Here is a 72,089-nt window from a genome sequence, read left to right on the forward strand (position 1 = left end):
ATTTTATTAGTGTATCACATGAACCGCGTTGCTTCTACTTGCATGTCGGTCGGCAGCTCGATGTATTTTTCTGACCGGAGCGTCGGTTCAAGTGGCGGTGGGCGCATGCACGTGAACCCTTGTCGAACTTACAAGAAACAAGCTCATCTAGAGGTTGAAAACACGTCCGCTTGATCCGGAAGAGAGAAGAAAAAACAGAGCTTCAACCGAGCTGATCTCCACACATCTCGTGACTCCTGACCGCCGGCGACGGCGCCTCATGATTTAACTCCAAGCTTATGTATGTGGAATGCTACAATCCTATAACGTGACGTTTCAATCCCTGAAATCGGTACCCTCAACTTACTGATCCCGGTCAATCCTAACCTTCAAAAACTAAAATCTTGTTTGTTGTATCCGAAAAAAGGACAATCCCAGTCAGGATCAACCTTTATTCTCACTGATTATGCGGACGCACATGTTTTATTCATCTTCTTCCCCAATCTTTCTCTCGGACTCTCACACAAATTCACTCCCAAGCCCGATGCACTTTCCTCTCTCTTTTGTCACCGTGCTGGAAGGATCAATGTCCTCCTCCGTGCGCCTGCTTCTAGCACGACGACGCCATGTGCTCGTCTTCCCTGGCCTCCCTCTCCTCAGTTCTGCCCCTGCTCGCCATGCCGACGCCGTCAGCGCCACGAGCCCACGATGGGTTTGGCGCTTACGTGCCATGCACTCGTCGATGATGCATCTACGTCCAGCGACCCGGCCATCCGTAACACTCCATACCTTTTACGTGCTGGCCATGGAGGCCGAGGCGAACGCCGCACGTTTCGATCGGTTGTATCAACAGCGTCGTTGGTCTCCAAGGCGGTATTGCTCTTAGAATCCTAGACTAGATCGATTCACTAATATAGGTTTGGTGTACGTCCGAAGCAGCTTGATTGATTTCTCTAGGAGCAGTACGTGCCCATCTAGCTGACTAGTGGCCATCGGGTTCACCTGTCCTCTCCTGCCATGCCCACACAAGCTTGCTTCTATGCTCTTGGCCTCGCTGTCGCGCTTATACTCCTCTCCTGTATCTCCTGAAATCAATCCCGACTCACTAGGCTCCCCTTTTTCTCCTATTTCTACTCTCCTGAGCTGCCAGCATTCTGTCGAGTACCCTGTGGGCATGCACTGCTACTGCATAAGACAACACTCCCCCGTACTCCTTGACTCCTTTTCCATGTTGCTTGCGAGAATGGGTTGTTGATGCGCGTGTTGTGCTTCTAAGCTTCTTGTTGGACGTGGCCTTTGATATCCTCGACGACGGCATTGTTGTGGCGGGAAAACTGGAAGAGCTCACGCGCAGCTCGAGCGGGAACGCGACCGTGTTGGTGGTGTTGAGGCGCCGGTGGTGATTTGAAGAGAGAGAGAGAGGATTGGGGATAGAGATGGATATGACATGTGGGGTAGAAATGTAAGTGAGAGTAAACTTTGGTCCCGGGCGGGATGGATCTTTCCCGGTGTGCCAAACACGTCGAAGGTTTAAAATGACCGGGATGAGCAAGGTCAAGGTATCAACTTCAGGGATTTAAAAGTTGGTGTTCATTTCAATCCAGCTCTACAATCTCAAGGTTTAAATCAGACTTTACTCTTTGTTTAAACATTGTGTACGCACGCTCTATTCCTACGAGCATATGAGAAACTAAACCGACAGATTAACGAAATCATCATAGATGTTTTGTACTTGCTTTGTATTTAAATATTTGTTGTTGAAAATAATACAGATACCCCAACTATAAATATTATGGTATAGAGGAAGTAGTTAATAAACATGTCATGCTCTTGAAAGAATAGCATCAAAGAACATGAAATAAATCCAGAAAATACGAAAGCACCTGTGTCATGTCTATGACTTAATCCAGATGAAATGATTCCATCACAAGGAACCTAACCATCCCAACTGAGCTTAGTTCGTTCTGGCAACTGCAGATGCAAGCCAAGAATAGCTTAAAGTCCCACTCCCCCCTTTTACGGCAAGTGGGTATTAGATTAGGCCTCATTTGGTTCATAGAATAGAAAAATAATACGAATAGATAAGTCATAAAAGTTAAGATGCATGTATCTTAAATCCTTTTGTTCGGAACTTGTGGGTGCTTGTAACTTTTTTTTTTAATAAAAATGGCTGCATGCATCGTATTGATGCAGAGGATGAAGGGACTTCTCCTTTAAAAAAAAATCTTAAATCCTTTTAATATGATTAAAAGAAGATGCTTTTTAGTTTTCATTATATTTTTTTTCATTAAATCTAGACTAATGTTTATTTTATTTTCTTATAAAATGTGAAGGATAGGAAGAGTTCCTTCATAGTAATAGGATTCTACTCCTACCAACCAAAGGGCTTTAAATGTTTTTTTTTTCCAAAGAAATCTTATCCTATGAAATTCATACAAGATTCCTCCAAACCAAAGGAGTACAGCCAACCGGGCTTTGCTTGGAGATGCATGATCGCGGGTCAATTTGCAAGCGCAGGAACCTCGTGGGCACGCGTCCACCCGGCTGGCTAAAAATAAGCCATCAGCGTCCGGTTTCATGAATCTCACGTGCCCGGCCCAGACTTTGTGGCCACATCTCCCCGCAAGTCAAATCACACGCCGTGTAAACTGGACCTCCCGGCCGTGTTGCCCAGGGCTCCTGTTCGGGAACCTGCTTCAGTTTCGACAGCTAAAAAATTGAAAATGAATCTCGAAAAGAGAAGAAGCACACAACACATTCATCAACTTGATGCCCGACCTCAGTATTCAGGAACGGGAGAGCAAATGGCGCCAGCAAGACAAGAGAGGGTCGTACATAAAAGATGAGATTATTCTCGCGCCATCCGTCCGAAAGAACAAACACATCATTCAACCAGCGTGAAGCCATTCCTGACGTACTGCAGACAAGGGAACGGCAGCAGGTCCAGCACCCGCTCGATCATGCCCGACCTCGACAGAAGCTTGCTGAGAACAAAGTCCCGACGGCTATGCCCCACCGGGGCGCCACGCAGCATCGCCTCGTCGCGGCAGGCGACCATCGTGATGTTGCAGAGCCAGGGGGAGGCCGTCGTGAAGGCCAGCCCGAAGTGCCGCTTGTAGGCCCGGCAGACGTGGGAGACGTACCTGCCCATGGGGAGCACGTTCTCGAAGGGGGCCTCGTCGTCGACGTCGGGGGACGACGCCTCCGAGTCGGAGTGCAGGTTCACCACCACGGTGCCGTGCACAGGGTGGACCTTCTCCTCCAGGTTCCTCAGGAACGGCCCGTCGGCGTCCCAGAGCTTGCGGGGGAATATGTCGTTCCCGTCGTACGCGTCGATGAAGACCAGGTCGTAGATGTTGCTGTCGCCGGCGATGAAGTCTTCCGCGTCTTCTATGTGGAGGGAAATGCGGTCGTGGACGCCGTTCCATAGCAGCTCGTCGCCGTCGGCGGGCTGCATGGTGTGGTCTGATAGCCCTTTCGCGCATGAGGCGGGAAAGCCCATGGATTCGACCGAGGCTGAAACGACGACTGGGTCGATCTCCACAATGTGGACATCAGCACCTGAAACAGATGAAATATGTTCGAGTGTTTAGGTGAGGTGGACAGCTGCAGAGTTAAGGATCTACATGTAGAACTACATTGGCAATTCTATGTATGTTAGACCCAATGTACCATCAAATGAGCTGAATCCAATTATTCAAAACTGGGTGTGCATTTGCCCATCTAAAATTTGTTGCGCATTCACGTGCAAGTCATTACTTATTAGTATTGCACTTTTGCAGTTAAGCAAGCCAAGACAGGTATAGTTTCCAACTGACCAACAAAGACCAGAAGGTAATACCTTAATGCCAAGTTCACTCTACAGGAAACAAAGCATGAGCAAAACAAATAAAAATCCAGTAACAATCTATCCAGTAATAAACATTAGTAAAGCCTGTGGTAGTACATACCTCTGAATTTACTAGCCAAAAACAATGGTATGCTGCCGCCACCATGACCGATACAGAGAATTTTCATAGTGTTCGGCTCAGAAACTGCTCGAGGGAGATCATAAGAACAACTAGGGAGTGCTGTCAACCCTGCTGATACCATGCTCTTGACATCTGCAAATAATGACGGTCAGATGATATTATCAAACACTCAAGTGCCAATGAAATTGCTTTAGCTTTGCAAATAACAGTTCAGTGCACATCTAGCAGAAAATCATCTTGTGATCTCGATGGCATATAAAACTTGCAGCTAAGAAATAATCGAGGAATCATGTTTACTGATGTCTTTTGACCTGTAAGTGTGTGTATACTTGATTTGTATGTAAGAAGCCATCTTTCTAAGTTATGCTTATGCATTAACAGATGCAAAATGAATAAAAATAAATAAACACCAGCATGGATATATTATCATCAATCAGCATTGGTGTGAACACAGTACAAGTGAACTCACAAGGAACAGCTAAACAATTGGGTTGCTGCATTGAGTATAATGCTCTATCGCCCCCAGACCGGTAACACGCCATTACTTTTGCAGTACTTTGCCGTGTATGATCGTTAAAGCGCATTACTCGCCACTGGTAGCCTAGTATCTTAAACTGGTCAGCACCACTTGATTCTGGGTACATTGCCAAGTTTCTTTCTTGAAGCCATCTCTCCATCACCGGCCACTGATCGCTGGCCTGTCACAACATTAACAATTTGTATTTTTGTATGAGTCCAAAATAGATTGAGCTAAAATCTTCAAAACATCATTTATATTTACAGCGTGATAAATCACAAGACACACAAATGATCATAGTGACACATAATCGGAGTGATTATCATGATAAGTAGCATATGAAAATTTAAGTTGGACAAAATGTAGAGTAGTACCCCCTCCGATCCAAATTAATTGTCGCAGCTCTAGTCTCCGACCCAAATTAATCTTCGCAGCTCTAGTTTACAAAGTTGTAGTACTGGAGTTGCCACAATTAATTTGGATCGGAGGGAGTAGCATTTTGCTCAATGTGGCCATGTCCTAAATCGCAAGAGGTGGAATTGCATCAAAAGAACCCTTTTTGCCTGGAACCAGCATGGATCTAAACGAAAAATTTGATGTCTAAGTTTTAGTATGGATAATACAACTTCTAGTGGCTCCAATCAGCAAACATGTTCCCCTCGTTAGCATCTGTAAACACTGGCAGGAGACGACGAGCTGTTCATCTCCATTCCGTCAAGCAAGAAATAGACCAAGAGGGGAGTAGGGAGAGGGTAAGGGGAAGCTACCGGTATGGAGGCTGGGTATGCGGCGACGGAGACGACGCCATTGCCGTGCTCGGAGTGGCGGCGGAAGACGGTGTGAGCTCCGTCGCCGGGCCCGTCGTCCTCGCCCCACCACTCCTTGTAGTAGGACCAGTCCCCCTCGTCGAGGGGAGGCTTCCTCCACGCGCCAGCCGCTGCTGAGTACGACGCCACCGACAGCCGCCGGATGGCGCCGCCGGCGCACCTTGACGCCGCCGCCCGCAACATGGTTTGCCCTGTTCCCGCTGAGCCCGCGGGTGTGCTTTGTGGGCTGTGGCTTGCGGCCTACGAGCAAAAGGGCAGAAGCCCGCTTAAGCCCAGAACACAGCCACGAACTAGGGAGTCGGCTCAGATGACAACAATGAAAATCCTAAAAAAAAAAAGACCGCTGCTACGGATCAGGCGGATGATTCCGCCTAGCCAGCCGTTAGATCTGGCGCTAGGGGACGTCGGATCTGGCGCTGCATCCATAGCTGCAGGTGTTGTCCATGGCAACATTAAACATGAGCAAAAAGCTTCATAGCAACACCAACAGCGAGATGAAGCTGCAACGGAGCACCGACGCCGCAGGTGAAGCTCCAGTGCAGCACCGAGGAAGCTCTATTGCAACTTCGATGGAGCTTCAACGCAACACCGACGCTCCAACCAAGCTCCATTGCAGCCCCGACGAAGCTCCAATGCAGCGCTGACGGGTCCGATGAAGCTCCATCGCAACTCCGGCCGAGCTCCATTGAAGCCCTGACGGAGCTCCAACGCAACGTCGACGGCTTCGACGAAGCATGGCAACTCCGACCGTGCTCCATTGCAGCCCCCGCGGAGCTGCAACCGCGCTCCATTGCAGCCACGACGGGCTCCATTGCAGCCCGCGTTGCCGTCCCAGCGAAGCTCAGTTGAGCCACGACGGTGTTGTGCAGCTCTCTGCTTGCAGCAATGGCGGAGATCCTCAATGGATTTCCGGTCATGGGGGATGGGGAGGGGGAGCAGCGTGCGGGCCAGGCGGAGGGGTTCATGGCTAGCGACGGTGTCACGCACGGGCTCCATTGCAGCCCGCGGCTCCGTCCCCGCGAAGCTCAGCTGCAGCCACGACGGTGTTGTGCAGCTCTCTTCTTGCAGCAATGGCGGAGATCCCCAATGAATTTACAGTCATGGGGGGTGAGGGGGAGCAGCGCGCGGGCCAGGCGGAGGGGTTCATGACTAGTGACGGTGGCACGCGAGCCCCTGGATGGTTTGTGTAGAGGAGGGATGGTGAAGAGAAAGGGGGTCAGTTTGGGTGAGGAAGACGATGCGAAGAGCGGAAGGAGGAGTATTTGACAAGGAAGGATGAGAGGATAAGGGAGTGCGTGAGGCTGAACATGTGTCGAACGCTCGAGACGGTTTAAAGAGCGCAGAAATCAGCCGCCTGGTTTAAAATGTTTTCTTAAAAAAAGATGAAATACTGCCCGCTTAAGCCCAGAACACAACCACGAACTAGGAAGTCGGCTTGGATGACAAAAATGAAAATCCTAAAAAAAAGTGAAATACTCAAATACAAAGTTTGTATAAAATTTAATCATTTATTTTGAGATGGAGGAGGTATGAACAAAGAGCCGTGGTTGTAAGAAAGTATCTAGTTGCCTCAACATTAAAGTTTAAGAGCATCTCTATCAGTAACCGTCGTTTTATGGGACAAATTCTCACCGGTCCAAATAGATTTCATATATTTGTCCATCCGGATCTCTTTTTGAGAAATCCTTTAAACGACGGTCCGTTTCTTTTATATCCCCTATCCACGAGGAAAATTTCAGCCCCAACGACTTTTCTTGCAGCTGCTGTCACGGCCTCCCGAGCTTGATTCCGGCCAAATCTCGTCACGGCATCCACTGCTCCCTGTTGTACACGTCAGCCGCGGACAAGCTCGTTGCTGGCCAACCGACAAATCAGCAATGCGCTAGCTAGCCGCGTACATGATTTCTACTACTCCCTCCGTTCCTAAATATAAGTCTTTGTAGAGATTTCACTAATGGACTACATACGGATGTATATAGACATACTTTAGAGTGTACATTCAATCATTTTGCTCCGTATGTAGACATCTAGTAAAATCGCTTAAAAGACTTATATTTAGGAACAGAGGGAGTAGCTAGCTAGCGCGAGCGAGGCAGCAGCAGGAGCTCAGCCGCGTCTAACGTGCTGCGCGCCAACAAGGGTGATGGGAGGAGCCTCTAGTCAATGTGGACACGATCTGGGAATCGAAAGACCCAATCGTTATTTAGATGACGCTTTTAGGGGGGGTATGTAATTTTGTCGGAAGCATTATTTTTTACAGGATCTTTTCTAGCGAAACAAAATTCATACTCTAAAAACGTGAAAAACATTTTATGGTATCATGTGAACAATTTTGACGGGATGGGTATACAGATGTGCTAGAGATGCTCTAAGGGAGGATGACACAACAATTAGAAGGATATTGATACGTCTTCGACGTATTTATAATTTATAAAGTATTCATTTTATATTTCAGAAATTCTCAAATATTTTTGAAAAATTCTACGTAAAGTTTCACGTCATTTGGATCAAGTTGATTTTTCTCCCTTTTCCTTGGTTTTTCGGTCCAGAATTCCAGTTTCGAGATATTTCTCTCTCAGTGATGTACCGTGCATATTCACAGAAAAAAGGCATACGAATTGTATGATGATAATGGATAATGGACAAGATCAACGCAAATATCAACAGTAATTCATGATGCAAAATGAGCGTATCAGGCACGGAAGTGCAAAACTCGGAAATTCTGAATTTTAGCAATTGGGTAACAACAAGGTGGTCACTGCTTTTTGGCTATACCGAAGCGAGCCTTGGTTGTACCGAGTTGCTAGGGTTTGGCTTGGGCTCTGTGTAAGGAAAACTCGGTGGGGTAGAAATAGAAAATACCCGTGGGACCAAATTTCATCATTTGGGTTTTGGATAGAATGTTTTGTGGGCGAGTGAGTGAGGTTTTTGGTTGCTAATCTCTAAGCACTTTGAGCGACCAGATCATCATAAACACCTCATCCCCTTTTCATAGTACTGGCTTTTTGTACGGACTCAAATGTGATTTCTCACATAAAGTAAAATGTAGAGTCTTGAAGCTCTTGCCAATAGATGTTCCTTGCATCTAGGGAATCCTCCTCAGGATCCTAGCCAATCCATTCATTGAAATTTTCCTGAAATATGCATGATAGGCTCATTAGTTCAATGAACTATAGGTTGTTACTAATTACCAAAACCACCTAGGAAGAAGTTGTGCTTTCAATACCCTTGGTGACAATGGGGTAACCTTTCAAAATCACTTGATATATGTTTTGATAATTGCTGCGGCAACAAAAGTCCTTCCCTGGCGCTTAGGAATTCTTCTTGTTACTTATCTGGTTTGCGTCGGTTTTTCCCTTGAAGAGGAAAGGGTGATGCAACACAGGAACAGTATGTATTTCCCTCAGTTTGAGAACCAAGGTATCGATCCAGAAGGAGGGCCTCGTCAAGTCTAGAGTACCTGCGCAAACACAAACAAGCTTGCACCCAACGCTTCAAAGGGTTGTCAATCCCTTCAAGATTGTTTGCAAAGTGAGATCTAAAGGCGGAAAGAGCAACAAAGTAAAAAGTGTAAGGCTGAAAATATGGTGTGGAGTAGACCCTGGGGGCCATAGTGTTCACGAGAGGCTTCTCTCATAATAGCAAATATCACGGTGGGTGAACAAATTACCGTCGAGCAATTGATAGAACCGCGCAAAGTCATGATGATATATAAAAGGCATACAAAACATTCAAAGTTTGACAAGATAATAGCATGAAACCATAAAAAATTATAGATACGTTGGAGACGTATCAATAGTTAACTTGCGGATTTCCGTGATGACATTGGGGTAGTCTAGGCATAAAGGTTGATACATGTTTTCATCCTATTTCAACGATATGAACTTTGGTGTGATTCTTTGTCGCATGTTGTGGGATTATTATATGATTTAATTATGTTATGTTGTTGAGAGATTGCACTAGTGAAATTATGAACCCTGGCTGTTGTTTTCAAGGATTGCAATACTATTTGTGCTCACTTTTATCACTTCATACCTTGCTGTTTTTATTATTTTAGATTACACAAACCTTATATCTACTACCTCAGCCTGGGCGTTCGGGTATTTCGGTTATTTCGGTTCGGGTAGTTCGGTTTATGGGTAATTCGGGTATTCGAAAATGGAAACCAAAATTGTTTCTGTCAAAAAAAATACCCGAACCCAAATTACCCAAAATTTCGGTTCGTGTAATTTGGGTACCCAAAATATTCGGAGCATTCATCAACTTTTGATATGAATAATTCGGATAGTATGGGTATTTTTAGTAATATGGGTATTTTAGTTAGTATGGATAACAAGTTAGTATAATAATAGCATGGAAATTTTGGACAGTATGAATAATTTGGGTAGTATGGGTATTTCGGATTTTCCACACTAGAACCCGAACCCTAACCCGAAAAGCGAATATTCAGGAAATGAGAACCGAACCCTTACCCGATACCCGAATTACCCGACAATTCGGGTAATTCGGTTCGGTTCGGGTTCGGGTACCCAAACGCCCAGGGTGACTACTACCCATACTACACGTGTATCATCATCTTTTCGTCGAACTAGTGCACCTATATAATTTACCATTGTATTGAGTGTGTTAGGGACACAAGGGATTGTTGAAAATATGCCCTAGAGGCAATAATAAAATGGTTATTATCATATTTCCTTGTTCATGATAATCGTCTATTGTTCATGCTATAATTGTATTAACAGGAAACAGTAATACATGTGTGAATAAATAGATCACAATGTGTCCCTAGTAAGCCTCTAGTTGGCTAGCTCGTTAATCAATAGATGATCATGGTTTCGTGATCATGGGCATTAGATGTCACTGATAATGGGATCACATCATTGGGAGAATGATGTGATGGACAAGACCCAATCCTAAGCATAGCACAAGATCGTATTGTTTGTATGCTAAAGCTTTTCTAATATCAAGTGTCTTTTCCTTCGACCGTGAGATTGTGCAACTCCCGGATACTGTAGGAGTGCTTTGGGTGTATCAAACGTCACAACGTAACTGGGTGACTATAAAGGTGCACTACGGGTACCTCTGAAGGTGTGTGTTGGGTTGGCACGAATCGAGATCGGAATTTGTCACTCCGTGTGACGGAGAGGTATCTCTGGGCCCACTCGATAGAACATCATCATGAGCTCAATGTGATTAAGAAGTTAGTCACAGGATGACGTGCTACGGAACGAGTAAAGAGACTTACCGGTAACGAGATTGAACAAGGTATAGGTATACCGATGATCGAATCTCGGGCAAGTTCTATACCGATAGACAAAGGGAATTGTATACGGGATTGATTGAATCCTTGACATCATGGTTCATCCGATGAGATCATCATGGAGCAAGTGGGAGCCACCATGGGTATCCAGATCCCGTTGATGGTTATTGTCCGGAGAGGTGTCTCGGTCATGTCTGCCTATTTCCCGAACCCGCAGGGTCTACACACTTAAGGTTCGATGACGCTAGGGTTACAGGGAATTGTTATACGAGGTTACCGAAAGTTGTTCCGAGTCTCGGATGAGATCCCGGACGTTACAAGGAGCTCCGGAATGGTCCATAGGTAAAGATTGATATATATGATGGATGGTTTTGGACACCGGAAATGTTTCGGACGTCACCGGTAGCGTACCGGGACCACCGGAAATGGTCCCGGGGGTCCACCGGAAGGGGCCACCTGCCCCAAGAGGTAGCATGGGCCAAAAGGTGGAGGGCAACCAGCCAAAAGTGGGCTGGTGCGCCTCCCACAAAGGGGACCAAGGCGCAGGAGGTGGAGAGGGGGGGACCCTAGGCACTGGTGGCCTAAGGCCCACCTAGGGGTGCGCCACCCCCTTCCCCTGCCCTGGCCACCGCACCTCCCATCTGGGGGGGCTGCCGCACCACCTAGGGTGGGAACACTAGGGGTGGCACCCCCTCCCCTCCTCCTATATATACCTAGGGGTTTGGGGATGTTTTGCACACCGTTTCTTCTCTCCCTCGGTGCAGCCCTGCTCCCCTCCTTCCTCCTCCTCCCACGGTGCTTGGCGAAGCCCTGCCGGGAGACCTCGTCTCTCCATCGACACCACGTCGTCGTGCTGCCGGAGATCTACCCCAACCTCTCCCTCCTTCTTGCTGGATCAAGGTGCGGGAGACGTCATCGGGTTGCACGTGTGTTGAACGCCGAGGTGTCATGGTTCGGCACTAGATGAGAATCACACCGCAATCTGAATCGCCGCGAGTACAACTCCATCAACCGCGTTCTAGCAACGCTTCTGCTTAGCGATCTTCAAAGGTATGAAGATGCACTCACCCCTCTCTCGTTGCTGGTCTCTCCATAGGAAGATCTGAATATGGCGTAGGAAAATTTTAAATTTATGCTACGTTACCCATCAAGGATTGCTTGTATTTGACTGTAGGGTTGTTCGAGAGAGACCATCTTCATTCTACACCTCCCACAAATTGATAAACCTTAGTTCATCCACTTGATGAAAATTTGTTGGTGTCCTACTCTACGATTGGATGCCCAGTGAAGTCTACAAGAATAAAGTTGTGTAGTAGACATCAGATATGTTTTGCTTTGTCAGGATGTGTATGTGCTATTATGTTGGCATAAATTAAACCATGTATTTACCACCCCATTATATAAAAGGCCTAAGATAAGATTATTCTATAAGGGCACAACTCTATACCACACATAGTTTGAATCCAAGTGTAATTTAAACCTACCTTGTATAAATATTATCAACACTTTCCACAAACTCAACCATGACTAATATTCTTCACCACTCTACATTATCGTTTCTACTCACAGACTCCACATGACTTCACCTGGAACTATAGTCCCTTCTTGTCTTCTTCATAGTCAATACTCGAGCAAAATTAAATTACTCTTTACTCTAGCGTGCGCTCCCATCTTTGTAAGTATATCTTGAATGCCATCACACACCGATCATTTTCTGCATGAAAATAAAAAACTCATATATTGGACGCCACATATTAGACTTACCCGGACTCAAGATCTTAACTTTTTCTTGACTACTTGCGTGTAGAATATTTCTGGAATTTTCTGTTATGTTTAATCCAAAAAACAGTGGATATAACATGGATAGCATAATAGCGATAATAATAGAAACAACCAACAAATTGTGTAAGCTGCTTATGCAATCGAAATCATAAGCAACAAACATCATATCCATGTCGATTGCTACCATCAAGAAACCAAACGCTAATCCAAACATAGAGGATATGATGGCACATGAAGCAGCAGAAGCAGATGCACCGTTCGTCATGGTGGTGAGGAGGTGGCTGACATCAGGGAAGAAGTCGTCATTGGGGAATTCATCATCCGGAATGAGCCACGATGTGCAAGGATCCAACAGTCACGCAATCGAACTCCCCAAAAACTTTATCACCCTCTCCCGTACCAAATCACAAGAGGCAGGATTCCGAAGGCCTACTGTCTCACTCTCCTGTGCACGTCGGGAAGCGAGATGGGAAAGTGGTAGACGGTATGCTCCGGAAGGAAGTAACAGAAGTGTGTTCGTTTGGGAAGAGAAGCGACCTCTTATAGATGGGATGAGTTGAAACCACCACCTTATCAATGGAAGATAAACACATGCACTAAATCCGATTAAGGAGAAAAACATGCAAGTCTATTCAGTTTGGTCTCCCATTAGTAGGCCACTTGTTTCAACCTCTTTCTTGTGTGACAAAAATTAAAGCGTCATGTACACATGACATAGGTCATAGTGCGGTTCTGCTCGACCACAAATAACGACGCACGTACGAGGCATGGCGAGGCGCGTGGAGGAGGAGCGCGCGTGTATGTGCTCTTTTCAATGACACATAGAACAACTCCTCTTATAAATTGGTCTCGCACATTCTTCACTAGTGAGGTCAAGTTAAACTCTAGAATGACTTTGTATGATAATTCTCGGTAGTAGATTCACAAAATAGAAGAAGTTCCATGAAAACAACTCTATCTACTTTAGCTTTTCAAGTGGTTTTTTTCATTGACAACCTTCTCGAAGCTTCTATTGTCCTTTCTTCAAAAGGGTAATTGCTTACTCTCATATGAGAGTCGGATATCTTTTCATTATGATTTTGCGTCTTTGAATTTACAATAAAGAATATTTCTCTTCCATTCCGATCTGATGATATCCCGAGATCATGTGAAATATATCCAATATATTTGTTTTGAAGTATCTCACATTGCAATTTTCTGTAGTTTGTATTGTATCTTCAAAGACAAATAAACTTTATGAAGGTGCTATCATAGCCTTGGATTTTAAAAATCATAATGTAAAACTGCATGCCATTTTTTTGGAACAGAACATTTACAAGATTAAAGTATAAAATGATTCAAAATAAATGGGAATGATTTATGATTTGAAGTTTGTGCACTAAAAATAAAAGAGGGTTGGCAATTCACTTACAAGAGAAGGTTTGAATCAAACTATTAATAATTCGAAAAGCAAAGAAAAGGTTCTTGTGTTCTGAATATTCAAAGTTATTCATGGAAACGCCACCAGATAAATAATTTTATTTAAAAAATAAAATAAAAGGCAAATTATTCTACTCACGTATATTTGTTTTTTTTATAAATCATTTTTAGTTTTGAAAAGCATATTTTTTTAATATACGTATATGGCCAAGTGTTCTACTCACGTATTAAGCTTCATGAAGAAATGATTTTCATATTCTTCTAGGCAAAATATAATAAAATTGCAATTTTAAAAAGTTTGAGTAAAACTTCTATATTTTTTTCAGTGTAGTCAACTGTAGACACATACATTATTTCTTCGCAAATCTAATGTTGCTAAGATGAAGTGTAAGGTTTATTTTATTTCATTTGATATTTCTAAATATTTTTTTAGTTGGATGCATTGAGTACTATTTCCTCCGTTAGTGCTAAATTTTACTTCTGGACGGAGGAATTACTTTTTGAATTAACACGACAAGGAAAGTACTTTTTAAGTAACACCCAGGTTCCATTCGTATTTTAGGTTATTCATACGCTACATAATATGAAATATGAATTGCTTGCATAGGATAGCTTCGTACTTTAAGATTCATACACTACATAATATGAATTGGTTGGTTGCATCTGACAAATTTGTACTAGCATAAACATTTGTCACATGTCTAGAATTGTGTGCTGCAACACATTAGTTTGTTTTCTAGCTAAATTGAAGAAGGGCAACAAAAAACCCAAGAAGGGCAAGTAAATAGCGTTGGAATTACTTTAGTTTTCCTAGAATAATTCTGTAGTGAAGTAAAAATAGAAAAGATGGCCCATACAGGTCTAGAACATGTGACCTTCGCGTTACTCGCAGATGATAACTTTGTAGACATGTGACAAATGTTAGTACTATTTCCTCCGTTAGTGCTAAATTTTACTTCTGGACGGAGGAATTACTTTTTGAATTAACACGACGAGGAAAGTACTTTTTAAGTAACACCCAGGTTCCATTCGTATTTTAGGTTATTCATACGCTACATAATATGAAATATGAATTGCTTGCATAGGATAACTTTGTATTTTAAGATTCATACACTACATAATACTAGTTGAATGCCCGTACGTTGTTACGGGACAAAAAAAAAGATGAGTCAAATAATTGTTCTTATTTGAAAGTGTATATCCAACATGATGTATATTCATTAATACTTCCTCCGTTCCTTTATATAAGGTGTATTTGTTTTTTTATAAAAATCCATAATATAAGGTGCATTTTTTTAATTTCTCATCGTTCTAAGGCTTCATAGGACAAGCGCACCAGAACAACAACCACCACCGATGAAGCGATGCGTAGATTGAAATGATCCAACCTGAAGACACATAAACATAGACGAACAAAAAACATATCCGAGTAGATCCACCAAAGGCAAACACCGAGACACCCCTCCAAATGCTCTCTAAAGAGACACGCCATCAGAACAAGGGTTAGGCGGGAAGCATCTTATTCTATCTTCAGCGAACCGCCGTCATCTCGTCTTCCTAAGCAGGACACATTCACAAACAAAATAAAAAGAAACATCTAAAGCGGAGCCCTCCCGCAAGAAAGTGCCAGGATCTACCGTCGTCCCATGGCCCTAGGGCCATCGGAGAATAGGCAAACCTCCGACGGTGTCGGCAGGAGACAAAGGAACCCTAGCTTTTCTAGAGGGCGTGGCGACTCTACGTGTGTGTAGCATTGCATCTACTTTCCCTATAGGGGCAACCACCTCACGTCACTCGAATATATTTTCTCGCATCATATGTTATATTAGGTTTGTCCTAATTCCAACTTGTTAATTAAGTTCACACAAATCAACATCAATGATATCAGATCAATATCATCACGTGCATTAAGAAATAAGTTCTTACAATATAGTTTTATTTAGCATGGACGAGGAGGGTCGTTCTGGCTTTAGGAAGCATATGCTCCCGAATTTGGATGTCTATGTTAGTCTAACAAGCGTGCTTGACAATTCTCATGCAAAAAAGGATAGCGGAGCTTTGTCGGTAAAAAACAAAATTAAGCATACCATTTGGAGGTAACATTATACGTTTGATTTTATTTTCCTCAAACGTCAACATGCTTAATCTTTTCTCCTAAAAATTTGCAGATAACATTTGGGTGTGACAATGAGGACATCCAGATTTTTAAAAAATGGTTGACATTTGAATGAAACATATTTGATGGGCAGGAGCATCTGCTCTCAAGAGACGAGTTGAATTTCTGGATGATATTATTTTTCTAATAACTTACTCAAACTTAAACAAGTTTGGGTTGAGACAAAACCAATATGACTTATATTCTGCAAAGGATAGTACCGAACATATAACTTTACAAGCTTGATACTCCTTGCTTTTTTATATACTTTGGAATTTCTTCCTGAAGGTAATCTCAACTATTGTTATTTGGCGACACCAAATATAACTTCAGTTTTCTCTCCGCTCTTTCTTTACTTGGTTTCCTAAAAGTATGCGATCCCTCTCGTGCGTTGCCACGGGATAACAAAATGTGCGTATCAAGAAAAATGTAATGTGACATGAGGAATAGACTATGCACATATGATATCTCATGGTCTTAAAGTGGTAGATAAATACATCTCATCGTCATCCTCTCTCATCCATCTTCTCGAGAGGAAACCTCCAATCCATGTGTCTTGCGAGAGATTAAAATTTACGATGATATCTAATTTGATTGTATAGTATCAAATTTCAAGAATTTTTTTTGTAGCTTCTATAAAGATTGTCACATGGGCAAAAAGGCCCGTGCGTTGCAATAGGAGAAAAAAAATGTGCCTACACCCTCCCGTGAGGCTTGAGAATGAGACTCTGCCTTTCCCAATGGAAGACTCATTCGTCGTGAACGGAAAAGTATTTTCCAAGGTGGATGCACGATTATAAACACAAAAATTAACTTATTCTAGATTAATTTTGTGTTTTTGAATTAAAATTATACAAATACATCAATGCACCTGTAAATATGTGAATACATATCACTATATCACATTCGAGAAAACAAAATATAGTTGCTCCTTTTGGGTAGGGACTGCACGAAGATGATGCTTAATGGCCTAAAATTGCTCATATCACATCCATGCGCTAGATGGGCACGTATGCATAGGGCCTTGCATTGGATTTTGCCCTCTGGTCCTCTTAAGTATAAATCGACAATGTAGTACTGATTGAGAGTTACAAAAGAATGTATTCAAAAAGATTTATATGTTCAACCATTGGCCTTGTTCATTAGGGACTTGGGCAATCTCCAAGAGCTGCATGTAATAGAGATAAATCATTGAGTGATTCATGTCACGAAGGTTCAAAATTAACATTGCAACTTGCAAATTACACTATAGTCATTACTTTCTATGTTTGCTTATCAGCAAAGGTAATTAAAAGCTAATAGCCAAACCAGGAGGAAATTATTAGTGTACTTCCACCCTTCCTTTGCACGAGATGAGGGTACCACCTTTAACATCAGCCAATATTTTTGGAGTAATCTCCATGCAGTACTCATTCTGGTTATGGATCAGGTGGTTTAATATCTTTGTGATGGTTGTTAAGGATCCTATTTATGACACAAAGTAACACTAAAAAGGTAAAAGAACCAGATTGGAAATCAATAAATCTGATCATATTTGGATACTGATGTCAACTATAGCACCCAAGTTGTCTGAGTTCACCACGAAGACATACTCCTTTCCCTGAGAGAAGATTGGCAAAATAGTAAGCACAATAATACGAAAGCGTTTGGATTCTGTAATCGAAGTTTTTTAAGAATTAAGTGAACTCTTCATTTATCTTTTTTTTGTTAAACAAGTCCCTACAGATGATGTACAGCAATACAAGTTGTAACTGGTTTGCGACCTTATAATTTAAGTCATAAGAAGCATACACTACATAGATTTTTTGTGAACTTAAAAAATAAAACATGTTATGAAGATGCGATCACAAGGGCAAACTAATTTGTGTCCAAAAACAAAATTTGGATACTAAGGTTGTATGCGACCAATCAATCTGTCAAATTAATCTGTTCACCTACTTAGAAGGTTAAGTCATTTGTGCTCACCCGTGACAGTAAGGTATCAAGTTTTCCACTATTGTTCAAAGAGGGGAACACATCACCGTGGCTTGGGGGTACCTTCACATTCAAAAATAACAATATTAGACTTGAAAAAGTTATATGAAATAGTCAAGTCTGACAAAGTTGGATCAATAAAGCATAAAGGTGAAGCTAGTATTTAAAATGGCATAAAATGAAATGACCATCCATTGGTATTCCAAGAATAAGACAAGAATAGTTAAGAGAAACTAACCACCCATCCTTCCTTGTCTGTCCTTTGCTTGGAAGCGGCAAGAAGTCCTCGGTAACAATGCGAGGATATTGGCTCTCAGAGAAACATGTGTGTGTTAATTGACGCCGCAAGTAGTGGGGTAAAATGTGATATAATTTAAAAAGCAGATGAAGTTAAGCTAGCATACATGAGAGAACAAACTAATTTCACCAATTTATTATTGTAGTCTCTATGAAATGCATAACTCTACGTCCGCTACATATTGTATTAGATATGGTACTGCTAAAGTGATTCTTATATGAAAAAATATTGAACAGAGTGCAAAAACCTCCTGAAGGGAAACTAAAAAAATCCAACTTTGCCATGTTGAACACCAAGAGTATAAAAATGATATAGCGACACAAAATTGATAGCAGTACAATTCGATGGCTCAAACTCATGTGTAGTGGTCCTAAAAGTTACAAGACTTGTATTCAGGAAATAAGAAAAATCAATAATATAGCTAAAGCACAAAAACGAATTAAAAATATAACTATGGATGGATTAAAGAACCAAATGGCTAGCTGGTAGAGAGAAATTCCACATGCATTCTATTTTTTAAGTTGTGTTCCAGGTGCATTATTAGGCAATCAAAAGACCCTAAACGTACAAGCATATTTAAGCAAACTAATTTAGATCATCAATAATCTTATAATACTGAGGGTTACAATGGAGTGGGAACATTTCATGCAACATGCAGAAGGTATACACATACTTGTGTGCAGCTCATCCAAAAAGAAGAAATTAAAATTGTATCTTGTTGAGTTCACATTTGTTTTGAACACCGGATGCTACTAAATAGAACAAAACTTTCAGGGCAAGAAATTCACCTGCCTATCAGGAGTTGTTCTAGGTCAATATAGGTAAGGAAGAATAAGAACTTTCCATCAGGAGTTGTTCTAGGGCAGCATGATCTCTACACTATCAGATGAAGAAATGACATGTACAGACAACAACTCCACGCATTTATCACAAGAATATTGCAAGGCCACAGGAATAAACAAAAGCTGAAAAATCATCGATACTTGAGGGCCAATATCCTTGCATTATATTATGAACATCAGTATTAACAAATTCTCATTCCATGAATAGAGTGTAAACAACTAACGACATTTAATTAGTCAGATCCAGTATAAATCAGAACTTGCTTGGATGCTCCATAATTTCCTTGCCGAAACCATACTTGCTCTAGTAGAAACCAAATTGCTAGAAATTTATTTATCAAAGCATAATATTTTTTTTGCAAGTTATCAAAGCATAATATAATTGAAAGAAGTTGCAATACTTGATTTCTTATTGCTAATTTCTCCTAACTACCATATCACTTCTCTCTCACTTCGGTTTTACAAATAACTTGCTGAATATAATATGCTTCTACAAAATATAAAGACTCTAGTTAATATATAATACATTATATGTTATTAATCTTCAAAAGACATTGCACTTTTTACAGCAACAATGACGACTCTGCATGCACATTCCACAAATGTTTTTATATTGAACATGGCATGATCTTAAACTGGAAATGTAAAGCTTTCATAAGTTCTATGCACCTTATTATAGGGAGTCATACCAGCCAAGTCGATGAAGTTAAGCTTCCCTTTGACATTATCGTTAGTGACCTTGAGAGAGAGAGAGCACAACATGGCTCCTACATGAGACATCATTCATGCCTGTGTGGACGGCTTTTCTACTCTGCACACCTATCGAGTAGACCTCCTGAATTTCCTCCGCTGATCGCACAGGGGCCTGAAACCAAGAAAAGACAACAGTAAGTGTGCTGCAGAAGCTACATATCAGCAAACACGGACATTCGAGGATGACCAAGCGCCAAAGCATTACCCAATCCAAGCCCTTGAGCTGCAGGTTGCCAAGGTTGTCGTCCAACGCCATGATCTCCTTTGCTTTGGGCTCGAGCAAGTCATAGCACCGTTCCATGTACACCTCATAGTAGGGGATCTTGACGGAGAAGCACGTGCCAGTACATTGCGCCAGGGGAAGCAGGGTATGCAGAAACAAATGAACCAAGTGTTCAAGAATACAGAATTACATATAGATAAAAGACGGAACCTATCACCAGGCAGCATATATACAGGTAACATTTGCAGTACTTGATTGCATAGTTGAAATTACTCCTATGTCAACTCCCGTTTACACCAATTATTATCACTAAATGCTACTGCTGGTCTGTTCAACAAAGCTAACGGCAAGGGAAGGGGGTCCGATCTCTGATGCTTGGCTCATGTGGTCAGCATAATAGCAAAATCAATGTGACCAAACTTCACAGAAACAGTGTAGCATCACGGACAATGGGCTCGGTTCAGTACTATCCATCGACCAAATTAATCACAGCATGCATGCAACACATTAGGGAGATTCAGTTCAGTATATACAATACATACATCGATCAGTGAAATCAATCCAAAGCATGCAACACAGTAGGGAGAAGATGTAGATTACCCGTTGCCGTAGCGACTGGGGGCGGGATTGCGGTTGCTGGTATCCCTGACGACGTTGTTGCGGAGTTTGTACGCGGTGCGATGCCAATTAGGGGGAACGGAGTACTCGGGCTTGGGCGGAGGAGCCATGGCCTTCACATCCTTCGAATCCCGATGGGGCGAAGATGGTCGCGCAACCCTTGCAGGTCGACGCTTGGGCGGAGGAGCCGGGGTCTCGACGCCGCGTGCTGGGGGAGGAGGAGGAGGAAGAAGAGGCGACGCGACTGCAACCTCCGAGTCGGCTGGTTGCGCAAACCTCCGCTCCATGTGCGCCTCCGTAATGAACGACCGTCATGACGCGCCGACGTCCCCCGTCCTCCCCTGGTACCGGCGCCGCCGTCCCTTGCCTCGCTCACTCCGCTGTAGCGAACGCCCGCCGTACTCCGCTACTGGGGGCTGTACCTCCTTATTGCTTTGCCTGTAAGTAATACAGTTAAAAGATGTTAGGTGTTGGATGCTATGGCATGAAGAGTCGTAGATTGCAAACACCGAAGAAGGTAATGATGTAATATTATAGTTTGTTTCGTCGCACCACACAAAGCACATGAATTTTCTTGATTAAGACAAAGCAAAATCTGCAAGAGATTGAAAGTTTTCCGTGGACTTGCAGGCAAGCTAGCGCATAGGAAACTTTTCTATGATTTCCAATCCCACCCTGTCCTCCCCTTCCTCGTTGGACGCTCGAGCGAGTCGAGCAGGGCGTCGTGCAGGTCGGCGAAGACGCGGGCCTCGGCGGCGACCTTGCGCAATGAGCCGCCGGAGCGGGAGGAGATGAGGCGGCCGAGGTCGAGGCCGGAGACGATCCCCGACGGCGCGGCCTCGAGGGCCTCCCGGTGTGCGCGCTTGGATGGGCGCAGCGGCGCGGCGCCCCGCCCGGCTCGGGGGCGGCCGCGAGCGCGCGGGGGCGGGGGCGGGGGACCGAGCGGCGCCGGGAGCGGCGGCTAGCGCCGGAGCGGGAGGAGATGAGGCGGCCGAGGTCGAGGCCGGAGACGATCCCCGACGGCACGGCCTCGAGGGCCTCCCGGTGCGCGCGCTTGGACGGGGCAGCGGCGCGGCGCCCCGCCCGGCTCGGGGGCGGGGGTGGGGGATCGAGCGACGCCGGGAGTGCGCGCGGGGGGGGGGGGGGGGGGGGCGTCGGGAACGGCGGCTAGCGCGCCGCAGCCGCCGATGCCGCGATTGTGTCAGGGGAAGGAAGGAGAGGGGAGACGTGGGAGGCGATTGTGTCAGGGGAAGGAAGGAGAGGGGAGACGTGGAAGGTGGATCCACGAGATGTTTTTTTTTTCTTTCTTGCGAGGTGGGATCGATCGCTGCGAGGTCTAACCATCGGGGAGGTTGAACCATCACGACGGCACGTCCTACTTTAATAGTAGAGATGAATTGATTAGTTGCATCTGACAAATTTGTACGAGCATAAACATTTGTTACATGTCTAGAATTGCATGCTGCAACACATTAGTTTGTTTTCCAGCTAACCTGAAGAAGGGCAACAAAAAAACCAAGAATAATCCTGAGGTGAAGCAAAAAAAAAAAGCTGGCCCATACAGGTCTCGAACCTGTGACCTTCGCGTTATTAGCACGACGCTCTAACCAGCTGAGCTAATAGGCCTTGTTGCTCTCTTGTTCTCAAGGCCGCATTTTTACTCGAGGGGGTTGTTACCTACAGCGCACCTGCTGACCCGGATCCTCCAAGGCACCACGAGAGAGTACAGCACAGACAGCCCTTGGCCTCTTCCCATCCTGATCCTCACACGCAGAGCCGATGCACCGTCGGGGTAGTAGCCTAGTAGGACATCTCTAACGGTAATCAGTAAGTTTCCTTCCAATCTGTCCGTGCACACAAATGCGAAAGAACAACATCCAGTGTTAGCCTGTATATATATATATATGTGAGTAAATTTAAATTTAAATAATATTTTGATTAGATCCATAAAGGAAGGCCTTGCATCTGCTCGCATGGCCAATCACAGTAAAATAAAGCAAATATGCTCAGTTTTTACATGGCTGATTTTTAGAAAAACATGAGGTGTTTAACTCGCTGCTCTCCTGTCAAGGAGGTGCCGTCACAGCTGTGTAGGCAGCCTCCACGTCCGCCTCGGTCACGTCCTCATAGTCTGTCGTCGTTGTAAGCTCATCTTTCTGCCGTTGCAACATCTGATACGACAGAATTGCACGATGACTCTTGCATCGTCATCTAAAGAGTCGACATTTAATGTTAATATCTTGGCGTCCTCCGCGTTTGCGGCGATCTTCATCCTTTTATTATTTCGATTTTATTATTTCGAACAGACTTCTGCATCGATCATGGTCCTCCCATCGAGCATGAGTTTCTTCCCGTCGCGTCCATCAACACCTGTTTCTTCTGCACCTCTTCGTTTTTTTCTCCTCCCCATCTTTTCCTCACGCATGTTTTTTCCTTCTTCGTCCAGACGTCCTCAAACTTTTTCGCTGCCGCACCATCTCGATTCGCCCTCTACTCCTCACCATCTCGATTCGCGCTCTACTCCTCCCACTTCTTTCCACCGTCTCGATTCGGCGTCTACTCCTCCCACACATGTTTCTTCTAACTTCTACGGTTGTGACCTTGACAATGAAAAAGTTCCACTTTGATTGCCCATTCAAAGTTAACCAACAATGCACGGTGAAGGACTTCTTCTCCAACAATGTCAGCATCACAAAATTGATCCTTCAACACCTTCATCGGCTCAATCGTTCTCTCCATGCATCGGAGTCGGATCTTCCTTCCACACCTCCATCCCCCGACAGATTCTTTGACGGCTCCATGCATTGGCGTCGGAAGGAGAGAAGTGGGAGAAACAACGGAAAATAAGCGGGGAGCAAGAGCAAGAATAAAAGAAGTGAAGGATTTTGATCCAATAAAAGAAGTGAAGGATTTTGATCCTTTGCTACAAAAGCGCCGGCTTCATCTTTGCGGAAGCAATGCTTTAAACGCGGCCTCCGTCTTTTTTTGGATGGGTCGGGAAGGGGACTCCGGTAGGTAAGGTAAGAGCAAGTACAATAGAGCTAGTTAGCTGGCTATAAGGAATAAAGTAGTATATTTTTCTTAGTTGAAGGAGAAAGAAAAGGAGAGAGAAGGTAAGCAGGCTCTTAGCTAAGAGCCAGCTCTAACACGTGCTCCTAGGCACTTTGTGAGAATGAAAGGTGGACCATATAATAAATAAGTAGTACACTCTTCTAACCAACTATTGTACATGTTAGCTATAAGATGGGCTATATATGACATGGCATGAGCTTACAGCCGGCAACCGGCTCTACTATTGTAGTTGCTCTAAGACGCCCTTATCTCGTATCGACGTTCTCTACCAGGGGAAGAGAGGAACCAGGGAAAGACGGGGCTAAACATACAAGCACGGCATATCACGTTATTTATGTTTCACCACAACCAGTGGCGGCACCCCCACGTTGATCTGTGGTCTGTTCTACATACGCTACACCAACTGAGATCCACCGTCGCGTATACAGCTCACACCTCACAGTACCCGAATATGAACTAGGACATCTTGACGTGCTCCATGCGCTGCCTCTCCATGTACTCGAAGAGGCTGCCGTCGTACATGCGCCGGATGGCCTCCCTCGACAGGTACCCTTCGTCGTCCCGCGCCAGCGCGTACAGGATCGACCACTCCAGCTTCATCGCCACCCTGCATCCATCCATCTCACACCAGTTAGTTATACAACATCATAGCCGACTGAGATCGAAGGTCAATTCATGCTGATCGTCGAGTGCCTAGGCAGTTACCAGCCGAAGAAGTCGAACACCTCCCGGCACCCCTCCGTCATCCGCCACATCTCCCTGTAGCTCAGCCTGTCCGGGTACGTGCGGGCGTACTTGCTGAAGATGTTCTCGAAGTTCACCGGCATGAACCTGCACAACACCACACGCATTTCACATTGGCCGCCACATTGCAGAAAACCATCGCATTGAAGCGAACGTTTGCGAAAAACACATTTTACGCATTCGTTGCGGAAACACAAGAAATCGCCTAAACTTTTGCAAAAAACACAAACCAGTCGATTGGAGCGTTTTAAATTGGCGCTCCACTATGACATGTGGATTCGATTACGCGACGTATGGATCCGTCACTAATGCCGATGCTAGATTTGTTTGGCTCCATCAAAACCGATTCCATCCCGCCGCTATCTATCGATCGCTCTCTGTCATGTCCTCACTGTCTCGCCGGAGCACCTCCCCCATGGCTAGCCGCCACACGCACGAGGATAGCTGGACGGGCCCCGTGTTCTTGGGGACGAGCTCGTTGCATACCATATCGAATGTGATGCGGCCCATTCGAAAATATTGAAGGAATCCTGCCTCCAAGTAGTTCGGTACGGCGAGGTCCGACGCATGGAGTCGAACACCGCCATCCGCATCCTCCTCTCCAACAGAAACAGGGGCGTTGAGATCGAGGAGGTGAAACGCACGGCCCGTCCGAAAGTCTTGCAGACGGCGCTGGTACGACGGGGTCCGGCGCATGGAGTCGAACGCCACCCCGGGCAGAGAGACTACCTCGGCCTCCCCATCCTCCTCGTCCTCCTCCTCAAATGGAACAGGGACTTTGAGAGGGGGAAGGACCGACAGAATAGCGACCGGATGGAATCTGTTTTGACCGAGTCAGCGCGCCGACGGAGCTAGCGACGGCGTTAATGACGGATCCATGCGCCACGTCATCGAAAATGGAACCCACATGTCATAATCATGCTTAAAACTGTATTTTTTGCAAAATAGTAGATGATTTTTATGTGTTTTCTGCAATGAATGCGTAAAAGGGTGTTCTCCGCAGAAGTTCGCTTCAATGTGATGGTTTTTTGCAATTAACTCCCACCCCGCCGTGAGTACAAGATTAACAGTGGTCATAAGTATATAGTATAACATACCGGCCCTCTTTGTCATAGGTCCCCGAATCACTTCCGTGCTTGCTCTTGTGGATGTTGTGGACGTAAATCGGGAAGAGGGGGTTCGGCAGCCACCCCTGCACAGCCACAAACCGCAGTCAAATCAATACATACAAAGATTGAATGAAGCACGGTGTGATTTCTGAAGTTAATTCCTCTCTAGGTCTCGGACGTAGTTCACTCACGGGCAGGGTGGGATAGCTCATGACCAGGTTCACCAGAAACGCGATGAAGGCAGACATGAACACGTTGAACCCAACCGCACGGCATCCTACGCACATCATCAACCGTTAAATCATATACACCTGGTGTATATATCTGCGCTAGCCGAACCTGAAATCACAAATCAAGACGAAGAGCGGTGCGACTGTATATATATACACATAAAGTAACAAGCGTGGTACCATCGTAAGTTTCCCAGGGATAGATGATGCCGTTGTTGTCGCGGTCGAAGAAGGCGACGTGCTGCTGCAGCACGCTCATGTTGTGGTGCTGGTGGTCATCCGTCGTCGTCCCCTCCGGGTGGTACATGTCCGGCGCCGCCAGAGCCCTCGCCAAATCTGCTCAGCACAATTATTCAGATCATAATATGCCAGTGAAGAACTGAAATGGCAGATCTATGTATGCGTCGCTTAATTACAGGGCTTGGGGACGTGCTCCTCGAGGTCGCCGCGGACGGGGCGCTCAACGGTGACCGGCGCCTGCAGCGCGACCATCTTCAGAGAGTCCTTCCCGTCGACGCCCCGGGAGTCCCCGACCCTGCCGCCCGCGTCGCCATGCCCGTCCGCCCTGTTCGGGCCGCCGGCGGTGTCGTGGTCGCCCTTCCCGTCGGCCCTCATCGCCTCACGGAGGACGTGGACGTCCGCGGCGTCGCCCTTCCCCTCCGCCCTGCTCGCGTCACGGACCTCGACTTTGCGCGCCTTGGTGGCCATCTCCGCCGCTCTGCTACTTGCGGCGCACCAGAACCGGGCGGCGACCGATGAACCGTGGGTGGAATCGTGGAGAAAGCTCCTAGACTGTGGACTGGAGAGCTGCTTCTGCTTCCGAGGTTACAGTGTGGGAGGCGGCGCCGAGGCCGCGCGGCCATATAAAGCGGCACGGAGCAGCGGGACGTGGCGGCGGCGGCACGACGTGGGCGCGTGCATGGTGGTGCGGCCCTGCTCGGCCGTAACGTGTCGCTGGGCGCGCCTACAACGCACCGAGGAATCGTCGTGTCCGGAGGTTTCTCAAGGCATCTCGAGGGCTTGAGTTCCTCGTCGAGCCGGGACGGCTTTGTCTCGCCTCTGGCGAAAAGGTACGTACCGTCGCATCTGGTGCTTTTTAAATACATGTGCAAGGCCCAAAAGCACGCACATCAGCCGGTGTTTATATTTTAATCTACACTAAAAAAACATGTTCGTGCGTTGCAATCGAAGACAAATATTTTATGCGCCATAACCATATATGTGTCATTTTTATTGAGGATTGACTCAATACCTCACATATGAGCATCATCTATTTTAACATGGTGGCTCATCATGTTACCACTTAACTTTCTCTCCTACCTTCTTTTATGGTGATCGCCTTGTTCACGTGATCACAATACATTCAACGTACTAAATTTCAAGGCTATTATCTTACCACTGTACGCCACACTTGTCATTATGTCGCGTAAGAGATTATTTAAAACTTTAAAAACAAATCTCATCGACCACGAACTACTCCCACATCTATACATATAAAGAATTTCGAAAATCTAATAAAATCCTAGACATAAAAGACTTTGAATTAGTGAACAGTTTTTAAATCGTCATTTATTTTAAATTTTGGATTTTCTCAAAAAAATGACAAACATGAGCATGATCATTTCCCGACTATTTTTTCAAATCATGATTATTTTACAAATAAACTATTATTGTTTAAATCCAAGAAACTTTTATGATTTACTAAAAAAATGAATTCACATACATTTTTTATAATTTCTCAAATAATATTTTAGAACTCACACTTTTGAAATTTGAAAATCCCGAATTAATTTAAAGAAGGAAGATAACATAATGAGATTGAAGAAAAGCACGCCTTAGCCACTATGATGGTCGTGCGTATCTGTTAAAGAGGCATCAGTATAATCCCTTTATAATAGCAAAGTACGTGGCGACTTTGGATTTCTTTTTTGACACGTTTTCTTTACTTAAGGGTGGCATAGTGGATAATTTTTGTTAACCTTAAGGGTAGTATTAATGACGTATGGACAGAAGCAATAGTTCCTTTATTAGCAGGTATACATATAGATACTTCTTTCCGAATGATGAGTGCCACGTGTCACGAATCAATTTCAATTCGACGTTCTCACAATTAAAATTGTCAAAAATAAACCAAAACTAAAACTTATCATTCAAACAAAAGTTGTCATTCTCGGGTCACTGCCAATCTCGAGTCACTGGATTTGCCATAGAAAGGCATTCAAAATTACCATGTGTTTGTGTCACATGTGTGACATTTATTGATCTCCTACTTATTTTTTTTAAAAAATACGTACAAATATTTCACAATATATTTTCCTAAATGTTTACAAACGTTCATCCTTCATTCAAAAATGTTAATGTGGTGTTAAGAATATCCGAATAACTTTATAACTTTTTAGAGTACCCTATTTTTCAAAACATTAGAAATATACACATGTTTAAAAAGTTGTGACATTTAAAAAACATGTTTTAAAATATAAAAATATATTTGCGTGATTGAAAAAAATGTTGCCCTTTCAAATCCATTCACACACATTAAAAATATGTTCATCACATTCCGGAAAATATGTTTATACAATCTAAATTATTTCTTTTAGTGCAATTTTTTTTTTGTAACATTCAGCATAATATTTATGAATTTTACATAAGTACACGTGTCCAATAATATGTTTGTGATATTAAAAATGTTTATACAATGTAAAACATGTTGACCTACTTTTGAAAACAAATCATAGCATTCAAAAAAAAGTTTGATGCATGGCAGCTATATTATTGTGCTGGCCCACTAAGCTTGTGTCAAAAGCGAGACCGAAGGATCTATCGGTGATATAACTCCAGCGGTCGTCAAAAGTCAAGAAAAATATGAAATTCTTGTGTGACATTTCCTATTTGGTGCCATAGGCGCTAGTTAACGTGCATTTTTATTAACTCGCGTGTGTGGCGTTCGAACTGGACTGGCCCATCTAGGCGCTTGTGGCGTTTTTTTTAATTCTATGAACTTATTTGAATATTGATATTTTTTCTAAAATTTCAGAGAATACTTTCTAGGATTGATGAACATTTTTTCATATCGATCAACTTTTTTTGAATTTGATGAACATCTGTTTGAAAATGGATGAACTTTTTTAACATTTATGAAATTTGTTTCTCAGTTTAATGAGCTTTTTTCAAAATACATGAACTTTGTTGAATTTTATGAAATTTTTAAAATTTATTGAACTTTTAAAGAAATAAATGAAATTTTATAAATTGGATTTTGTTTCACTTTCAATGAACTTTTTCTCAAATTAATGAAGTTTCTTCAAAATTGATCAACGTGTTTTAAAGTTATGAAAAAAATTTCAAATGTATAAACCGTGTTTCTTTCAATGTATAAACCTTTTTTGATTTTAGATTTGTTTACGTAAAAAAAAACTTGACATCATTATAGTGGGCTGGCTCATGATAGTAGCGCCGCAGGGGCCTGATCGTTAACGGGCGCCTGGAGCGGTGCATAGGAGCTCCCTTCTTGTGTCGTGAACATTTTTACAAAGACTCAAAAGTATTACTGTTTAACTACATGCCTTTGATCATTCGTGAACATTTTTACAAATCTGGGATTTTTTTAAAATCTAGAACACTTGTTTACAATTTACTAATACTTTCTAAAAATTGTGAACATTTTTTTATATTGTGAATGGCTTTTAAGTATTTTCTTTTGCATTAGTAAACAATTCGAGAATAGACGAACATATTTTTCAAAGTTGGTCGATTTTTTTTTAAAATTCACAAATATTTTTTTAATCAGCAAAATTTTCTGAATCAAGAAACTCTTTTGTAATTCACGAGCTGTTTTTAAAATTTGAGGACATTTTTTGAAATGCATGACCATTTTTTGAATTACACAACATTTTGTTCAATTGCATTACAAAAAAAACGTGGAGTTTTTTTCAAAATCATGGAATCTTTTGTGTTCACTAACATTGATTTCATAATTTCGAACATTTTTCTGAATATACGGACATTTTTACCAAAATGTCAAGTATTATTTTATACACAATCATTTCATATTATCTTCAACATTTTATTTCAAAATTTTCAGTTGTTTAAATTGATTTTTTTAAGTTATAAATTATTTAAATTAGAAAAAACAAAAATGTAACAGAAAATAAAAATAAAAAGGGAAATAAAAAACAGGCACGTCGTGTTTTTAAAAATTTAAGAAAATTTTAAAATGCATGAAGATATTTTGAATTAACAAAAATATTGTTAAATTTCATTCATAATTTGTTAATACATGGACTTTTGTTTAAAATCATGGGCTTTTTGATTTTATGAACTTTTTCTTAAAATTGTAAACATTTTTTTGTATGTGCAAATATTTTTACAAAAATCTCGAGCAGTTTTTGAATTCACAAACATTTTATGTTTTTTTGAACATTTTATTTCAGAATTCTAAGTTTATTAAATTTTGTAAAGTTATTTGAACTTCTCAATTATTTGAAGTATAAAAACAAAATGGAACTGAAAAAAAGAAATAAAAAATTGGTGCACGCGCATGGGACTGCCCATACGGGTGTGGTGTATCCTTTCCGAGCACGCAAAGCGTAATATAGGAGGTCTCAGCATGGATTGGTCCAGTCAGGAATTTTTTTTGTGTCAAACTTTTTTATGACCTATAGGTGGCATTGATGAGTAATTTTACCCAACTTCAGGGTAATTCGGATGACAAACGACCAGAAACAGTTTGTGCTTTATTATTTTGAAGTGAAGATCACATAATTATTCTACTAACTTAATCCATGATTTACCTGCCCATATTAATGTGATTATGTAAAGTCATTCTATCGGATGAATAATTATCTTCTGTTTCTTAATAGATACAACGCATCATCTAAATTTACTAGCCATACAGCCATGCAACATAAGTAAATCATGCATTTAAGTCATAAGTTATATTTTTTTGCATTACTGTATGCATGCAACATTGTCACATCATGAGTTCCTAGCCATATGTCCAATGATTTTGTTCAAATATTCATTCTTAATAACCGAGGTAAGGCCGCGCAACGGTAAGTACGTGTCGTTGAATAGTTGACTCTTGTTGCAGGTTGCGCACCACTCTATACATACTTTGTATACACATCAACATCATCGTGTCACAAGGACATCTTAATGATTGTCTTCGAGTGCATAAATTAATATCATGACAATCCCGGATATAAATATAGAGTTGTGAGAGTAAGACCTCATATTCATGCATATACTTTAATTATAGTGTTTACATCTCTAAGATTGTTAAAGCTCCGATTTAACAAAGACTCCTCAAAGCCTTATTCGTAGTGCACCTCTTTTCGTGGGTTTGATAATTCCGAATCACTCCTTGAAAAAAAGATAGAAAATATTTATCCAAACCGGATCTTAAAGGGCGTTAGATGGATCAATAAGAATAAGAGGTTGAAAAACTGAGGCAATTTTCCAAAGCAATGAAAAAAGTCAAATATGAAATAAAAAAATTCAAACGAAAAAAGAATACACTAGGCAATGTTGAAAGAAGTATGAGCGTAAGGGCATCTCAAACACTATGCATCAAATCAAAGGCTGAACGTGTTCGCGAGTGGTGATGGAGTTGGTCATCCAGTCCGGTGCATAAAATGTCTGCCCAGGGTCCGGATGTATATCTGGCCATTCATTTGAGATGGATATATAGACCAATAGTAATTTGGCATATGTAAATATAAGTGCACACATATGCAATTATAACAAAGACGTTCATAAGTCTTTTACACATGGTCGATCCCAAAAGTTGTGAGTCCGGTTGTCCATGCAAAAAACCTCTTTTTTGCCTTCCACATCGGTTATCCGTTTTAAATTATTCAATGTGCGTCGGACTCCTCCAAATCAACCGCCCATCACTTCAACATCCTAGAATGGTAGTTTTGCACGATCTTCGCTGCATCAGGATAGAAGTCCAATATCTTCATGGTAAACTTATTGGTGTCCTCCAAAGCGACCGTGGGCTCGACATTCTTCCCTTGTAGCTTTATCATCTTCTCTTGGTCCACGATGAACTTGTCAAACTTATTGGCCTTATTTTCCTCCTCCACGTCATTGTGTTTTACACATGTCTCCTCCTTCTTTGCCATGATGTCCTTGAGCCTCTCCGTCATCTTAGGCGTCACCCCTTCTCGCTTCTCCTTCTCTCACTTCCTCTACTAGTTCATAGTCATCCTTTTGGTTGGACCAATGCATCCTTTGGTTGAATCACCATCTTCACCTATATCGGGCATGGTGAAGGTTTTGACAGAATTGGCAATGACATTGAGCCACCTGAGTGCACATTTTACTTCAACCAACAATGCATACATGAAATGCTTCTTCTACGTCCAATATAACAATGTCACCACACATCTAGACTAGAAAGAAAACACATGATCAACAAGCTGCATATTCGGCCAAATGACCAATACAAGTTGCATATCCGGCTGCATGACCAAGATAAGTTGTATATCCGACCAAATGACCAAGTGTTGGGTTCTAGGGCATGTGCATCGACTGCAATATAAAAATTTCCTACGCACGGAACAACCTGGATCATGCTACAAAGATGAATCACATATCGTTACCACTAGGCGCGCAGTGTCGTGCATCGAAAGTAGAGTTGGGGCAACGCATCCAGAGTTGTCTCATTCTCGTTCGATCTCCCTCGAACAACCGATCATCGGATCCCATGTGCAGATTCACCGGAGCGGCTCAAGTGCACCATCTCTAACGATATTCGCACGTGCAGGAGAAACACCGTGCGACGGACTCCTAGATCTGATCACAAAGTCGGCGACGAGTGGAGGTGACTACTTGCAACACATGCAAGGCCCTAATTACAATGTCGAAGCAATCAACCCCATGAGTGTGCCGCATCTCCACTATATATAGACATCCGTTGCGAGCTCAACACTTGGGCCTCGCATGGATCCTAAAGCCCACAAGTCTACTCACTCATGATCCAAGTCCAGCTCGGATCACATCCAACCAATGTCCTAGGATCCGAACTCGTAGGTTCCTCCCCTTAAGTGTGCGACCCCTTAGGTTCTCGTACACTTGGTCGCGAGTCAGATCATATCTGGCTCGGCTAGCTGGTAGAGGCCTCTAGTAAAGCATTCCAACTCCAAGTGTCATATGAAGCTGGTTAGACGAACTTGTACTTCACGCTTATTTTTTCTTTGCCACACGATATATATTATCGTGCTCAAGGTGACATGTTCATCCTTATTGCAGCCCGGCCTCTTTCTCGTTCTGGTGAATCCGACCAACACTTTGGATTATCTCATAATTCTTATCACGTGGCCATGCTTATCCAAGGGCCTAGAATATATCTCTCGTGGTCGGAGGGGAAAATCCCATCTTGCTAGACCATGTATGGACAAGACTGAAACCTACCTTTGTAACTACCCAGTCATAGAGTAGCGTTTGTTCGGTCCAAAGTAGGTCTGTAACCATCCCGAGTACATGCGGTAGCTCAGGTCCTAGGACATAGAATATATGTTGCACTAGAGACTCACAGATGACCTATCGCTGCATTTCATAGTCAGGTCTGTCCAACTCAGACCTTATCTCGACTAGGATCTGACTACGTCGAATCCTACAAGATCTTTTCGAGTCCATATTATCCCGCTAGCATCCAATGCTACATGGTCAGTGAGATCAGATCATTCACTATGTCATGTGCTACTCTAATTGGTTGTGTGTCCACACAATCCTTTTAACTAGGAACTCTTTTGGACAATCATTATACAATGCATAGTATCACAAACAAGCTACATACTTATTGATACATATCATTGATAATGTTCAAGAACTATCTTTATTCATAAACACATAGGAAATATCATCATACATGATTGCATCTAGGGCATATATCCAACGCCAATACATAGATCATATTGGGCCAAATGATTGATAGGTCTCAAACGTATCTATAATTTTTGATGGTTTCACGCTGTTATCTTATCAACTTTGGATGTTTTGTATACCTTTTATATCTTTTTTTGGGACTGACTTATCAATTCAGTGCCAAGTGCCAGTTCCTGTTTTTTTGTGTGTTTTTGACTCTTTTCAGATCTGATTTTGGAACGGAGTCCAAACGGAATAAAACCCCCGAAATAAATTTTTCCAGAATAGAAGAAGATCGGGGGACGTGAGGGCCAAGGCAGGGGGCCCACAGGGAGCCCACATGCCCTGTTGCCGCGGCCAGGGGGGCCCGCGGTAACCAGGCTTGTGGCCTCCCTGGCGCTCCCCTGCCCTAGCTCTCTGGCCTATAAATTCCCTAAAATCGTAAAAAAAAATGAGGGCATCCACGAAAACACTTTTCCGCCGCCGCAACCTTCCGTTTCCGCGAGATCTCATCTGAAGACCCTTCCCGGTGCCCTGCCGGAGGGTACTTTGGAGTTGGAGGGCTTCTACATCAACATCATCGCCTTTCCAATGACTCGTGAGTAGTCCACTTCAGACCTACGGGTCCGTAGTTAGTAGCTAGATGACTTCTTCTCTCTCTTGGATCTTCAATACGAAGTTCTCCATGATCTTCATGGAGATCTATCCGACGTAATCCTCTTTGGCGGTGTGTTTGTCGAGATCCAATGAATTGTGGATTTGTGATCAGATTATCTATGAATTATATTTGAGTCTTTGCTGATTTCTTATATGCATGATTTGATATCCTTGTAAGTCTCTCCGAGTCTTGGGTTTTGTTTGGCCAACTAGATCTATGATTCTTGCAATGGGAGAAGTGCTTGGTTTTTGGTTCATACCGTGTGGTGACCTTTCCCAGTGACAGAAGGGGCAGCAAGGCACGCATTGTGTTGTTGCCATCAAGGGTAACAAGATGGGCTTTCATCATAGATTTGAGATTGATCATCTACATCATGTCATCTTGCTTAAGACGCTACTCTGTTCTTTTGAACTTAATACACTAGATGCATGCTAGATAGCGGTCGACGTGTGGAGTAATAGTAGTAGATGCAGAAAGTACCGGTCTACTTGTTTTGGACATGATGCCTATAGATATAATCATTGCCATAGATAACATCACACTTTGCGCGGTTCTATCAATTGCTCGACATTAATTCGTTCACCCACCGTCTACTTGCTTTCATGAGAGAAGCCACTAGTGAACACTACGGCCCCCGGGTCTATTCACAACTATCGTTTCCACTTTCACTTTTACTTTGCTTTGTTTACTCTTTGCTTTTAGTTCTCACTTTGCAAACAATCTATAAGGGATTGACAACCCCTTCATAGCATTGGGTGCAAGCTCTTTGTGTTTGTGCAGGTACTTGTGACTTGAACGCTCCTTCTTCTGGATTGATACCTTGGTTCTCAAATTGAGGGAAATACTTACCGCCGTTGTGCTACATCACCCTTTCCTCTTCAAGGGAACACCAACGCAAGGCTCCAAGGCCGCGGGGAAATCCTTTGCATATTTGCCAAGGAAGTCCCTATAGGCGCAGCCGTAGCAGCAGGATTCCTGGCGCCGTTGCCAGGGAAGGTCTGTTGTCGCAATAGCAAAAGGATTTCTGGCGCCGTTGCCGGGGAAGGTTTGTTGTCGCAGTAGCAGAAGGATTTCTGGCGCCGTTGCCGGGGAGGAGAGATCAAGTCAAGATCTATCCAAGTAGGTGTCACAAACTCATCTCTTGCATTTACCTTTTTTGCCAGTTGCCTCTCGTTTTCCTCTCCCCCACTTCACGTTTGCCGTTTTCATTTGCCTTTCTCCCTTGCCGTTTTCATTTTCCCTTTTTGCCTTTCTCCCTTGCCGTTTACTTTTGCCTTTTTGTCGTTCTCTTTTGCCCGTTTCACTCGCTTACTTCCTGCTCGTTTGTGTGTGGGATAGTCCATCAATGGCTAGACCCACCACTCCAAACGATACCCCTGAGAACGAAGTTCTCAATTTCAAGCAGATTGAGGAAGAAAATTTAAAGGACGCTTGGTACAGGATTTGTAATGCTCAAAGTAGATCTACTCGTAAGCAATCCACTACCATTCTTCTTCGCAGTTTTTATGTTGGAATCTCTCCTTGGAATACGTATATTCTTGATACCATCATAGGCGTGAATTTTTTGGGGAGCCATACTGTTGACTCCTATGGAGCTATCATGAATTTGGTAGGCTCACCCCCGCTCATGGTTAATGGAACTACCTTGACCTTGGAACACGTGATGCAAAGGCTTGACGCTATTGAAAACAAAATTGCCACAATTGAACTTATTGATGGTTTGGATAGAAATATCCACAATCAAATTACTCAGTACGGATCCAAAGTGGGAATGGTTTTGAAAAATTTAAGGGACAAGGAACCTATAGTTAATGATTCTTCTAGAATTGGCAAACTAGAAGATGTCATAACCAACTTGGGTTTCGCTTTTGCCGCTGTGCAAAATACTCCAAATCTCACTCTCAAGAAGACCGCCAAGTCTGTTTTTGTTCCTAAAGCTAATGGTGAGTCATCCAATAAAGATGAAGATCTTAAGATGATAAATGATCACACTACTTATGGTTTGAGCACCAAAGATGACTATACGTGATTCCATCACCTTTTGCCTAGCTAAGGGCGTTAAACAATAGCGCTTGTTGGGAGGCAACCCAACAAATCTATCCTTTTTCTTTCTGTTTTGTGTTTTCCACACTTTCATAATTCTATTATGATTGTGTTTTTTGTGTTTCTTTTTGCGTTTGTGCCAAGCAAAACCGTTATGATTAGTCTTGGGGATGATCGTTTGGTCATGCTGGAAAAGACAGAAACTTTCTGCTCACGAAAAGAATTTCATTTTTTTTTCTGTAAGAGATTTTGAGTTGATTCTTTTTGCTGCTGATTTCTATGAAAATTCTTCAGACTGTCGTAATTTTTCAGAATTTTTGAAGTAACAGAAGTATACGAAGTATACAGATTGCTACAGACTGGTGTGCTGTTAACGGATTCTGTTTTGTTGAGTTGGTTGCTTATTTTGATGAAAGTATGGATAGTATCGGGGGGTATTAGCCATGGAAAATTGAAAATACAGTAACCCAACATCAACATAAGTAGAATTTAAGTTTGCTAAAATACCTAAGGAAGTGGTGGTTTGCTTTCTTATACTAATGTTATCACCAGTTTCTATTTAAGTTTCGTGTTGTGAAGTTTTCAAGTTTTGGGTGAAGTTCTTATGGACGAAGAGATAAAGAGTGGCAAGAGCTCAAGCTTGGGGATGTCCAAGGCACCCCAAGTTGATTCAAGGATGCCGTAAAAGCCTAAGCTTGGGGATGCCCCGGGAAGCCGTCCCCTCTTTCGTCTCCAAATCCATCGGTAACGTTACTTGGGGCTATATTTTTATTCACCACATGTTATGTGTTTTGCTTGGAGCGTCTTGTATCGTAGGAGTATTTTATTTTTGTTGTGTCACAATCTTCCTTGCTGCACACCTAGAGAGATAGACATGCACTCGCCGTGATTTTGTCGAGCTTCACTTATATCCTTTGGTTAGACAATTCAGCTCACATGTGCTTCACTTATATCTTTTGAGCTAGTTGATTTTTCTCTATGTGCTTCACTTATATATTTTAGAGCACGGAAGCGCGTGGCTTGGTAGTTGATCTATGCTATGATAGTAGTCTCAAAAGGGGTAGTTATCCAAAGGGATATGAAAACTTCCACCTTCATGTGCATTGAATAGTTAGAGAAGTTTGATTCATCTCAATTAGTTGTGAGTTGTGACTGTGGTAATGTTGAAGTTATATCAGTAAGGTGTTGTGGATCTAGAAATACTTGTGTTGAAGTTAGTGATTCCCGTAGCATGCACGTATGGTGAAACGCTATGTGATGAAGTCTGATCATGATTAGTATACTGATTGTCATCCTTTGTGTGGCGGTCGGGATCGCGTGATGGTTTATACCTACCAACCCTTCCCCTAGGAGTATGCGTTGAATGCTTTGTTTCAATTACTACTAAAACTTTTGCAACAAGTATATGAGTTCTTCATGACTAATGATGAGTCCATGGTTTAGATGCACTTTCACCTTCCACCATCACTATCTTCTTTAGTGCCGTGCAACTTTCACCGGTGCACAAAACCCACCATTAGCCTCCCTCAAAACAGCCACCATACCTACCTACTATGGCTTTTTCAAAGCCATTCCGAGATATATTGCCATGCAACTACCACCATGACATGTGCCACCACTTCTACATTGCCATTGCATGATCATAAGATAGCTAGCATGATGTTCCCATTGATGTCTATGCCATGCTAGATCATTGTCACGGTACACTACCGAAGGCATTCCATATAGAGTCATTGTTGCTCTAAATTTTGAGTTGTAAGTGTGATGATCATCATTGATGGAGCATTGTCCCATGTGAGGAAATAAAAGAGGCCAAAGATGCCCACCAAAAAAAAGAGAGGCCAAAGAGCCCACCAAAAAAATGAGAGAAAAAGGGAGAAGGGATAATGCTACCACCTTTCCACACTTGTGCATATTAAGCATCATGATCTTCATGATTGAGAGTCTCTCGTTTTGTCACCACAATATAGCTAGTGGGAAATTTTCATTATATAACTTGGCTTGTATATTCCAATGATAGGCTTCCTCAAAATTTCCTTAGGTCTTCATGAGCAAGCAAGTTGGATGCACACCCACTAGTTTTCTTTAAGAGCTTTCACATACTCTTAGCTCTAGTGCATCAATTGTATGGCAATCCCTACTCATTCACGTTGATATCTATTGATGAGCATCTCCATAGCTCATTGATATGCCTAGTTAATGTGACCATCTTCTCCTTGTTTGTCTTGCAACCTCCACCACACTCCACACCACTTATAGTGCTAAAACCATGGCTCACGCTCATGTATTGCGTGAGAGTTGAAAAGGTTTGAGAAAGTAAAGGTGTGAAAACAATTACTTGGCCAATAATGGGGTTGTGCATGATTTAAATTCGTTGTGCAAGGATGATAGAGCATAGCTAGACTATATGATTTTGTAGGGATAACTTTCTTTTGGCCTTGTTATTTTTAAAGTTCATGATTATCTTGCTAGTTTGCTTGAGTATTATTGTCTCCACGTCAATAGCAAACTATTGTTTTGAATCTAATGGATCTGAACATTCACGTCACATAAGAGGAGCTACAAAGGACATCTATGCTAGGTAGCATGAAAGCATAAAAAATTCATTCTTTTTCACTTCCCTACTCGAGGACGAGCAGGAGTTAAGCTTGGGGATGCTTGATACGTCTCAAACGTATCTATAATTTTGATGGTTTCACGCTGTTATCTTGTCAACTTTGGATGTTTTGTATACCTTTTATATCTTTTTTTGGGACTAACTTATTAATTCAGTGCCAAGTGCCAGTTTCTGTTTTTTTCTGTGTTTTTGACTCTCTTCAGATCTGATTTTGGAACAGAGTCCAAACGGAATAAAATCCCCAAAATAAATTTTTCCAGAAAAGAAGAAGATCGGGGGACGTGAGGGCCAAGGCAGGGGGCCCATAGGGAGCCCACAAGCCCTGTTGCCGCGGCCAGGGGGGCCCGCGGCAACCAGGCTTGTGGCCTCCCTGGCGCTCCCCTGCCCTAGCTCTTTGGCCTATAAATTCCCTAAAATCACAGAAAAAATGAGGGCATCCACAAAAACACTTTTCTGCCGCCGCAAGCTTCCGTTTCCGCGAGATCTCATCTGGAGACCCTTCCCGGTGCCTTGCCAGAGGGGACTTTGGAGTTGGAGTAGTCCACTTCAGACCTACGGGTCCGTAGTTAGTAGCTAGATGGCTTCTTCTCTCTCTTGGATTTTCAATACAAAGTTCTCCATGATCTTCATGGAGATCTATCCGATGTAATCCTCTTTGGCGGTGTGTTTGTCGAGATCCGATGAATTGTGGATTTGTGATCAGATTATCTATGAATTATATTTGAGTCTTTGCTGATTTCTTATATGCATGATTTGATATCCTTGTAAGTCTCTCCGAGTCTTGGGTTTTGTTTTGCCAACTAGATCTATGATTCTTGCAATGGGAGAAGTGCTTGATTTTGGGTTCATACCGTGTGGTGAGCTTTCCCAGTGACAGAAGGGGCAGCAAGGCACGCATTGTGTTGTTGCCATCAAGGGTAACAAGATGGGCTTTCATCATAGATTTGAGATTGTTCATCTACATCATGTCATCTTGCTTAAGGCGTTACTCTGTTCTTTTGAACTTAATACACTAGATGCATGCTGGATAGTGGTCGACGTGTGGAGTAATAGTAGTAGATGCAGAAAGTATCGGTCTACTTGTTTTGGATGTGATGCCTATAGATATAATCATTGCCATAGATAACGTCATGACTTTGCGCGGTTCTATCAATTGCTTGACAATAATTCGTTCACCCACCGTCTACTTGCTTTCATGAGAGAAGCCACTAGTGAACAGTACGGCCCCCGGGTCTATTCACAACTATCATTTCCACTTTCACTTTTACTTTGCTTTGTTTACTCTTTGCTTTCAGTTCTCACTTTGCAAACAATCTATAAGGGATTGACAACCCCTTCATAGCGTTGGGTGCAAGCTCTTTGTGTTTGTGCAGGTACTTGTGACTTGAACGCTCCTCCTTCTGGATTGATACCTTGGTTCTCAAACTGAGGGAAATATTTACCGCCGCCGTGCTACATCACCCTTTCCTCTTCAAGGGAACACCAACGCAAGGCTCCAAGGCCGCGGGGAAATCCTTTGCATATTTGCCAAGGAAGTCCCTATAGGCGTAGCTGTAGCAGCAGGATTCCTGGCGCCATTGCCATGGAAGGTCTGTTGTCGCAGTAGCAGAAGGATTTCTGGCGCCGTTGCCGGGGAAGGTCTGTTGTCACAGTAGCAATGATGAAAAGGATCGAGATGGACCTAGAGGGGGGGGTGAATAGGTACAGTTCCAAATTTTAATAATTACTTAGCAATTTTAGGCAAAGGTACGGAATATGAGCGTAGGCCTAATAATTGCTATGACAAGGAGTAAGCTATTTAGAGTGAAGTAAGGCAACCGGTAAACAATAATCAAATACAAGTACGTAATAAGGATTAACACAAGTAGAGAGTTAGGGTTAGGAATAACCGAAACTCCAAGAGAGACGAGGATGTATCCCGATGTTCATTTCCTTGGAGGGAAGCTACGTCACCGTTAGAGGGGCGGATGTTACCACGAAGGCACACCAACGCCACGAAGGCTCACCCTATTCTCCCTTTGAGATAACTCCACGAAGGCGTTTCTCAACCACTAGTGGTAAGCCTTGAGGTGGCTTCCAAACCTTCACAAACTTTCTGGGGGAAATCACAATGGTTTGATTCCTCTCCAAAGACTCCTACCACCTAGGAGTCTCCAACCTCCAAGAGTAACAAAATCACGGGGATTGCTACTTGCTCAAATCACAAATCACTTTGGTGGAGAGGAGGAGAAGGAGACGATCTATCTTTTGATTGGAACAACACTCAAAGGGACTCACAAATGCTCTTGGGATCTAATATTGAGTGTATACAAGAGTGAGTGAGAAGAAAGGTGTTCTTGTATGTGTTCTAGCTGTGTTGGACACCCTCTCACGAAGTGGGAGGGGGTATATATAGTGGGGAGAGTATAACAGCCGTTGGGGACACTTTAAGTCACACAGGGTTCAGACATCCGACAGTTCACGGATGTCCGGGCATCCACAAGGAGTCAGACGTCCGACAGAGGTCGGTCGTCCGAGGGCTGTAGATATGTCTGGAATCACTGAGAGTTGAACAGGGACCGGACGTCCGGAGAAGGCCGGAAGTCCGAGTTATTCGACTCAAACTTCTTTGGTGCAAGATTCCGGATTTCCGAAAGGGGACGGACGTCCGGCTCTCGGACGTCCGAAGGGAGCCGGAAGTCCGAGTTATATGGCTCACGTTCTTCTGGTGCAGGGCTCCGGATTTCCGAAGCTGGTCGGTCGACCGGCCCTCGGACGACTGGAGGGAGCCGGAAGTTCGAGTTATATGGGTCAAGTTCTTCTGGTGCAGAGCTCCGGATTTCCGAAGCTGGTCGGTCGTCCGACCCTCGGACGTCCGGAGGAGGCCGGATGTCCGAGGCATTAGTCCTATTTTGAGATAAGACCAGAGTAGTGAAGATGTGGTATGAGCAGAAAAGTTGAGATGTAGTATGAGCAAATTCATCGCAAAACCTGTGATCCCCTCTTAATAGTGCGGGATCCCTATACTCAAGAATAGAAAACTTAAAGGATAGTCTACATCATCTTTTCTCAATCCCGAGCCTTCTTGACATATAAGTCCCGATCTTCTCAGACCACCTTGGCACATAATTCTCAATCTACTAAAGTACTTGCCATCCTGAGATACACTCAACAAATAGGATTAGTTTCCTATGTATGTGTTGTCATTAACACCAAAAGTCGATTAGGGGCATAACATGCACTTTCAATCTCCCCCTTTTTGGTAGTTGATGACAACATATACATAGGTCTCAAAATATTTAACATACATTATAGCCTTGGAGAGGTTTAGTACGGAGCTCCCCCTTAGTATGTGCATGATAAAATAGCGGAGCTCCCTTTTAATGTGTGTATCGAAAATATAATGGATCATCATGTAAAGATAATAGATCATCATAGAAGTAGTGGAGAAAAACATAATAGCCTATGATGATATCATAGAAATCCATAGCAATCACAATATTCATAAGTAGCCATACATGGGTTTATCCATTACATTACACAAACATGCAAATTTAGACTAAATCTCCAAAGACTAAAAACTACGATACATTACTCCCCCTTTGGCACCAAGTTCCAAAAAGGGAGGCACCAACAGCATCAACCATGCTCAGAGATCATCAGCATCATCATCATCATCATCCTCATCGTCAGGCAAGCCACTGCCACCAGCCTCGTCAAGAAAATCAGCCCACTCAGGACCAGATGGGAAGCCAAAGTCAGAAGGAGGAGCAGCAGGAAGGGCCTCATCATCACTCACATCAAGAGCGCCCGAGTCTCTCAGACGAGCCTTGAGGGCATTCTTGGAGGAGATGAGGCGAGAAACCACATCATGGGTTTGACCACACTAGAAAGAGATGGCCTTCATCATAGTAGAATGTGCCTTGCCAATGAATTTGGCAAAGCGACCGAGAGGAGCTGAGCTGGATGAAGGGGTTGCTAAACGGGCAACAGTGCGGCGAGTGGAGGTGGATGATGGGGTTTTCTTGGGAGCATAGTTATCCGCCATGTGAGCGGGAATGATCCACTTGTGATGTGTATGAGTGACAGCAACAGTGAAGTCAGCAACATGGTTAATAAGAGCCTGGATGAAGGGGGCATGAGGGAAGGCTCGCTTGTATTGGAAACTAGCAAGCCGATTCTCTTGCCATAGAAAGTGAGGCACATTAATTTTGCTCTTGGGGTGCTCGTACAAGTGGGACATGATGTCAATACAGTAGCCACTACAGGATCCCTTATCACCCATCTTGGGATAGATGGTGCGGATAAGACACTGAAAGATGATAAAGTAAGGAGAGCGCCAGATGGATACCTGGTTAAGATCCTTCATGCGTTCGTCTGCATCAAGTTCACAGAGTGGTTTGAGAAGATACCCACACGCCTCAATTGGCTTATGTGCATGGTTAGGATCATTCTTATGGATTTTGAAACCGGAGTTGGGGAAACCAAGTACGGCAACAAACGTATCAGAAGAGGCTGTGAAGTGAATGTCAGAGGTGATCCAGCTAACAGTGTTGTTTGGACCAAAGAAACATGTGGCATAAAACTGGTGAATAGCAGCAACGTTAAAATCGCGACGAAAAGCAAAGGGGGCAGCAAGCCCCGATGACTCAATGAGCTCAATGGCACCTGGGTATTTCACCGGGTGCGTGCGAATATGCTCAAGATCTATGAAGTGATGAACAGAGAGACCCTTAGGAACTATGACCGTAGTAAAGATGTCCGCCTGGACGTTTGTGCGGAAACGTGAGTCCATAGAGTCACGTACGACAGAGAATTGATCAACGTCGCGGCGGAAAGTGAAGTAGGAAGACTTAGCAACCATGGTGAAGTTCGTGACTTCACGACCTAAAGTAGCAGGAGGTTCAAGTGAGATGCGACGAGCTTCACCTTCGGGCTGTTCAGGAGGAGGTGGTGGCATATAGGAGGGCCTGCGAGTCCCAGGCTTGGGCATAGACCTCCGAACAGCGGGCTGGTCAGCACGGTCCTCGGCGGCAAGCTTATCCTCGAAGTTAGAGCCATCAGACGACGAGGGGAGCTGTTGAGACGGAGGACGCCGGGAAGTCCGTTTGAAGGGACGACGTTGCCCTTCCGAGTCCGACCCCGTGCTAGCAGGGGCACGAGCGGATGAGCCAGCAGTGTCCTTCCGGGCGGCGTGCTTAATCTTGGGCATGATGAACAAAAGCCTACACGGGTGGAAACCCAATGGGGAACGGTCATGGTCAAACCATATGAACGAACACGTGGACTTGAGAGAAAAGGGAACCAAACGCGAGGGGAACGGAGGAGATACCTGCAGATCGAGAGAGGAGAGGAAGAAGAGATGGATCCTGTGGAGGAGATCGGATCCCGCGGAGGAGATCAGGCAGATCCCGGAGGTGGCAGCGCGGGCGAGCTCTCCTGGTGCTGGCGGCGGCGGCTGGGGGAAAAGGAGGCGCGTGGGGGCTAGGGCAAAGCCCAGCCCGCGCCCTTCTATTTATAGGTCGCCGATGTGTCGGACGTCCGGAGTGGATTTAGCCGTCGGACGACCGACACTGGCCAGACGTCCGGAATGAGTTTAGCCGCGGGACGTCCGAGACACGTCGGATGACCGAGAGAGGAGTAGGCAGAGGCTGATTCTGGAATTTTGGATGATGAGATGATTTTTCATGGTTTTATCACAAAGAACAGGAACACAGTTCCCTACAAGAATTACATATACTACTTGTGGACAGAAGTTGATTTTTGCATATTTTGTAAGATCAAAACACAGAATTATGACGTAAGTCCTAGTGACTCCCCCTAAATGCATGCCCACATCAAGACAAGAACATAATGTGAGTGTGTGTATGTGTGCAAGATTTCAAGTTATGTTATCAAGCTCCAAGATACCAAGTTCACGTCTAAGTTGACAGAACCTTGCTATGCTAAGTGGCTTGGTGAAAATGTCAGCGAGCTGCATGTCGGTACCCACATGGGTAATATCAATGCCACCCTTTTGCACATGGTCTCTCAAGAAATGATACCTAATATCAATATGTTTTGTGCGAGGGTGATCAATGGGGTTCTTGGAGATCTTTATGGCACTTTCATTATCACAGAGAAGAGGCACGTGTCGATACGTGATACCATAATCCTCTAGGGTTTGCCTCATCCATAGCAGTTGGGTTGCACAGCTTGCGACTGCAATATATTCGGCCTCGGCCATGGAGAGAGAAACACAATTCTGCTTTTTCGAGGACCAACTTACCAAGGAGCGTCCAAGAAACTGACATGCACCGGAAGTGGATTTCCGTCCCACTTTGTCACCGACCCAATCCGCATCGGAGTACCCAATAAGATCGACCTTTGCATCCTTAGGGTACCATAAGCCTAACTTTGGGGTGTGAACAAGGTATCTAAGAATATGCTTAACCGCCGTATGATGGCTTTCCCTAGGGGAAGCTTGAAATCTAGCACATATGCCTACACTTAACATGATGTTCGGTCTAGATGCGCAAAGATAAAGTAACGAACCAATCATGGAGCGGTAAGTAGATGGGTCAAAAGGAATACCGTTGGTGTCTTCATTTAGAGCTACATCAGTGGCCATGGGTGTCTTCATTGGTTTAGCATTTGTCATATCAAATTTTTCAAGAATGTCCTTGAGGTACTTAGTTTGAGACAAGAAAATTCCTTCTTGAAATTGTTGTATTTGAAACCCAAGAAAGAACTTCAAGTCCGTGTTGAGTGACATCTCAAAGGTCTTGGTCATGGAGGCCGCAAACTTCTTGCATAAATGGATGTTAGGAGAACCAAAAATGATGTCATCTACATAGATTTGGCATAAGATCAAATCACCATTTTCCCTCTTAGTAAAAAGAGTGGGATCGATCACCCCCACCACAAAGCCATCATCGAGTAAGAACTTCTTAAGATGATCGTACCAAGCACGGGGTGCTTGTTTGAGGCCATACAGAGCCTTGTGAAGTTTGTATACATGGTCTTTGTGGTGAGGGTCAACAAACCCAGGTGGTTCTGATACATATACCTCTTATTGTAGAGGACCATTAAGAAAAGCACTTTTCACATCCATTTGATGCAAAGTAAAACCATTGAAAGCAGGATAGGCCAGTAGAATGCGAATGGATTCAAGACGAGCAACAGGGGCAAAAGTCTCACCAAAGTCCAAACCTTCAACTTGGGAGTACCCCTGTGCTACTAACCTTGCCTTGTTGCGTAGGACAGTCCCATTCTCATCTTCCTTGTTCTTGAAAATCCATTTAGTTCCAATGACATTGTGTTCCTCAGTTGGCCGTTCTACCAATGACCATACTTCGTTGCGTGTAAAACTGTTTAACTCTTCTTGCATAGCAAGGATCCAGTCATTGTCACACAATGCATCCTGAACCCTGTGTGGCACGGTACTAGAGACAAACGAAAAGTGAGCACAAAAGTTTGTTAATTGTTTACGAGTCACTCTACCTTCCGACACGCCGGTGAGGATTTGATCAATATCAACACGACAGGCCACACGTGGCATGATGGAGGTCAGGGTTTCATGAGGTTCGACTTCGTTTCCATCATCAACGTCCTCAACATATGGATCATTTACGTGCGGTGGAAGATATTCCTCTTCGCGTTGCACCTGTTGAGGTTCATCATCAAGCATATCCATACTTTGGTCTAGCTCTTGAAGATCAACTTGTTCTTGAGTGTGATCAGAGTGAGAGACATGTTCTCCCACTTGATCCTCAACAACTGGCATGATATGTGTGCTAGTATCTTGTGGAGGTACGGGCAGTGAACTATCTTGAGGATGAGAAATACTCTCATCATCTTCATCATCATCATGGGGTCTTTGTTCCATGGGAAGAAGTGCACCTACACCCATGTTCAAGATATCTTGCGAGGAATCTTCTTCACCTGCATCACTTAGATCAACTTGCTCCCCATGGGAGCGGTTAAATTCATCAAACATCACGTCACAGGCTTCTATAACACATCCAGTGGATTTGTTGTAGACTCTGTAGGCATGAGAGTTTGATCCATAGCCAACAAAAATCCCTTCAGTTGTTTTGGATTGAAATTTTCCTAACCGTTCCCGTTTGTTGAGGATGAAACACTTGCATCCAAACACATGAAAGTACTTAACATTGGGCTTGTTCCCAGTTAGGAGCTCATATGGAGTCTTCTCCAATATTGATCGAAGGAAGAGCCGGTTTGATGCATGACATGCTGTGTTGACGGCCTCAGCCCAAAAACTATGTGGTGACTTGTATTCGTCTAACATGGACCTTGCCATTTCCACAAGTGGCCGGTTCTTCCTCTCTGCTACACCATTTTGCTGAGGGGTGTAAGGTGCGGAGTACTGATGTTCAATTCCCTCATCACTAAGAAATTCTTCTAGGGTGTAGTTCTTGAACTCGGAGCCATCATCACTTCTTATTGCCTTGATGTCCTTGTCAAACTTCCGCTGGACTTGTTTGGCAAAATCAATGAAGGTGATCTTCGTCTCGTCCTTGGACTTGAGAAAGAATACCCATGTGTATCTTGATTAATCATCAACAATGACTAGGCCATACTTTTTCCCTCCAAGACTTGCCCATGAAGGAGGCCCAAACAGATCCACATGAAGGAGCTCTAATGGCCTTGAAGTGGATACAATGTTCTTGGGTGGATGTTTTGATTGATGTTGTTTCCCAGCTATGCATGCACTGCACACACGATCTTTCTTAAAAGATACATTTCTTAGTCCAAGGATGTGATTGCCGTTTAAGAGATTTTGAAGATTTCTCATGCCGACATGGGCGAGCCGGTGATGCCACAACCATCCCATGTCGGCCTTGGCCATTAGACAAGTTGTATGGAAGGTGCTCTCTTTCGAGAAATCAACCGTGTAAAGGTTTCCATCCAACTCTCCAACAAAGGCCACTTCGAGAGTGTCTCTCTTAAGGACTTTCACATCCGTTAGTCCGAATAATGTGTCATAACCAACGGAAGCCAATTGGCGAACTGAAAGTAAATGATATTGAAGAGATTGGACAAGCATGACATTTGCAATAGGCATGTCATTAGTGATTGCCACCTTGCCCAACCCAATTACCTGCCCTTTCGACCCTCCACCGAATACAATGCTCATGTATGGTCGAATGGCTTGCATGAAGTCATAGAGCAAGTTACTGTCTCCGGTCATATGATTGGTGCATCCACTGTCAATCACCCATTTGGCTCCTCCGTAGAAAATAGCCTGCAACGAATTAAGACTTGGTTTGAGGTGCCCATTTCGTCATGGGGACTCTCACATTAGTTACAAGAGTCTTAGGGACCCAAATAGCATAAAATCGGAATGCATTATGGGGACCAACGAATTTAGCATAAACCTCTCCTTCCTTTGATTTGCGAAGTACATAGGATGGAGGCATGAATTCAGTTGTCTTGTTGAGAGTAGGCGAACCCCTAGTGGCCGACCCACTCACAACCTTACCTTTCTCCTTGTGTCCCTCTCGTACAAATATTTCTTTAAGCGGAGTGGTACACTTGAGAGGAGATGCACTTTTCTTGGCGGTGCTTGGATTGAACCCAAGCCCTTCCTTGGCAAAGCCTCCATTGTGTTGACTTAAGATCTCATTGAGAGTCTTTTGTCCTTGTGCACATGTAATGAGACCTCCATCTAGCTGTGCCTTTAGCGAACAGTTTTCCTCAAGGATAGATGTCAGTTCACTACTAGAGTTAGTAGTGCAGGTATCAACATTAATAGTAGGTGAGGAGTAAGCCTTAGATAAAGTGTCAAGATAAGTAACCTTGAGTGCCTCAAAGCTCTTTGTAAGAACAGTGAGTTTCTCTTCCTTGTCTTTGAGAGACAAGGATAGACGCTCACAGTCCTTAGAAAGGGAAGCATGAGAGTTCACTAGTCGGTTTTTATCATTTAGTAACTCTTTGCACACAGATTCAGCCTTTTTCAAGGAGGCAAGATCGTTAGCATGTTTATCAAGGTTTTCACCAACTTTTGAGCATAATGCATCATTTTGTGCTTCCTCATACAGGACTTTCTGCTCAAGGATTTCATTTCTTTCCTTCTCCTCAGTGATGAGGGTTTCGAGTTCCTTGATCGTATTGGTGTGCTTACTCACCATTTCCATAAGTATGCGAAACATAGCGAGCTTCTTTCCTTTAAGAGAGCACATAAATTTGTTTATTTTGGCAAACATGGGATGATCTAAGTCATTATCCTCATAGTGGTCTTCCGCATCAAGATACTCATCACGTGAGGTAGAAACTAGACTGAAAGAGTTTAACCGTGGAGTTACCTTAACCTTATCATGGGAGCTTTGGTCTTCCTCATCTCCCATGGCAGTCTTTGCCATCAAACACTTGTGGGCTTTGCCCTTGTAGTCTTTCATATAGTTGTAGTGAACAACATCACCACTTTTGTTGACTAGCCTCAAGGTGTTTTGTGTATCCTGAGCTACTCCGGCAACCCCACCAACGTCTTCTGGATCTGATTCTTCTTGTGCAACCATTGCTCTTCCATCTATTCTCTTGAGCTTGGAGTTCATAGGGTTTGGCAACTTCTTCTTTACAAAGGTCTTCAGAAACCTTGGTTTATCTTCTCTCTTCTCATAGGGGCAGTCATTGGAGAAGTGGTTGGTTTCCTCACAGTTGTAGCATTTCCTTACCTTCTTCTTTGGGAATCTTCCCTTGAATTTTCCTGCACTGAACTTCTTTACGAAGAGAGCAATGTCCTCATAAGATGGGCTTTCATCAGAGTCAACATCATCACCATCTTCGCAGTCATCATCACCCTCTTCTTCTTCACTTTCTTCTTCATCACATTCATGCTTGGCTTTCAAAGCAAGATTGATCTTTGATGTTGAAGTGCCATGCATGGCAAGGTGCTTTGTTGCATTTTCCTTTGACTCTTCAAATAATTGGAAAGTGGATATGATGTCATCTGGAGTCATTTCTTTGAACCCATGGTGTTGCCTCATGTCCCATACCATTTGATGGTGGTACGGGCAAGAGCATGAAGTAACTTGTCCACGAGAAATCTCTTGGTCAGATTGAAACCATCTTGCGTCTTGTCACAGTCACAGGACTCCATGTCTACGGCGAGAGTCATGAGTCGTTCTAGCAGTTGCTTGGGAGATTCACCCTTTTCCATACAGAAATTCTGTAATTGCCCCTTGGCAATTTCATATTGAGCAAGCCGAAGAGTGGAGGTACCGGTCTTGGTCCTTATAATGATATCCCACAGTTCCTTGGCACTTCTGATGTGAATGTAAGGTCTCTGTTGCTTGTCATTCATTCCTTTTCTTATGCACATGATCGCAGTGTCATTGAGATGCTTGTCATAAGTTTCTCTGGGAGTGAGGCACCTTGGATCTACAGGATTGTACCCATGCTCGAGGATGTCCAACATCTCATCATTGGCGTACCTAAGATGATCCTGCATACCAACTCTCCACAAAGCAAAATCGGAATTGTCATCAAGCAAGGGAGGTTTTCCTCCAGGATTGTACTTAGGTTTCTCAACTTGAGATCTAGCATAAATCCATGGAACACTGGTTTGGTTCCTTTCCGGAGGTTGTTGGCCAAATGAAGAACCGTGCACAAGTGGCCTTGAGGCCCTCGGGGACGTGGCTGACTGGCTGTCGCCATGGATAATGATGTCAGTCTCATTTGGACCAAGGCCTCAAGAGAAGCATCATGCTCCTCTTTTTGCTTGGCAAGGGCCCGTTCCAGGTCCTCAGAGGTGAAGGACTTGACTTCCGTGGAAGTCCCGTCCCTCTCCACTGGAGCTACAGTAGTGGGAATCCCGTCCATCTCGCTCTAGGGCGGTTAAGCCACAAGAATAGAGCACGAGGCTCTGATACCAATTGAAAAGGATCGAGATGGACCTAGAGGGGGGGATGAATAGGTACAGTTCCAAATTTTAATAATTACTTAGCAATTTTAGGCAAAGGTGCGGAATATGAGCGTAGGCCTAATAATTGCTATGACAAGGAGTAAGCTATTTAGAGTGAAGTAAGGCAACCGGTAAACAATAATCAAATACAAGTACGTAATAAGGATTAACACAAGTAGAGAGTTAGGGTTAGGAATAACCGAAACTCCAAGAGAGACGAGGATGTATCCCGATGTTCATTTCCTTGGAGGGAAGCTACGTCACCGTTAGAGGGGCGGATGTTACCACGAAGGCACACCAACGCCACGAAGGCTCACCCTATTCTCCCTTTGAGATAACTCCACGAAGGCGTTTCTCAACCACTAGTGGTAAGCCTTGAGGTGGCTTCCAAACCTTCACAAACTTTCTGGGGGAAATCACAATGGTTTGATTCCTCTCCAAAGACTCCTACCACCTAGGAGTCTCCAACCTCCAAGAGTAACAAAATCACGGGGATTGCTACTTGCTCAAATCACAAATCACTTTGGTGGAGAGGAGGAGAAGGAGACGATCTATCTTTTGATTGGAACAACACTCAAAGGGACTCACAAATGCTCTTGGGATCTAATATTGAGTGTATACAAGAGTGAGTGAGAAGAAAGGTGTTCTTGTATGTGTTCTAGCTGTGTTGGACACCCTCTCACGAAGTGGGAGGGGGGTATATATAGTGGGGAGAGTAAAACAGCCGTTGGGGACACTTTAAGTCACACAGGGTTCAGACATCCGGCAGTTCACGGATGTCCGGGCATCCACAAGGAGTCGGACGTCCGACATAGGTCGGTCGTCCGAGCGCTGTAGATATGTCTGGAATCACTGAGAGTTGAACAGGGACCGGACGTCCAGAGAAGGCCGGAAGTCCGAGTTATTCGACTCAAACTTCTCTGGTGCAAGATTCCGGATTTCCGAAAGGGGACGGACGTCCGGCCTCGAACGTCCGAAGGGAGCCGGAAGTCCGAGTTATATGGCTCACGTTCTTCTGGTGCAGGGCTCCGGATTTCCGAAGCTGGTCGGTCGACCGGCCTTCGGACGTCCGGAGGGAGACGGAAGTCCGAGTTATATGGCTCAAGTTCTTCTGGTGCGGAGCTCCGGATTTCCGAAGCTGGTCGGTCGTCCGACCCTCGGACGTCCGGAGGAGGCCGGATGTCCGAGGCATTAGTCCTGTTTTGAGATAAGAGCAGAGTAGTGAAGATGTGGTATGAGCAGAAAAATAGAGATGTAGTATGAGCAAATTCATCGCAAAACCTGTGATCCCCTCTTAATAGTGCGGGATCCCTATACTCAAGAATAGAAAACTTAAAGGATAGTCTACATCATATTTTCTCAATCCCGAGCCTTCTTGACATATAAGTCCCGATCTTCTCAGACCACCTTGGCACATAATTCACAATCTACTAAAGTACTTGCCATCCTGAGATACACTCAACAAATAGGATTAGTTTCCTATGTATGTGTTGTCATTAACACCAAAAGTCGATTAGGGGCATAATATGCACTTTCAAATGATCAACACACATTTGTTGAAATATGCCCTAGAGGCAATAATAAAGTAGTTATTATTATATTTCCTTGTTTAAGGTAATTGTTTATTATCCATGCTAGAATTGTATTGAATGGAAACTCATATACATGTGTGGATACATAGACAACACATTGTCCCTAGTAAGCCTCTAGTTGACTATCTTGTTGATCAAAGATGGTTAAGGTTTTCTAGCCATAGACAAGTGTTGTCACTTGATAACGGGATCACATCATTAGGAGAGTTGATGGACAAGACCCAAGATATGAACGTAGCATGTGATCGTGTCGTTTTATTGCTACTGTTTTTCTGCATGTCAAGTAGATATTCCTATGACCATGAGATCATGTAACTCACTCACACCGGAAGAATACCTTGTGTGTATCGAACATCGCAACATAACTGGGTGACTATAAAGGTGCTCTACAGGTATCTCCAAAGGTGTCCGTTGATTTAGCATGGATCAAGACTGGGATTTGTCACTCCGTATGACGGAGAGGTATCTCGGGGCCCACTCGGTAATACAACATCACAACAACCCTTGCAAGCAATGTGACTAAAATTTAGCCACGAGATTTTGTATTATGGAACGAGTAAAGATACTTGCCGGCAGTGAGATTCAAATAGGTATAGAGATACCCACGATCGAATCTCGAGCAAGTAACATACCGAAGGACAAAGGGAATGTTATACGGGATTAACTGAATCCTTGACATAGAGGTTCAACCGATAAAGATATTCATAGAATATGTAGGAGCCAATATGGACATCCAGGTCCCGCTATTGGTTATTGACCGGAGAGTGTCTCACGTCATGTCTGCATAGTTCTCGAACCCGCAGGGTCTGCACACTTAAGGTTCAATGATGTTTCAGTATAGTTGAATTATGTATATTGGTGACTGAATGTTTTTCGGAGTCCCTGATGAGACCCCGGACGTCACGACGAGTTCTGGAATGGTCCGGAGACGAAGATTGATATATAGGAAGGGTACATTTGGCTTCCGAAAGGATTTCGGGCATTGCCCGTAAAGTACCAGAAATGACGAATGGGTTCCGGTGTTCCACCGAGAGGGGCCACCCACCCGGAGAGGGAGAAAGTAGACCCAAGGGTGGCGCACCAGGCCCTAGTGGGCTGGGCAGCCAGCCAAGAGGTCCTACTTCAGCTGAAGAGAGAAAGAGAGAGGAGTTGGGCCAAACCGACTAGGAGGAGGACTCCTCCCCTCCTTGCGCGGGCCAAACCCTAGGGCAAGTCCATAGGGCACCACCCCTCCCTCCTTCTCTTATATATAGTGGAGGGTAGAGAGGCTTCTTGCACCCAAGCCACGGCGCAACCCTCTCTCCTTCAACTACTTCGTGACACCCCATAGGTTATTTCGGTACGGCACGGCGAAGCCCTGCCGGAGTAACTCCACCACCATCGTTGTCATGCCGTCGTGCTACCGGAGAATTCAGCTACCTCTTCGTCTCTCTTGCTGGATCAATAAAGCGGAGATTGTCATCGAGTTGTACGTGTGCTGAACGCGGATGTGCTGTCCGTTCGACGCTAGATCAGGACGGAGTTCGTGGGACGGATCGTGATTGGATCACGAAGATGTTCGACTACATCAACCGTGTTTCTTAACGCTTCTCGCTTAGCAATCTACAAGGGTATGTGGATCCGATCTCTCCTCTCGTAGATGGTCATCACCATGGATAGATCTTATGTGTGCGTAGGAATTTTTTTGTTTCCCATGCAATATTCCCCAACAGTGGCATCATGATCTAGGTCTATTCGTAGATGACATCTCGAGTAGAACACAAAGGAGTTTGTGGGCGTCGATATTCAGATTGCTTCCCTCCTTAGTCTTTTCTTGATTCGGCGGTATTGTTAGTTGAAGCGGCCCGGACTAACATTACCCGTACGCTTACGAGAGACCGGATTCATCGACCAACATGCAACTTGTTGCATAAATATGATTGGTGGGTGTCTGTTTCTCCAATTTTAGTTGAATCGGATTTGACAAAGGCGGTCCTTGGAGAAGGTTAAATAGCAACTTGTATATCATCGTTGTGGTTTTGCGCCAGTAAGATGCGATCATACTAAATGCCCATAGCAACCACGTAAAACAAGCAACAACAGATTAGAGTACGTCTAACTTGCTTTTGCAGGGTATGTTGTGATATGATATGGCCAAAGACATGATATGATATATTTGATGTATGAGATGATCATATTGTAATAGTTAAATATCGACTTGCACGTCGATGCTACGGCAGCTGGCAGGAGCCATAGGGTTGTCTTTAATTATTTTGCGCCCGTTGATGCTTTGCTTTATCGCTAGTTCAATAGCTTTAGTAGTAGCAACATAGTTGGCATGACAACGTCAATGGAAGCACAATGATGGAGATCATGGTGTGGCACCGGTGACGATGGAGATCATGCCGGTACTTTGGTGATGGAGACCAAGAAGCACAAGTTCATGGCCATATCATGTCACTTATGATTTGCATGTGATGTTAATACTTTTATGCACCTTATTTTGCTTAGGACGACAGTAGCATTATAAGGTGACCCCTCACTTAAATTTCAAGATAATATTGTGTTCTCCCCGAGTGTGCACTGTTGTGACAGTTTGTCCTTTCGAGACACCACATGATGATCGGGGGTGATAGACTCTATGTTCACATACAACAGGTGCAAGACAGTTTTGCACACGCGGAACACTTAGGTTAAAATTGACGAGCTTAGCATGTAGAAACATGGCCTCGGAACACAAGAGACCGAAAGGTCAAACATGAGTCACATAGTAGATATGATCAACATAGAGATGTTCACCATTGAAGATAACTCAACTCACGTGACGATCGAACTTGAGTTAGTGAATTTGGATCATGTGTCACTCGAATGACTAGATGGATGTCAACTTGAGTGGGAGTTATAAGTAATATGATTAACTAAACTCATTATCTTGAACAATAGTCTAAGTAATCTTTGCAAATTTATGTTGTAGATCAATGGCTCGCGCAGTAGCACCCGTGAATTTTAATGCGTTCCTAGAGAAAGCTACGTTGAAAGATGATGGGAGTAACTTTGTGGACTAGGCCCGTAATCTGAGACTTGTTCTCATGGTTTCCTAGAATAATTATGTCCTTGATGCACCACTAGGTGACATGCCACCCCAACCGGTGACCCAAGATGATATGAACATCTCGCAAGCTCGTCTAGATGACTACTCAGTAGTTCCATGTGCAATTTTGTATGGCTTAGAACCGGGACTTCAAAGACGTTTTGAACATCATGGATCATATGAGATGTCCAGGAGTTGAAGTTTATCTTTGAGAAGAATACTCGGATCGAGAGGTATGAAACCTCCGATAAGTTCTATGCCTACAAAATGGAGGAGAACGGGTCTGTCGGTGAACACATACTCAGAATGTGTGGGTACTCTAAACGTCTGGCTGAGTTGGGAATTGTTCTCCCGCCACAGGCAATCACTGATAGAGTTCTTCAATCATTGCCACCTAGCTATAAAGGCTTTGTGTTGAACTACAATATGCAAGGAATGAATAAGTCAGTCGCTGAGATGTTTGCGATGCTTCAAGTTGTTGAGTCAGAAATCCAGAAAGAACATCAAGTGTTGATGGTCAATAAAACCACTAGTTCCAAAAAAACGGCAGAGGCAAGAAGGGTAACTCCAAGAAGAGTGGCAAAGTAGTTGCTCCTTCGACGAAGAAACCCAAGACTGGACCTAGGCGAAAATCGAGTACTTTCATTGCAAGGGGACTGGCCACTAGAAGCGGAACTGCCCCAAGTATCTGGCCGATAAGAAGGCGGCCAACGCCAAACAAGGTATATTTGATATACATGTTATTGATGTGTACCTCACCATCTCTCGTAGTAGTGCCTGGGTATTTGATACTGGTTCTGTTGCTCACATTTGCAACTCAAAGTAGGAACTACGAAATAAACGAAGGCTGACGAAGGATGAAGTGATGATACGCGTGGGAAACGGTTCCAAGGTTGATGCGATCGCTGTTGGCACACTCTCACTTCAGTTACCATCGGGATTAGTGATGAACCTGAATAATTGTTATTTAGTGCCCGCGTTAAGCATGAACATTGTATGTGGATCTTGTTTATTGCGAGACGGTTACTCATTTAAGTCAGAATAATGGTTGTTCTATTTATATGAGTAATATCTTTTATGATGATGCACCCAATGTGAGGATTTTATTCATATTGGATCTCGATAGTGATGATACACATATACATAACATTGATGCCAAAAGATGTAGAGTTAGTAATGATAGCACCACTTTCTTGTGGCACTGCCGCTTAGGTCATATTGGTATAAAACGCATGAAGAAACTCCATGCTGACAAACTTCTGGAGTCACTTGATTTTAAATCACTTGATACATGTGAACCATGCCTCATGGGCAAGATGACTAAGGCAAGATGACTAAGACTCCGTTCTCCGGAACAATGGAGCGTGTAAGTGACTTGTTGGAGATCATACATATTGATGTGTGTAGACCAATGAGCATAGAGGCGCGCGGTGGTTATCATTATTTTCCCACCTTCAGATGATTTGAGTAGATATGGTTATATTTACTTGATGAAACACAAGTCTGAAACGTTTGAAAAGTTCAAGCAATTTTAGAGTGAAGTTGAGAATCATCGTAACAAGAAGGTCAAATTCCTGCGATCTGATCGAGGAGGTGAGTATCCGAGTTATGATTTTGGCACTCACTTAAGACAATGTGAACTGTTTCACACTTGATGCCGCCTAGAACACCATAGCGTAAGGGTGTGTTCGAATGTCTTAATCGCACTTTATTAGATATGGTGCGTTGTATGATGTCTCTTACCGATTTGCCGTTATCGTTTTGGGGTTATGAATTAGAGACAACTGCATTCACTTTAAATAGGGCACCATCAAAATCTGTTGAGACGACGCCATATGAACTATTGTTTGGCAAGAAGCCAAAGTTGTCATTTCTTAAAGTTTGGGGATGTGATGCTTATGTCAAAAAGCTTCAGCCTGGAAAGCTGGAACCCAAAGCGGAAAAGTGTGTCTTCATAGGATACCCAAAAGAGACAGTTGGGTACACCTTTTATCTCAGATCTGAGGGCAAAGTGTTTGTCGCTAAGAACGGAGATTTTCTTGAGAAAGAGTTTCTCTCGAAAGAATTGAGTGGGAGGAACATAAAACTTGATGAGGTTATAGAACCTTTGCTTCAACCAGATGGTGGCGCAGGACAGAAAGATGTTTCTGTCGAAGCTACACTAGTTGAAGAGGAAGCTAATGATGATGATCATGAAACTTCAGATCAAGTTGCCATCGAACCTCGTAGGTCGACAATGGCACATACTGCTCCTGAGTGGCACGACAACCCTGTCTTATCAATCATATTGTTAGACAACAATGAACCTACGAGCTATGGAGAAGCAATGGTGGGACCGGATTCCAACAAATGGTTGGAGGCCATGAAATCCGACATAGGATCTATGTATGAAAACATAGTGTGGACTTTGGAAGTATTACCTAAAGGGCGAAAGGCCATTCAAAACAAATGAATCTTTAAGAAGAAGACAAACACGAGCGATAATGTTACCCTCTATAAAGCTCGACTCGTGGCAAAGGGTTTTTCACAAGTTCAAGGAGTTGACTATGATGAGACTTTCTCACCCATAGCGATGCTTAAGTCCATCAGAATCATGTTAGCAATAGCTGCATTTTCCGATTATGAAATTTGGCAGATGGATGTCAAAACAACGTTCCTTAACAATTTTCTTAAGGAAGAGTTGTATATGATGCAACCGCAAGGTTTTGTCAATCCAGAGAATGCTCACAAAGTGTGCAAGCTCCAGTGATCCATTTATGGACTGGTGCAAGCATCTTGGAGTTGGAATCAACGCTTTATGAGGTGATCAAGGCGTTCGGTATACAAGTTTATGGAGAAGCTTGTATTTACAAGAAAGTGAGTGGGAGTTCTATAGTGTTTCTAATATTATATGTGGATGACATATTGCTGATTGGAAACAATATAGATATTTTGGGAAGCGTAAAGGATTATTTGAATAAAAGTTTTTCAATGAAGGACCTAGGAGAAGCTGCTTGCATATTAGGCATTAAGATCTATAGAGATAGATCAAAACGCTTAATAGGACTTTCACATAGCACATACCTTGACAAAGTTTTCAAGAAGTTCAAAATGGAACAGTCCAAGAAAGGGTTCTTGCGTGTGCTACAAGGTGTGAAGTTGAGTAAGACTTAATGCCCAGTAACCCCAGAAGATAGAGAAAAGATGAGTGTCGTCTCCTATGCTTGAGCCAAAGGCTCTATCATGTATGCAATGTTGTGCACTAGGCCAGATGTTAGCCTTGCCATAAGTATGGCGGGAAGGTTTCAAAGTAATCCAGGAATGGAGCACTGGACAACTGTCAAGAATATTCTGAAGTACCTGAAAAGGACTAAGGAAATGTTTCTCGTTTATGGAGGTGACAAAGAGTTCGTCGTAAAGGGTTACGTCAATGCAAGCTTTGACACTGATCCAGATGATTTTAAGTCACAAACTGGATACATATTTTTTTCTAAATGGGGGTGCGGTAAGTTGGTACAGTTCCAAGCAAAGCATGGTAGCTGATTCTACATGCGAAGCGGAGTACATAGCTACCGCAGAGGATGCTAAAGAAGGTGTATGGATGAAGAAGTTCATGACAGATCTTGGAGCTGTTCCTAGTGCACTAGATCCAATGACTCTGTTGTGTGATAACACTAGTGCCATTGCTCTAGCCAAGGAACCAAGGTTTCACGGGAGGACCAGACACATAAAGCGACGCTTCAATTCCATCCGCAATTACATCAAGGAAGAGGACATAAATAATTGCAAACTGCACACGGATCTGAATGTTGCAGACCCGCTGACTAAGCCTCTTCGACGAGCAAAAGATGGTCAACACTAGAACTGTATGGGTGTTAGATTCGTTACATTGTCAATCATATAGTGATGTGAGCTAGATTATTGACTCTAGTGCAAGTGAAAGACTGTTGGAAATATGCCCTAGAGGCAATAATAAAATAGTTATTATTATATTCCCTTGTTCAAGATAATCGTTTATTATCCATGCTAGAATTGTATTGAATGGAAACTCAGATACATGTGTGGATACATAGACAACACACTGTCCCTAGTAAGCCGCTAGTTGACTAGCTCGTTGATCAAAGATGGTCAATGTTTTCTAGCCATAGACAAGTGTTGTCACTTGATAACGGGATCACATCATTACGAGAATGATGTGATGGACAAGACCCAAACTATGAACGTAGCATGTGATCTTGTCGTTTTATTGCTACTATTTTTCTGCATGTCAAGTATATATTCCTATGACCATGAGATCATGTAACTCACTCACACCGGAAGAATACCTTGTGTTTATCAAACGTCGCAACGTTACTGGGTGACTATAAAGGTGCTCTACAGGTATCTCCGAAGGTGTCCGTTGAGTTAGCAAGGATCAAGACTGGAATTTGTCACTCCGTATAACGGAGAGGTATCTCGGGGCCCACTTGGTAATATAACATCACAACAAGCCTTGCAAGCAATGTGACTAAAGAGTTAGCCACGGGATTTTGTATTAGGGAAGGAGTAAAGAGACTTGCTGGCAACGAGATTCGAATAGGTATAGAGATACCGACGATCGAATCTCGGGCAAGTAGCATACCGAAGGACAAAGGCAATGTTATACGGGGTTAACTGAATCCTTGACATAGAGGTTCAACCGATAAAGATCTTCGTATAATATGTAGGAGCCAATATGGACATCTAGGTACCGCTATTGGTAATTGACCAGAGAGTGTCTCAGGTCATGCCTGCATAGTTCTCGAACCCGCAGGGTCTGCACACTTAAGGTTCAGTGACGTTTCGGTATAGTTGAATTGTGTATGTTGGTGACCAAATGTTGTTCAGAGTCCCGGATGAGATCCCGGACGTCACGAGGAGTTCCGGAATGGTCCTGAGACGAAGACTGATATATAGGAAGGGTACATTTGGCTTCCGGAAGGATTTTGGGCATTGTCGGTAAAGTACCGGAAATGACGAATGGGTTCCGGGGTTCCACCGGGAGGGGCCACCCACCCGGAGAGTGAGAAAGTAGACCCAAGGGTGGCGCACCAGCCCCTAGTGGGCTGGGCAGCCAGCACAAGAGGGCCTACTTCGCCCAAAGAGAGAAAGAGAGAAGAGTTGGGCCAAACCGACTAGGAGGAGGACTCCTCCTCCACCAAGCCAATTTGAAGGAGGACTCCTCCCCCTCCTTGTGCCGGCCGAACCGTAGGGCAAGTGCATAGGGCGACACCCCTCCCTCCTCCTTCTATATATAGTGGGGGGTAGAGAGGCTTTTTGCACCCAAACCACGGCGCAAACCTCTCTCCCTCCACTACTTCGTGACACCTCGTAGGTTTTTTCGGTATGACACAACTATTGGGGAACGACGCATGGGAAACAAAAATTTCCTACGCACACGCAATACCTATCCATGGTGATGATCATTGATGACCCACAAGTATAGGGGATCAATCGTAGTACTTTCGATAAGTAAGAATGTTGAACCCAGCGAGGAACAGAAGGATCTGATAAGTGGTTTTCAGCAAGGTAATATCTGCAAGCACTGAAATTGTCAGTAACAAGTGATTGTGTGGTGAGATGATTCGTAGCAAGCAGCAAGTAACAAAAGTAGCAACGGTGCAGCAAAGTGGCCCAATCCCTTTTCTAGCAAGGGACAAGCCTGGACAAAGTCTTATAGGAGGAAAAACGCTCCCGAGGACACACGGGAATTTCTGTCATGCTAGTTTTCATCATGTTCATATGATTCACGTTCGTTACTTTGATAGTTTGATATGTGGGTGGACCGACTCTTGGGTACTGCCCTTACTTGGACAAGCATCCCACTTATGATTAACCCCTCTCGCAAGCATCCGCAACTATGAAAGAAGAATTAAGACAAAGTCTAACCATAGAATTAAACTAGTGGATTCAAATCAGCCCCTTACGAAGCAACACCCTAAACTAGGGTTTAAGCTTATGTCACTCTAGCAACCCATCATCTACTTACTACTTCCCAATGCCTTCCTCTAGGCCCAAATAATGGCAAAGTGTTATGTAGTCGACGTTCACATAACACCACTAGAGGAAAAACAACATACAACACATCAAATTACCGAATGAATACCAAATTCACATGACTACTATTAGCATGACTTATCTCATGTCCTCAAGAACAAAAGTAACTACTCACAAAGCATAATCATACTCATGACCAGAGAGGTAATGAGTAGCATCAAGGATCTGAACATAAACTCTTCCACCAAGTAATCCAACTAGCATCAACTACAAAGAGTAATTAACACTACTAGCAACCTTACAAGTACCAATCGGAGTCGTGAGATGGAGATTGGTTACAAGAGATGAACTAGGGTTTGGAGATGAGATGGTGCTGATGAAGATGTTGATGGTCACGAGTCCCCTCCGATGAGAGGAGTGTTGGTGATGACGATGGCGATGATTTCCCCCTCCGGGAGGGAAGTTTCCCAGCAGGATCGTCCTGTCGGAGCTCTAGATTGGTTTTGCTCAACTTCCGCCTCGTGGCGGCGGCGAATCCAAGAAAAATCTCCCTCTTGATTTTTTTCTGGACGAAACCCTTCATATAGCAGAAGAGGAGGTCCAGTGGGCCAGCAGGCAGCCCAATAGGCCCCAAGGCGCGGCCACGGGGGGTGGACGCGCCTAGTAGGCTTGTGGCCACCTGGTGGTGCCCCTCTGGCACTTCTTTGGCCCAGTATTTTTTATAAATCCAGAAAAAAATCATCGTTGATTTTTACGGCGTTTGGAGTTGCGCAGAATATGTATCTCAAACTTGCTCCACTTTCAGGCCAGAATTCCAGTTGCCGGCATTCTCCCTCTTCATGTAAACCTTGCAAAATAAGAGAGAAAAGGCATAAGTATTGTACCATGAAGTGAAATAACAGCCCAAAAAGCGATAAATATCAACATGAAAACATGATGCAAAATGGACGTATCAACTCCCCCAAGCTTAGACCTCGCTTGTCCTCAAGCGAAAGTCTAGCTCAATAAATATGTCCACATGTTTAGGGAGAGAGGTGTCGACAAAACAAGATACGAACATGCATGCATCATGATCATGATCAGAACAACAATACCAACATATAATCTCTCATGCTAAAGTGACAATTCCTTCACAAAGTAAAGCATGATTCAAGAACCTTACCGAGAAGTAACAACCGATAGCCTTTAGTCATTGAAGCAATTGCAATTTATGACAACATCAGAAAGAGTCAAATAAGAGCTTGTAAAGCAAATCCACATACTCAATCATCCTTTCGTTCTCTACAATTGCTACAACTCACGTGGTATTCATGAGATAAAAGTTTCAGCTGGACACAGAGAAAGATAGGGGCTTATAGTTTTGCCTCCCAACTGCTTACCTCAAGGGTAATGTCAACAATAATAATTCATGAATACTTACTTCAAAGTTGACATATGAATATAGATCTTTCCCTAGCATATGATGTTAGCCAAGATAAAGGCGAAACAAGGAATTGGTGAAGATCACCATGACTCTTTCAAGGGCAAAAAGTAAAGGTACAAGACAGACCCTTTGCAGAGGGAAGCAGAGGTTGTCATGCGCTTTTGAGGTTTGGATGCGTGTCCTCTTAGTGCGGAGGAACGTCACTTTATATTGCATCCTGTGATAAAGAACTTTATTATGCAGTCTGTCGCTTTTATGTCTTCCTCATCACAGGTTCGTACAAAGCTTATTTTCCACACACTAATAGATCATACATATTAGGGAGCAATTTTTATTGCTTGCACCGATGACAACTTACTTGAGGGATCTTATTCAATCCATAGGTAGGTATGGTGGACTCTCATGGCAAAACTGGGTTGAAGGTTTATGGATGCACAAGTAGTATCTCTACTTGGTGCGGGAGTTCTGGCTAATATGAGGTGGAAGCAATCGTCACGTGCTAAGGGATCTCTAATCATATAACATTGTTCGGAACCAAGCAAACACAATTCATTATGTTGTCTTCCTTGTCCAACATCTACTTGTAGGCATGCAATAGTTTAGTGAGTGTTCACAATCATAGATGGTGTCAAAGATGATATATTTATATGTGAACCTCTCCTTCTTTATCACTTCCTATTAATTGCAACAATGACCAAGGTCTACGTTTGTCTACCCTCAACAAGTTTCAATCATCATTCTTTTTATATGTGAAGCCATCACTTCCCATAATATCATTGCATGATCTTTCATGCTTTTGTTCTTTTCTCATCTTTTGATCATAGCATGAGGCAAAGCCCTTCAACTAAGACGCTCTTTATTATATGGCTCACGAGCTTGAATACATCGGGGGAGACACAAAGCAAAACTCAAGACTAAACACTAAGACTTTTATTCTACTAGAGAAAAAGAAAACTGAAAAGGAACAAACTAAAACAAAGGTAAAGGCAAAATATGTGATGGTGATACGATACCGGGGAAACTCCCCCAAGCTTGGCACAAGCCAAGGGGATTGCCCATACCCATGCTCAGTTGTCTTCCTTTGGAGGTGATGGTGGTGGAGTTGCTGCAATCTTTGATTCCAAGAGGGACATCAATCTTTGATTTATGCCTTCGAGATCGGTGATATGTTTCTCCAGCAAAACAACTTCACGAGTGAGATAAGTATTGCGAGCACGAGTTGTTTCACAAAACCTCAAGAGTTCAATCAAGGATGGAGATGTTGGGGAACGTCGCATGGGAAACAAAAATTTTCCTACGCGCACGAAGACCTATCATGGTGATGTCCATCTACGAGAGGGGATTTCCGATCTACGTACCCTTGTAGATCGCACATCAGAAGCGTTAGTGAACGCGGTTGATGTAGTGGAACGTCCTCACGTCCCTCGATCCGCCCCGCGAACCGTCCCACGAACCGTCCCGCGATCCGTCCCACGATCTAGTGCCGAACGGACAGTACCTCCGCGTTCAGCACACTACAGCTCGACGATGATCTCGGCCTTCTTGATGCAGCAAGAGAGACGGAGAGGTAGATGAGTTCTCCGACAGCGTGACGGCGCTCCGGAGGTTGGTGATGATCTAATCTCGGCAGGGCTCCGCCCGAGCTCCGCAGAAACGCGATCTAGAGGTAAAACCGTGGAGTTATGTGGTCGGGCTGCCTTGGAAAAGTTGTCTCAAATCAGCCCTAATTGCTCCATATATATAGGAGGAGGGAGGGGAGGCTTGCCTTGAGGCTCAAGGAGCCCCAAGGGCTGCGCCACCAAGGAAGGAGTCCTCCTCCAATCCTAGTCCAACTAGGATTGGAAAGTGGAGTCCTTCTCTCCTTTCCAACCTCCTTTTTTTCTTTCTCTTTAATTTTCTATCCTTGGCGCATAGGGCCTTCTTGGGCTGTCCCACCAGCCCACCAAGGGCTGGTGCGCCACCCCCAAGGCCTATGGGCTTCCCCGGGGTGGGTTGCCCCCCCGGTGAACACCCAGAACCCATTCGTCATTCTCGGTACATTCCCGGTAACTCCGAAAACCTCCCGGTAATCAAATGAGGTCATCCTATATATCAATCTTCGTTTCCGGACCATTTCGGAAACCCTCGTGATGTCCGTGATCTCATCCGGGACTCCGAACAACATTCGGTAACCAACCATATAACTCAAATACGCATAAAACAACGTCGAACCTTAAGTGTGCAGACCCTGCGGGTTCGAGAACTATGCAGACATGACCCAAGTGACCCCTCGATCAATATCCAATAGTGGGACCTGGATGCCCATATTGGATCCCACATATTCTACGAAGATCTTATCATTTGAACCTCAGTGCCAAGGATTCATATAATCCCGTATGTCATTCCCTTTGTCCTTCGGTATGTTACTTGCCCGAGATTCGATCGTCAGTATCCGCATACCTATTTCAATCTCGTTTACCGGCAAGTCTCTTTACTCGTTCCGTAATACAAGATCCCGCAACTTACACTAAGTAACATTTCTTGCAAGGCTTGTGTGTGATGTTGTATTACCGAGTGGGCCCCGAGATACCTCTCCGTCACACGGAGTGACAAATCCCAGTCTCGATCCATACTAACTCATCGAACACCTTCGGAGATACCTGTAGAGCATCTTTATAGTCACCCAGTTACGTTGCGACGTTTGATACACACAAAGCATTCCTCCGGTGTCAGTGAGTTATATGATCTCATGGTCATAGGAACAAATACTTGACACGCAGAAAATGATCTCATGGTCATAGGAACAAATACTTGACACGCAGAAAACAGTAGCAACAAAATGACACGATCCACATGCTACGTCTATTAGTTTGGGTCTAGTCCATCACATGATTCTCCTAATGATGTGATCCCGTTATCAAGTGACAACACTTGCCTATGGTCAGGAAACCTTGACCATCTTTGATCAACGAGCCAGTCAACTAGAGGCTTACTAGGGACAGTGTTTTGTCTATGTATCCACACATGCACTGTGTTTCCAATCAATACAATTATAGCATGGATAATAAACGATTATCATGAACAAAGAAATATAATAATAACTAATTTATTATTGCCTCTAGGGCATACTTCCAATAGTCTCCCACTTGCACTAGAGTCAATAATCTAGTTCACATCACCATGTGATTCCAACGAATCCAACACCCATATAGTTATGGGGTCTGATCACGTCTTGCTCGTGAGAGAGGTTTTAGTCAACGGTTCTGAAACTTTCAGATTCGTGTGTTCTTTACAAATCTTTATGTCATCTTATAGATGCTGCTACTATGTGCTATTCGCAAATACTCCAAATATCTACTCTACTATACAAATCCGTTTCACTACTCATAGTTATTCGGATTAGTGTCAAAGCTTGCATCGACGTAACCCTTTATGACGAACTCTTTAACCACCTCCATAATCGAGAAAAATTCCTTAGTCCATCAGTTACTAAGGATAAATTTTGACCGCTGCTAGTGATTCAATCATGGATTACTCTCTGTGCCTCTCAACAGACTTTGAGTCAAGGCACACATCAGGTGCGGTACCCAACATGGCATACTTCAGATTCTACGGCCAAGGCATAGAAGACGACCTTCGTCTATTCTCTTTATTCTACCGTGGTCGGGTTTTGAGTCTTACTCAAATTCACACCTTACAACACAGTCAAGAACTCCTTCTTTGTTGATCTATTTCGAATTCCTTCAAAAACTTGTCAAGGCATGCATCTTGTTGAAACTTCTATTAAGCGTTTTGATCTATCTCCATAGATCTTGATGCTCAACGTTCAAGTAGCTCAATCCAGGTATTCCTTTGAAAAACTCCTTTCAAAGAACCTTTTATGCTTCATAGAAATTCTACATTATTTCTGATCAACAATATGTCAACCACATATACTTATCAAAAATTCTATAGTGCTCCCACTCACTTCTTTGGAAATACAAGTTTCTCATAAACCTTGTACAAACCAAAAATCTTTGATCATCTGATCAAATTGTATATTCCAACTCCGAGATGCTTGCACCAGTCCATTGAAGGATCGCTGGAGCTTGCATACTTGTTAGTATCTTTAGGATCGACAAAACCTTCTGGTTGTATCACATACAATGTTTGCTCAAGGAAACCGTTGAGGAAACAATGTTTTGACATCCTATGTGCAATATTTCAAAAATGATGCAACAACTACTAACATAATTCTAACAGACTTTTAGCATCGCTACGAGTGAGAAAGTCTCATCATAGTCAACTGTTTGATCTTGTCGGAAACATCTTTGCGACAAGTCGAGCTTTTCTTAATAGTGACTTATCACCATCATCGTCTGTCTTCCCTTTAAAGATCCATCTTTACTCAATAGTCCTATGACCATCAAGTAGTTCTTCCAAAGTCTACACTTTGTTTCCATACATGGATCCTCTCTCGGATTTCATGGCCTCCAGCCATTTGTCGGAATCCGGGCCCACCATTGCTTTCTCCATAACTCGTAGGTTCACTGTTGTTCAACAACATGACCTCCAAGACAGGGTTACCGTACAACTCTGCAATAGTACGCGACCTTGTCAACCTACGAGGCCTGTAGTAACTTGATCCGATGCTCGATGATCACCATCATCAGCTTTCACTTCAATTGGTGTAGGCGCCACAAGAACAACTTCCTGCGCCCTTCTACACACTGGTCGAAGTGATGGTTCAATAACCTCATCAAGTTCTACCACCCTCCCACTCAATTCTTTCGAGAGAAACCTTTCCTCGAGAACGGATCCGTTTCTAGAAACAAACACTTTGCTTTCAGATCTGAGATAGGAGATGTACCCAACTGTTTTGGATATCCTATGAAGATGCATTTATCCGCTTTCGTTCGAGCTTATCAGACTGAAACTTTTTCACATAAGTGTCGAAGCCCCAAACTTTCAAGAAACGACAGTTTAGATTTCTCTAAACCTCAGTCTATACTATGTCATCTCAACGGAAATACGCGGTGCCCTATTTAAAGTGAATGCGGTTGTCTCTAATGCATAACCCATAAACGTTAGTGGTAATTCGATAAGAGACATCATAGCATGCACCATACCAAATAGTACGTGGCTATGACGTTCAGACACATCATCACACTATGATGTTCCAGGTGGCATGAACTGCGAAACAATTTCCACATTGTCTTAACTGCGTACCAAAACTCGTAACTCAGATATTTATTTCTCTGATCATATCGTAGACAGTTTATCCTCTTGTTACGACGAACTTCACTCCGAAACAGAATTAAACTTTTCAATATTTCAGACTTGTGATTCATTAAGTAAATACTCTTGTATCTGCTCAAATCGTCATTGAAGTAAGAACATAATGATATCCACTGCGTGCCTCAGCACCCATTGGACTGCATACATCAAAATGTATCACTTCCAACAAGTTACTATCTTGTTTCATCTCAATGAAAACAAGGCCTTGCTCATGTGGTATGATTTGCATGTCACTAGTGATTCAAAATCAAGTGAGTATAAAGATCCATCAGCATGGAGCCTCTTCATGCAATTTATACCAACATGACTCAAGCGGCAGTGCCACAAGTAAGTGGTACTATCATCATTACCTCGTATCTTTTGGCACCAATATCATGAACATGTGTAACACTACGATCGAGATTCAATAAACCATTGAAGGTGATTATTCAAGCAAATAGAGTAACCATTATTCTCTTTAAATGAATAATCGTATTGCAATAAACACGATCCAATCATGTTCATGCTTAACGCAAGCACCAAATAACAATTATTTAGGTTTAACACCAATCCCGATGGTAGAGGGAGTGTGCGACTTTGATCATATCAACCTTGGAAACACTTCCAACACGTATCGTCACCTCACCTTTAGCTAGTCTCCGTTTATGCCGCAGCTTTCATTTCGTGTTACTAATCACTTAGCAACCGAACCGCTATCCAATACCGTCGTGCTACTAGGAGTACTAGTAAAGTACACATCAACATCATGTATATCAAACATACTTCTTTCGAATTTTGCCAGCCTTCTTATCTACCAAGTATCTAGAGTTGGTCCGCCTCAGTGACCGTTCCCCTCACAACAGAAGCACTTAGTCCCGGGCTTGGGTTTAATCTGGGGTCTCTTCATTAGTGCAGCAACTGCTTTGCCGTTCCATGAAGTATCCCTTCTAGCCCTTGCCTTTATCGAAACTTAGTGGTTTTACTAACCATCAACTATTGATGCTCCTTCTTGATTTCTACTTTCGCAGTGTCGAACATCGCGAATCGCTCAAGGATCATTGTATCTATCCTTGATATGTTATAGTTCATCACGAAGCTCTCACAGCTTGGTGGCAGTGACTTTGGAGAATCATCACTATCTTATCTGGAAGATCAACTCCCACTTGATTCAAGCGATTGTCGTACTCAGATAATCTGAGCACACGCTCAATGATTGAGCTTTTCTCCTCTATTTCGTGGACAAAGAATCTTGTCGGAGGTCTCATACCTCTTAACAAGGGCACAAGCATGAAATCACAATTTCATCTCTTTAGAACATCTCTTATGTTCCGTGACGTTTCAAAACGTCTTCGGCGCCTTGCTTCTAAGCCATTAAGTATTTTGTACTGAACTATCGTGTAGTCATCAGAAACGTGTATGTCGGATGTTCACAACATCTACAGACGACGCTCGAGGTGCAGCACACCGAGTGGTGCATTAAGGACATAAGCCTTCTGCGCAGGAACGAGGACAATCCTCGGCTTTACAGACTCAGTTTGCAAAGTTTGCTACTATCAACTTCCAACTAAATTTTTTCTAGGAACATATAAAACAGTAGAGCTATAGCGCAAGCTACATCATAATTTGCAAAGACCATTAGACTATATTCATGACAATTAGTTCAATTAATCATATTACTTAAGAACTCCCACTCAAAAAGTACATCTCTCTAGTCATTTGAGTGGTACATGATCCAAATCCACTATCTCAAGTCCGATCATCACGTGAGTCGAGAATAGTTTCAGTGGTAAGCATCTCTATGCTAATCATATCAACTATACGATTCATGCTCGACCTTTCGGTCTCATGTGTTCCGAGGCCATGTTTGCACATGCTAGGCTCATCAAGCTTAATCCGAGTGTTCCGCGTGTGCAACTGTTTTGCACCCGTTGTATGTGAACGTTGAGTCTATCACACCCGATCATCACGTGGTGTCTCGAAATGAAGAACTGTCGCAACGGTGCACAGTCGGGGAGAACACAGTTTCGTCTTGAAATTTTAGTGAGAGATCACCTCATAATGCTACCGTCGTTCTAAGCAAGATAAGGTGCATAAAGGATTAACATCACATGCAATTCATAAGTGACATGATATGGCCATCATCATGTGCTTCTTGATCTCCATCACCAAAGCACCGGCACGATCTTCTTGTCACCGGCGTCACACCATGATCTCCATCATCATGATCTCCATCAACGTGTCGCCATCGGGGTTGTCGTGCTACTCATGCTATTACTACTAAAGCTACATCCTAGCAATATAGTAAACGCATCTGCAAGCACAAATGTTAGTTTAAAGACAACCCTATGGCTCCTGCCGGTTGCCGTACCATCGACGTGCAAGTCGATATTAACTATTACAACATGATCATCTCATACATACAATATATCACATCACATCATTGGCCATATCACATTACAAGCATACCCTGCAAAAACAAGTTAGACGTCCTCTAATTGTTGTTGCATGTTTTACGTGGTGACCATGGGTATCTAGTAGGATCGCATCTTACTTACGCAAACACCACAACGGAGATATATGAATTGCTATTTAACCTTATACAAGGACCTCCTTGGTCAAATCCGATTCAACTAAAGTTGGAGAAACCAACACTTGCCAGTCATCTTTGAGCAAGGGGGTTACTTGTAGCGATGAAACCGGTCTCTCGTAAGCGTACGAGTAATGTCGGTCCAAGCCGCTTCAATCCAACAATACCGCGGAATCAAGAAAAGACTAAGGAGGGCAGCAAAACGCACATCACCGCCCACAAAACCTTTTGTGTTCTACTCGAGAAGACATCTACGCATGAACCTAGCTCATGATGCCACTGTTGGGGAACGTCGCATGGGAAACAAAAAATTTCCTACGCGCACGAAGACCTATCATGGTGATGTCCATCTACGAGAGGGGATTTCCGATCTACGTACCCTTGTAGATCGCACAGCAGAAGCGTTAGTGAACGCGGTTGATGTAGTGGAACGTCCTCACGTCCCTCGATCCGCCCTGTGAACCGTCCCACGAACCGTCCCGCGATCCGTCCCACGATCTAGTGCCGAACGGACAGCACCTCCGCGTTCAGCACACGTACAGCTCGACGATGATCTCGGCCTTCTTGATCCAGCAAGAGAGATGGAGAGGTAGATGAGTTATCCAACAGTGTGACGGCACTCCGGAGGTTGGTGATGATCTAATCTCGACAGGGCTCCGCCCGAGCTCCGCATAAACGCGATCTAGAGGTAAAACCATGGAGTTATGTGGTCGGGCTGCCTTGGAAAAGTTGTCTCAAATCAGCCCTTATTGCTCCTTATATATAGGAGGAGGGAGGGGATGCTTGCCTTGACGCTCAAGGAGCGCCAAGGGCTGCGCCACCTAGGGAGGAGGAGTCCTCCTCCAATCCTAGTCCAACTAGGATTGGAAAGTGGAGTCCTTCTCTCCTTTCCCACCTCCTTTTTTTCCCTTTCTCTTTGATTTTCTATCCTTGGAGCATAGGGCCTTCTTGGGCTGTCCCACCAGCCAACCAAGGGCTGGTGCACCACCCCCAAGGCCTATGGGCTTCCCCGGGGTGGGTTGCCCCCCCGGTGAACACCCGGAACCCATTCGTCATTCCCGGTACATTCCCGGTAACTCCGAAAACCTTCTGGTAATCAAATGAGGTCATCCTATATATCAATCTTCGTTTCCGGACCATTCCGGAAACCCTCGTGACGTCCGTGATCTCATCCGGGACTCTGAACAACATTCGGTAACCAGCCATATAACACAAATACGCATAAAACAACGTCGGACCTTAAGTGTGCAGACCCTGCGGGTTCGAGAACTATGCAGACATGACCCGAGTGACCCCTCGGTCAATATCCAATAGCGGGACCTGGATGCTCATATTGGATCCCAC

General features: G+C 43.7%; 3 protein-coding genes and 1 non-coding gene across 4 annotated transcripts in view; all 4 read right to left on the reverse strand.

The window, feature by feature from the left end:
* Positions 1 to 49, reverse strand: part of LOC123430508 — a 1,884-nt gene extending 1,835 nt beyond the window's left edge. Inside the window, exon 1 of the mRNA XM_045114376.1 lies at positions 1 to 49. This exon is cut by the window's left edge and continues 596 nt beyond it. The gene's annotated coding sequence lies outside the window, so the exon portion shown is untranslated.
* A 2,668-nt stretch (positions 50 to 2,717) lies between these two features.
* LOC123430510 lies at positions 2,718 to 5,531 on the reverse strand. The gene is made up of 4 exons (XM_045114377.1): positions 5,235 to 5,531; positions 4,420 to 4,648; positions 3,930 to 4,082; positions 2,718 to 3,540 (listed from the first exon to the last, which is right to left on the reverse strand). Exons 1-4 carry the CDS (start codon positions 5,475 to 5,477, stop codon positions 2,864 to 2,866), a joined length of 1,302 nt encoding a protein of 433 aa, XP_044970312.1. The 5' UTR covers positions 5,478 to 5,531; the 3' UTR covers positions 2,718 to 2,863.
* A 16,639-nt stretch (positions 5,532 to 22,170) lies between these two features.
* Positions 22,171 to 22,244, reverse strand: TRNAI-AAU. Its single transcript has one exon. It is a non-coding gene; the product is annotated as a tRNA-Ile (tRNA).
* A 1,748-nt stretch (positions 22,245 to 23,992) lies between these two features.
* On the reverse strand, positions 23,993 to 26,615 carry LOC123430511 (peroxygenase-like). Its single transcript, XM_045114378.1, has 6 exons — positions 26,190 to 26,615; positions 25,954 to 26,109; positions 25,735 to 25,820; positions 25,532 to 25,626; positions 24,396 to 24,521; positions 23,993 to 24,297 (listed from the first exon to the last, which is right to left on the reverse strand). Exons 1-6 carry the CDS (start codon positions 26,479 to 26,481, stop codon positions 24,147 to 24,149), a joined length of 906 nt encoding a protein of 301 aa, XP_044970313.1. The 5' UTR covers positions 26,482 to 26,615; the 3' UTR covers positions 23,993 to 24,146.
* Positions 26,616 to 72,089: the final 45,474 nt, after the last annotated feature.

The sequence above is a fragment of the Hordeum vulgare genome, chromosome 2H (assembly GCF_904849725.1).
Source record: "Hordeum vulgare subsp. vulgare chromosome 2H, MorexV3_pseudomolecules_assembly, whole genome shotgun sequence".
Taxonomy (NCBI): domain Eukaryota; kingdom Viridiplantae; phylum Streptophyta; class Magnoliopsida; order Poales; family Poaceae; genus Hordeum; species Hordeum vulgare.

What these genes read in the sequence shown, in the direction of transcription:
- LOC123430511 (XM_045114378.1), bottom strand. Translation starts at nt 26,481, where the DNA reads ATGGCCACCAAGGCGCGCAAAGTCGAGGTCCGTGACGCGAGCAGGGCG. An exon ending in TCCCTGGGAAACTTACGATG is followed by an intron (nt 25,821 to 25,953) that starts GTACCACGCTTG and finishes TGATGTGCGTAG; the next exon opens with GATGCCGTGCGGTTGGGTTC. An exon ending in TGAGCTATCCCACCCTGCCC is followed by an intron (nt 25,627 to 25,734) that starts GTGAGTGAACTA and finishes GTGGCTGTGCAG; the next exon opens with GGGTGGCTGCCGAACCCCCT.
- LOC123430510 (XM_045114377.1), bottom strand. Translation starts at nt 5,477, where the DNA reads ATGTTGCGGGCGGCGGCGTCAAGGTGCGCCGGCGGCGCCATCCGGCGG. An exon ending in CATACCCAGCCTCCATACCG is followed by an intron (nt 4,649 to 5,234) that starts GTAGCTTCCCCT and finishes ATGTTGTGACAG; the next exon opens with GCCAGCGATCAGTGGCCGGT. An exon ending in TTTGGCTAGTAAATTCAGAG is followed by an intron (nt 3,541 to 3,929) that starts GTATGTACTACC and finishes CATCTGTTTCAG; the next exon opens with GTGCTGATGTCCACATTGTG.